The sequence below is a fragment of the Carya illinoinensis genome, chromosome 10 (assembly GCF_018687715.1).
Source record: "Carya illinoinensis cultivar Pawnee chromosome 10, C.illinoinensisPawnee_v1, whole genome shotgun sequence".
Lineage (NCBI taxonomy): Eukaryota > Viridiplantae > Streptophyta > Magnoliopsida > Fagales > Juglandaceae > Carya > Carya illinoinensis.
The window spans coordinates 5,876,280-5,937,227 of NC_056761.1; the positions used below are offsets into that span (position 1 = coordinate 5,876,280).

At 35.4% G+C, this 60,948-nt stretch overlaps 3 protein-coding genes across 9 annotated transcripts; all 3 read left to right on the plus strand.

The window, feature by feature from the left end:
* Positions 1-43,760: 43,760 nt before the first annotated feature.
* LOC122278814 (OPA3-like protein) lies at positions 43,761-47,803 on the plus strand. 2 transcript variants are annotated; one of them, XM_043089015.1, is made up of 5 exons: positions 43,761-44,108; positions 44,698-44,832; positions 45,101-45,187; positions 46,614-46,713; positions 47,657-47,803. In XM_043089015.1, the coding sequence occupies exons 1-5, from the start codon at positions 43,980-43,982 to the stop codon at positions 47,776-47,778; spliced, it is 573 nt and encodes a 190-aa protein (XP_042944949.1). In that variant the 5' UTR covers positions 43,761-43,979; the 3' UTR covers positions 47,779-47,803. The 2 variants fall into 2 exon arrangements, with proteins under 2 accessions (XP_042944949.1, XP_042944951.1); XM_043089017.1 differs by lacking the exon at positions 47,657-47,803 and having other exon boundaries at positions 43,772-44,108; positions 46,614-47,130.
* Positions 47,804-48,958: 1,155 nt separating this feature from the next.
* On the plus strand, positions 48,959-53,070 carry LOC122278223 (transcription factor VOZ1-like). 4 transcript variants are annotated; one of them, XM_043088366.1, is made up of 5 exons: positions 48,959-49,223; positions 49,892-50,163; positions 50,345-50,494; positions 51,391-51,913; positions 52,042-53,070. In XM_043088366.1, the coding sequence occupies exons 2-5, from the start codon at positions 49,924-49,926 to the stop codon at positions 52,584-52,586; spliced, it is 1,458 nt and encodes a 485-aa protein (XP_042944300.1). In that variant the 5' UTR covers positions 48,959-49,223; positions 49,892-49,923; the 3' UTR covers positions 52,587-53,070. The 4 variants fall into 4 exon arrangements, with proteins under 4 accessions (XP_042944300.1, XP_042944302.1, XP_042944301.1 ...); XM_043088368.1 differs by having other exon boundaries at positions 48,962-49,223; positions 49,892-50,154; XM_043088367.1 differs by lacking the exon at positions 48,959-49,223 and adding an exon at positions 49,282-49,534.
* A 1,533-nt stretch (positions 53,071-54,603) lies between these two features.
* Positions 54,604-56,281, plus strand: LOC122278227. 3 transcript variants are annotated; one of them, XR_006229315.1, is made up of 2 exons: positions 54,604-55,298; positions 56,019-56,281. XR_006229315.1 is itself a non-coding variant. In XM_043088375.1 (2 exons), exon 1 carries the CDS (start codon positions 54,619-54,621, stop codon positions 55,213-55,215), a length of 597 nt encoding a protein of 198 aa, XP_042944309.1. In that variant the 5' UTR covers positions 54,604-54,618; the 3' UTR covers positions 55,216-55,220; positions 56,010-56,281. The 3 variants fall into 3 exon arrangements, 2 of the variants coding, with proteins under 2 accessions (XP_042944309.1, XP_042944308.1); XM_043088375.1 differs by having other exon boundaries at positions 54,604-55,220; positions 56,010-56,281; XM_043088374.1 differs by having other exon boundaries at positions 54,604-55,220.
* Positions 56,282-60,948: the final 4,667 nt, after the last annotated feature.

A 60,948-nucleotide genomic window follows, 5' to 3' on the forward strand; every position in this document is an offset into this window, starting at 1 on the left:
CCCTGAAAGAAATAAAATGGAGCACATAAAACATCTACCAAAAGGTAGAAACACAAATATGAATATTTGTGAAGTATTATTTTATTATCACGAAACAAAATTACAGAAATTTGAGGCTCTTTGCCTCAATCTTTAAACGCTCTTGTTCTTCAAAAATCTGCATGTCTTTCCTATTTAAAGGAGTAGCCACTCGAAAAGAAGAGTGAAGCAAGGATTTTAAATCTCTGTTCTCTCGCTTTAGTACTTCTATCTTCATGTTGAACTACATAAGAAGCCGCTGAAGGATAAAAATATTCTCGTGGAGTTCGTCAACCCTACCAGTCTTGGATTGTAGTCGCTAAGAATATGCGACAAGGGTTAATGAATATCAGGTACCGAGACTCACAAGCTCATAGATAATTTCATTATCTGACTTATTAGTCAAATCATTATTGGATTTCATTATAGCACCAACGAAAGAAGCAGAAACAACTGGTGAACGAAGTGAGAAGATTGTTGAGCCATTGCAAAGCGAGAAAGCAGAAAGAGATTGTAGAGTAAGAATGCAGACTAATTTCAGAAAAATGAAGAAGATGAGATGCAAAAGAATATGAACTGAATAATTCTTTTATAGAGAAAATTATGACGAATCATCTCTCGTGAAGAATTTCTCTACAAGAGACAAGAGCAATGTAGTATCATAGCTGCGACGCCTGATAACTACAGAAGAGTAAGTAGTATCATAGCTATGCGGCGCTTGACAGCTACATAAAACCTATAAAAATCATACGAATCAGAGTTGTCTGGTCTAAAACAGAGGGCAACCGATTTTGTTAAGAGAGAGAGAGAGAGAGAGAGAGAAAGAGGTTAATGGCTTAATTTTTTATGAATTCTCTACTAACTATGATATTTACAATAACACTTAAAGTATATCGCCTATGTTTTTCTAAGGAAGAGTTTCGGAAGATTATTTACTTAAAATTTAGGTTTGGAGAGTATGTCGATACAATTTGGCCAACCTTGTGAAAAGAAGTATAATATAATTGTTGGTTAAAGTAAGAGAGTTAAAAAAAATGACATAATTTCAAAGGTAGATATATACGAGATAGACAGCAGGTTGGTAAGCAACACCTCCTCAGTAAATTGCTATTTCTTACTTACTTCGATTTCGAGGACGAAATCTTTTTTTTAGGATGGGAGATTGTAACAGCCCGCTAAAAATTTAATTGTGAAATTTCTATTAGCTTTAGGAACCTCGTGAAGACTCCATAAGTTTTCACGAATCCATTAATCGTATAGGTTTTAGTCTAACTACATAGTTAGTGTTATTATTTACTATGGTATCAGAAGTGTGTTTTTGATTATTGGAGATAGTTAGAAGTGTCAAAATGTATTATGGTTTGTGCCATTAGACTCGGAGTGTCATTTAAGGTCTTATGGCACAATAACACTTTTTCATATTTTCAGACGAAACGTCGGTTCAAAATTGTGGATATTATTGGATAAAAATATCTTAAGTTAATTTTGTGGATATTATTGGATAAAAATATCTTAAGCTAATTTTGTGGATATTATTGGGTAAAAAATATCTTGAGATGATTTTTGTAGATATTATCAGGTAAAAAATAACTATGTTGTACGTCAATTTATACTTTAATTACTTATGAATTTGATTATACATTCATGCTTTTACTGTCATCCATGCATCATTAGCCTGTATAAAATTTTTTGTTAACTTACTGAGATTTGTAATCAAATCTCACTGTGGTAGTCCCAACTACCATTCCTCCCGAATAGTAGATTTTGTTACAGGACCTGAAGGAGGATCAGGAGTTGACCAACTAGATACAGTTGACTAAGCGACGGTGCGACATCAATGTTAATATAGTAGTTAACATAAATTACTACTTGTACGATGGAGTTGCATCTCTAGTACTTTTTGGATCATAATCATTTTGGACTAGTGTTGTGATCTTAGTTGTTCAATGGGTTTTTATGTATGAAGTATGTTTTAAGTATTTGGGATATTTTCAATTTGGTGCATAGTATTGCTAAAGAAAAAATTTATCTGCTGCGAATATTGCATATTGTTATATGCACGTTAGGAACATTGTATCTTATATGTCATGAATGGAGACAAGTAATCTTGTATTCCATGTTTCGACACTTCAAATGTCCGTCCGATCCCAAACGAAATTTGGGGACGTCACACAGGACCTAGCTAGCTAGCTGAGTATGTCTGTTCAAGACGTGGTAAAGAGGTTATGGGAGTATCAATTCATCCTATATTTACAAAATTATTACGTACGAGTACTAATATTATTATTCATTCTAAACTTTATCATTTAAACTCAAATCAATTGGCGCGATACATTTTAAACTGGATAAATTAAAAAGTTAGGTGACGCATAAACTATTATGAACTAATATTTTAAGATAATCGAATTCAGAATTAAAATCAATATTGCTGTATTAATAAATGAACAACCCAGGCCATGCAGTAGGCGATGATCATGTAGAGGTATGGAAATATACACCTATACACAATTAGGGCGGAACTACATGTAAGTTTGGGGGGTTGGGGGGAGGTATTTTCCAAAAAATTCATATAGTATATAAATATATAATTTTTTATATATATAATTAAAATTGCCCCCAGATTATCAAAAATAAAAAATTGCCCTCCAATATTCAGGCCTCTAAAACTTTTACTAAAAATATTATTGATCTCTCAAATCCCAATACTTAACTAGTCTCACTCTAACTTATAATTTTACTGATACCCAAATCTTCAATTTACCAATAAATCTCAGAAAATGAGTTTGAAAAATCTGCTACTACTTAGCTAGCATTTTATGTTTCTACTACTACTCCTATTATTTGATTAATAGGTTAATTTATCTAATATTAACTCTTCTTATTTCTACTATTACTACTGAACGAGTATTTTCTATTATGAAACTTATAAAATTTAAATTGCATACTCAAATGGAAGATGAGTTTCTTGTAGATTATTTGCTAGTTTATATTGAGAAATTTTTTTTTTAAGAATTTCACTTCAGAGATGATAATAGATGAATTTTATTTCATGAAAGATCGTCGTTGAGCTTAATTTGAAAGGAAAACCCTAAATTGATATTTCATTTTCTTTTCTTTTTGTAATAGTTTCTAGCAAACTATGGAAATCCTAAGAAAAATTATTTTATAAGATAATTTATAAACATGTATTTTTTTATACAATTTTATAATGTATGATTATTGTTTTTTATATAGCCATGTGCCAAAAATATATATTACCTATATTCACACATACTACACACTTTGTCAATCATTTCCTCAAACACCAAATTCTAGTTCCGCCCTTGGCTATACAAGAATTAGTGAATGAAGGAAAACACGGTGATTAAGTTACGGAGGAAGTCATGGCAATGAAAATTTCTTTTCATATATATATGATGCTCTATCATATCAATTATATATATATATATATATATATATATATATATATATATAAAGAGTTAGTCTACATATAGTCCGCATTTGGGCACTATTCATACAAGTCCATATAATTATATTTAAAAAAAATTAAAATTACAATAATATTATTTTTTTAAATGATATTTTTTCGTCTTTTATTCTAATTTATCAATGAGATTGTACACGCAGTTCCTCACTAAGAACTACAAATAAAATTTCTCATATATGAATATGAAAAATTCTATACACTACACTATCATCTCACTTTCATCCTACTATACAAGATGCATCACATTGATTACCATTAGATAATAATTTATTAGTTAATTCTTAATTATTTTATGATAATAAATATGTCACATCTTATATAATAAGATGAAAGTTAGATAATAATATGGTATATAATATTACTTTATAAATATATATAAACCCCACCTCTCTCGTAAAACCAACTTAATAATTATTAATTAGGATGTCTGCCACTTCGTGATTTAATTACTTGTTTTAATTGTTTGTTTGTTTCTTTACCTTTTTTTTTATTTATTTATTTGAATAATTGTTTCTTTCTTTCCTGATTGAGAAGAAAGATTGAGACGCGTGATCGAGCTTATAAAACACGCGGTTTAAGAAAGGTAATTAGGTTCGTATCAATATATATATCTAATAGCCATAGCCATATTAAATTAGAGGAAACATGATATTGATCCACTAATCCCGCATCTAATTAGTACTGGTCGATCATGCCAGCAAACCGGCCCCACTCTGATTGGTCATTAATTTATATTTTATATCTTTTATATAAATTAAATTAGCGGCCTCCACCACGTTTCCAATACCTTTACGTGAATATTCCTATTAATGGCTCCTGCTCGCGTCAATATCTCTATAAATTCTTTGTATTTTACTCGTTTTGTCCACGGTCCATGCCCCAGCCAGCTAGCTAGCTCCCATTCAAGACCTAGCTCTACCATATTGAATCGTGAATCAGTTCTTTTACGTTCTATCAGTTATAGAACTCGAGAAACTCATGTGATCAATTCCCCTAATTTGTATCAAATATAGGATACAACCTCATTTTAAAGATGTAGTATTCCAAGAAAATTTGATCACAGTGTGTTAAAAAAAATATAAAATTCTTGAGATAAGTAGTAATTTCATATAAACTTTTGAGTTCAAACCACTATACATGACTTTATTTTATTTTATTAAATATTTCACATGTTGAATTTATTTCTTTCGAAGAGTACTAATTTCAAATGTGACAAATACTGATGGATGATGCATCTGTGGAGCATTCTCGTGTTCCTTGTTTACATGGTGGAAAGTACGAAAAAGGCACACCATATGTTATATATAGATCATCGCCTATTTATAATATAATTCATCACAAACAAATTAAGTGAAATGAAAAGGACTTGACATGATTTCAATGTGCTATTATTGGAGAGATTATCGAGTGGTGATATATATCTATTCTATTATAATAATTGGCTAGCTAATTATAAATAGTAATTTTTATTGTTTTTCTGTTAAATCTTATTTTATTAAAAAGCCCTTAAAATCCTTGATCATTTGACATATAGCTCTCTTATAAAATTTAATGAAGGATCATGTTTTACTAAAGGTTCCTTAAGACCCCTGACGATTTGACGTGTAACTCCTTTATATAATTTAATGAAAGATCATGTTTTATCAAAAGACCCTTAATAGCCCCGCAACACACATGAATTGACTTCTATTTTTCATGTCTTTTTTTTTTCTAACAGTATATTCATTTTTCTTTCTTTTTTTTAAATAAAAAAATTAAAATGACTTTACTCTTTAGAACATAAAAGCTTTAGAGCATTCTCATTGTAAAATTCAACTTTGAGTAAATTTAACTAATAAAATATTTAAAACACTCAATATATAATAATAATTATTAATTTATTAGAATATAATTATTATTAATATTTTAATTAGTAGAACTATAAAATGTGATAAAATTAAAAATTAAAAAAATTATTAAATTAATAATATTTTATTATTATATAGAAAATAAATAGATAATCCAATATAGATACAAATCAATACTCATATTTTGCTAAAATTTAGATATTTTATCTTTATTTTTTACTTTTTTTTAACTTTGTATTTTATTTTTCAAGACAAATAAATTACTAACTTTTTCACTTTTTTTATTTAAATTATTATGTCAGGGCACCTATGGAAAATTTTTATAATATACATTTTAATACAAAGTGTATAGAGAAGAGTTGCTTAGTAAAGACTCAAGGAGAAGATGCTAGGAAATCCCAAACCATTTTTTTAAACATGAGTAGATTATACTAACTCAAGCTGATAATTACATATCATCTGACCCTTGGTCCATTGAGTTAATGATTGGTGATGGACATGTGAACTAAATTGCAAGAAAGATTAATAAACAATAACTATTATGTTTTTGACAGGGGGGAGAGAGAGAGAGAGATTGTTGACAAATATTAGCCTGTTTTGAGAGTTAGTTGTTTTTTATTAGATCAGGTGGTGTACTTCTTGTAACTCAACAGGAAAATATGGTCTTTAGCCTCTTGGTGCTAATATATATATATATATATATATATTTATATATTAGCACTTTGTGAAAGGAAACAATATAACCTTTAAGATATAGTGATTTTAAGGCCTATACTAAAAATATAACTTAGGAGGATAATTCTACGTGTCTGAATTATTCAAGATTGAATAAAACAACCAGTAGTAGGATTCAACAAGTAATGTTTCTATTACTCGTACGATTAATATTGCAATAATGGAAGTTGCTTGGGAATCATTTACTTTTTTCTATTTTAAAAGTTGGTAGATATGTTATTAGTGTTAATAGCTAGAGATGGTGGCAGCTTTTGGTCCATCTTCCCTCTGGCATGCTACTGTAAATTATGTTCCTCCTTGGATGAGATGTGTATTCTGTGTGCAACAGAGATATATAAGGGGTCTGGTAAGGGAGATCATGAGCTCCCAACCTTAAGGGTCTTAAGATTCATTTCTAGAAATTTAATTTATCTGACTGTGCACTAACTCCATGTATTGATGCATCCTTTTATCACCCTTTTAGTTTGTGCAGTTGCTATATTTCTGCTCAGAAACTAAGATAGTACTCTGTTTCAATTGCAGATTACCTGTTGTTCTTGTCACTGGATTGTGCTGTTAATACATAAACTGCATGTGGAAGAGAATCAAATCTTGCATATGTCTTTGATGGAGATGGCTATGTAAATGCCCCCAAGTTATTGTAATATGCACTTGCCACTTTTTCTCAAAATGTGAGCTTGTGGCAAGGTTACCATTCACTATAGACTAAGGTAAACTTTTCTCTACTGTACAAACTTTGAAGGGTGGGGAGTGCAATTTATTTATTTATTCATATGAGCTAAGCACTATACCATAAAAAATTCTCTAATTGAGGAAAACACCATTCTATATATAGGCAACACTAGCACAGTCTAAGTCTCATTTTTCAAATCGACCAAACAATAAATTTTAGGTAACTATAAGGTATCAAGGCCCCTAATGACATTTTGAATGAGGCTTTTGTTGTGGTGTGAACTATTGAAAGTAAGAGTTCTAAGGTGCCTGAGGTACTTCCATCCCAAATAGGTTTTATGACGGAGTTTCTAGTTTATTTATTGATATATGGATATATTGTACAGTCACATTCCAACTTATTGATATTTAAATGATTTGTACTAATATTTTATGATCAAGAAAGAACTATTTATGTCATATAGGGTGCTCATGAGTTTGTCTTTGCTTCGCTAATTTTAAACAGATGGGAACATTCTTCAAAACTTCAGTGCTGTTCATTAGCGTGCACTGAAGGCACCAACAAGCATAACTTGGTAGCTCTTTGATTTTGGATGTGGTAGAGGCTTGAACATGTTTCAAATATTAGGGATGATTATCTCTTCACATAATCAGTAGCTCAGCTTGTACTTGATATGACAGTATAATGCATCATCCAGTGTAAAAATATATATGACTTTGGTCCCATTGATGACTTTACCTGAATATTGATATATTCCAAATTTGTTGATGTATGGATAATTAATTAGCTACTCATGTCAATCAGGTACATTTTGATGAATGACGAGAAAATATTTGGTTTTCATGATTAATGCATGGATGAAAGATGAGATCCAGTATTCTTACTGGGTTTCATTTAAATGAGAACTTATCGGTCTCATTTAAATGAGACCTATGTAGGAATACTGGATTATTAAAATTTAGAATTTTTAGGATTTTTCAGCGATTTTTCAATCGCCACCAAAAACTTACAAAACACCATAAATAAAATTTTAATGCACAAAAATTGCTGGTAATTCCAATTCCAGCGATTCGGAAATCGTTGGAATATAATCAAATGGCCGTTATAGTCTTTCGCGGCGATTTATCAATCGCTGCTATATTAAACTGTGGCGATGCTAAAACCGTTAGAAAATAATTTACTAGCAGTGTTGTTAAATACCGGCGTTTAGGAAATTGCCGGGTAATAAATTTCCAGTAATTTCTTAAACGCCGGAATATAAATTTTAAACGGTAACATATATGCCGACGTTTCAGGAATCGCTGGCAATTTATTAGCCGGCGATTTCCTAAACGTCGGTAACTAGTTATCCAGTGATTTCAAAAACACCGACTAATAAATTTCCAGCGATTTCTAAAACGCCGGCTAATAAATTTTCAGTAGAAATCTCCGACTAATAAATTTCCAGCGATTTCTGAAACGTCGGTTAATAAATTACCAGAGATTTCTGAAACACCAGAAAATAAATTACTAGCGATTTCTGAAACGCCAGGTAATAAATTACCAGCGATTTCTCAAACGCCGGTTAATAAATTACCAGCGATTTCTCAAATGCCGATGAGTAAATTCATGTTTTATTATTTATTTCCCGGGGATAAATAAATCACCGTTTAATTAGTTGCCAACGATTTGTAAATCGCCGACATCTAATTTTAGGTTTTTGAAATTATATTCCGACAATTAGTAAATCGCCGGTAAATAGCATGTATTAGACGGCAATTTTTGAGGTTTGCGATAGTATAAAAGAAATGGCTAAATAGTATCGTTGATTATGCGGTGAGTTTATAATCATTAGGATAGATATATAGCGGTGATTTTTTTTTATTTCCGGCGATTTAAAAGCGCTGGAAAAAATTCTTTCTGTCGTAGTTTGAAGCCGTTCCTGTGTGCGTGTATATATATAATTGGCAATCTCGTGAGAACGTCTAATACAGAAAAGATACCGAAAATGCATGCTAATTAAAGTACTCATGTGACACACATGATAGACCCACCCCTCCAATGAAGAATAATTATTCTTTATGCATAAATGTTTATGTGGAAAGTCGGCCGGCCATGCAGGTATATTATATATAAAGTTTTGAATACCAATTTGGTAAATATTTCGATTAAAGTATTAGAATGAAATATTTTAATATTAGTATATTTTAGTATATAATTTTAGAATTAATTATATATTATATATAAATATTTTTATATATATAAACTAATAATTAATAAAATAAATAAATATATATATCTCTTTATATATAAAGTGGCTATCTAACGGAATTTTATTGGTTTAACGGTTTTTGTTGTTTTACCGTTAAAATTAACGCCGTTAGTTACATGAATAAATTAAAGTGACTCTCTCTTCTTAAAAGTTCTTAATTTTTTAATCTCTCTCCCCTATCACTTATGAATAAATTCATAATTATTAAAATTCATGCAACATGCATAATCCTGTAACCAATGCATTGATGATCATTTATTTATGAGGTATATTAGATATCTATATATATATATATATATATATTCTATTATATATATCTATATAAATTATATAAATATATATTCTATATTCTATTATATATATATGATCTTTTATATAAATTATAATTTATATATCAATTTATTTATGTGATTTAAAATTTTTATTCATTCCTTATATAAACAAAGAGAAATGTAAAATAATTAAGTTTAAATATATTTACCAACTACATTTATGAATACAATTATCCTAATAAAATATTATTTATTTATCAATTTAAATTCATTATGAAACATTAAAATCAAATAATAATATCTTATAAAAACCTTAGTATTTTATTTCTTTATAAAAATTATGTTACTTTTTAAAGATAATCGCTTTATTAAATTAAGAAAACGTGCTATGCACGTTCCTTTACTGTTAACAGTTTATCTCCTGTGCTGCACATGTTTGTTTCAAGATTCTTTTTTTTTTTTTTATAAATTCTAAATGCTTTAAAACTGATTTAAGTCTATCTTACTATTTGATGTTAGAATTTATATATTTTTTTTCTAAAAATATTACATTATTATTCAAAATTTTTTCCTTAATAAAAATAATATTTCTATACACTGGACGAACGTCCCTTGGACGTTGCTCAACTACTAGTATATATATATATGTGTAAGTGTGTATCATATATATGTGTGTGTATATATATATATATATATAAAAGAATTGAAGATTTATAAAATGAATATATATTGAAAAAAATCATAAACTTGAGTTAAGACACAAAAAAAATAAAAATAAAAATAAAATAAAAGAATAGATAAATTATTAAAAATAATGATATTTAAAAAACTAGAGAATGAAAGGAAATGTTTAAAGTTATAAAAAAAATAAAATTATATCAATATATTTATATTTTAGAATTAATTAAATATCATTTAAATTTAAAATTTACAAAAATACCATCTAAGTATAAGAAAATTATAAAAACAATCCGAAATGGAATGAAGACCAAAACGATCAATTCTGATCGAAATGACCAGAATTTGATCGGAATGGCCGAAACAGGACTGGAATGACCGGAATTTGAAGCGAAACAGATCGAGCTGGTAGAATGTAGCAGACACTATACCGAAACGGCATATTTCGGCCATTCCGACTGAAACAAAACAGAATTCAAAACCTTGATATCATCCTGTAAACAATACTGTGATCCGTAAGTACCTGAAGATTTTTATGATCTTGATTAATTTGATATAAACTAACCCTTTTTCTATACCACCAAATTAAAATTTATGACTTAATGTTTTCATATTATTTTTCGCTATTTTCTGATATATGAACCTCTAAAACCATTATCTTATTGTTGTTTCATCTATATATAGTGAGGTTTTTCTCCAATGTAGTTCTTTTCTTTGAGGCTTACAATTCACTTGTGACTGATCATTTCGTAGTCGAGTGTTCTTCAAAGGTCGTTTTTCTATATTTTTAAGCAATATGACAAAATTTTGAAAAAATGACAAAGACGTAACATGATTTTTTACAACTCAATTTTAAATAGGGAACATTTTTATAAAATAAAATTATAAGAGTATCGTTATTTTATAAAGATATTTTCATATTATTTTGTAAATTATTAATAAAGGATTCTGTCATATTATGATCAGTTCTTGTAATGATGGCTATATATTTATTAAGCTGTACTAGATAAATTTGGAAACAAATTAAAACTCATTCATGAAAATAAGAAACACAAAATAAAAAATATTGTACTTATGCCCATGAAGAAGAAAGTTGCTTTGTGCAATTATGACGCACTACAAGAAATTCGCTCTTTTGCAGCGCCTAAAATCGTTGCAAATACCTACAGAATACGCTGATATTAATCAATTGCAGCGTTATTACCCTCCTTGCATCTTCGACAGTATAAATGTGATATTTTTGATCAATAGCAACGTTATACAAAATACGCTGCAAAAGCATTCATTTCCAGCGTTCTTACACCGCTGTAAATACAATAACTTCACGCTGCAAAAGACCACCCCATATGAATGGCTTGGCGCTGCAATAGATCAATTACAGCGAAATTTATCCTTGCTATTTCATTAAATTTCGCTGCAATAGACATCCATCTACAGCAGCGCTACAGTTGATTCGTTACTTTTGTAGCTTTTTGCAACACTTAAAATCGCTGCAATTAATCAATAGGCGCTGCAACTGATCTACGTTAAACGCAACATATCATTTTAGCGCTGCTTTTGTTAGTCATTGCAGCATCACTTAATCGCTGCAAAAAACAATAGAAACGCTGGAATTGATATGGCAAAGCAACAATTTGTTTCGTTGCTTTTGTTTGATTGCAACGTAATTAAATCGCTGCAAAGAGAGAAGAAGCGCTGCAATAGAGTAGACCAACTGCAACATATTTACCTTCGTTGCTTTGAATGTAGTTGCAACGCTCTGTAATCGTTGCTTTTACGTGTTTGCAATGTTAAGAAACGCTGCAAATAAATAATTGCAGCAATTAGGGAAATTATTTTATAATAGCTTTGATTTAATGGGATTGTATTTGCAACGATCAAAAAACGCTGCAAAAGATGGCTTTACAGTTTTTTTTCCCCCCCTCCGCTTCGGCTTTTATAACTAAGTCATGAAACTTAGTTATATGTCCAATTTAGTGACAAACTTAAAATAATAAATTATTTTATGTCCAAATAATATTATTAATTGTTAGTTATTTATATGTCCAAATAATAAATTATTTGTGTTTTAATACCTTAAATCCAATTTATGAATTTTCATTATTTTTTCACCTATATGAAACGACACCTAGCTGAAACCCAATATTAAGTACTTATAATATTGGGTTACATAATAAAAAATTCATAAACACGCATTATATAGTCAGCAATGAATATCTTGGATAAAAAATTTTGTGATATAACATCAAACACAGAGGTTTTGATCTAATCCTCTTTGGGAATTCACAAAATATAGTTATGGGCTATACAATGGGGTGGACCAAATGGAACCAAGATCCTGCAACTTTTCTAACTACTAAATATATAGTGCAACCAGTCTTGATCTTTTATAAATATAAATGTTATTTACACCAAGTGCACCTGGGCATTGTAGGCAGGATATATCAACTTCTCTTCTGCATCATGCGGGGGAAATTGATCTGTTGCATTGTTTATAACATCTTTCTCTCCAACTCCAACCTAGCAGTGATAACAAAAATGACTAGTCAGGTGATTGCAAATACTTAGTAGTAGCGATTTATTTTTATCAAACGCAGAAAGAAGTCCCAAATATTCACCACATGTCTTTTTTCTAAAAAAGACCCAAGTATTTTTTATTATCAAGAACTCAACAACTTCCTGCTGTAGCATTTTCTGAAAAACGTACACGTGGTAAGTGTGCACTGGAGAATCATTGCACACTCTCTACTTCACTATCCACTAGTTCTGCATCCTTAGGATACATCTGGAGCAGGAAAATCATCAAAACCAATCAACCAAGATTGGTGCAGTCACTGGTATCAAATGGCCAATACATTCAGGACTAGATGTGATCATATTCAATGAGGAGATCCAAAAAAACTCTGCATTACAACTTCCAAAAATCTCCAAATCAGAAAGATTTAATTAGAATATGGACATATCTAATTAAGGACTGCACCATGCAATACCCAGCAGTATACAACATGGGAGTTTATGATGGATAGAAAGCAATTTTGCTACATGTAACCAATAACAATTGCTGCTCCTAACATTTAATCTTCACAGAAAAATAAAACTGAATACAAACCACTTGATTTGGGGAGAGGGAGAGGGAGAGGGAGAGAGAGAGAAAGAGAGAGAGATCTCAGTGCATATACAATAGATCCACCCCCTACATTTCCAATGGTCTCCTAACCTTGGATTGCTAATTTCTTTTCTCATTCTTTGCTTTTATTCCTCACAGTTTTTTGTTTTATTTTGCAGTTTTCCATTTGTTTCCCTTTTCTGAATGGATCCCTGCTATGCCAGAAAAAAAAAACTAAAACAAATTGTAAAGTTATTTTTGTTTAGACATGCATATCTTGATGAACTTCTTCAATCAACCCCTTCCTAGAACACTTGATCAAGTTAGCACCGAATTTTTAATTGCAACCCGTGCATTACAGCAATCTGGTCTCTTATTGTTGGCCACACATTATTCTTTTATGAAAGTTTCTTTTGCCAAATTTAGTTATCCAATCCCTTGAAATTCTCCAGTCAAGATAAAAAAATCCCATGTGCCAAATGCATTAGGTAGTGGAAGCTTAAACAGTCCAAACACTGTGTTTTTACCTGCTCTACGGCTCAGTGCAGAACTTCTACACTGTATCAATAGCTATTGTCAGGTTTAACGTGGTTACAACCAACAATAAACTAATTTATCAGGGAAAATGTGTCAGAAGGAAAAGAAGATAACACCAGAGAGAGGGAAAGAGAGAGGCTTCAGTGCATAGGGTTTCATTTAATATAATCAAGCCCCAACAACTTATTATCACCAATCCATGATAGAGGCCACATGAAAGAAAAAAAAACATTAAGCACAACTATGCAAACCCGTGATCAATAATAATATAAGACCAACATAGTATAAGTACTTCAGTAGTACTTATGCTATGGTTAATGCCCAAGTTGACTTGACATTTCCTTCTGCATGTCACCTGACAATATTAAGGCTAGAGGAAGCTCAACCAGGTTAAATATATAATTAAAGGTCACTACCATTAGTGGAAGTTGGATCACACAAAATGTTCTAGTCATGATCTCATCCTTGACTGTGGGAGATCTAGATTCTACTCGAAAAGTAGCTATAAAGGTACTGAGACGCATTTATTTCCAACATGTAGTTACCAAGAACGATGACAAGTCCAATGACATTGCATGAATCTGATATGCAGGTTTTGTAATTCATGTCCTTATTTAGCATTGGTTAGTCAAAACAATGCTAAATAAAGGGCATTTAGATATATAAATATTGTTAGTGTAAACACCATATATATGGCAATTTCTTGTGAGTAGATTAATCTTCATGTAATTGGCTGATGAAGTTTCAGTTCATACAAAGTTACATTGCAATTTTCAACCAATGCAAGTAGGTGATTGCAACAAAACCATATTGTCTCTCTTCTCTCTATAATCAAAAAATACATTGATTATGCAAGAAACAATATATGAGATTATGTTTATAAAATCTCGTATTGAGTGCATGCAATAAGACAGTATATAATTAAAGTAAATTGGAGAATGACCTGTTTTAATAGATCGATCCCATTAATTAGTTCATCCACTACCCTTTATGATCAATAATGAAAATGGTTTTGGTGCATTGATTATCATTTATTTATTTTCATTAATTCCCATATATTCATCAGCATTAGTTAATCAATCAATGTAGTAGTTAGCTTAGACCTTACAAGCTATTTATGAAGACGATTATATCCAATCTACCTAACAATAACAAGCTTTCGTACTCGTTTTATCCTTATGGTGTTTGATGAAGGCTTTGGGATTGGGGGGCGGGGGTGAGATCGTGAGTATCCAAGGGTCATTCCAAGTTTTGGTATTTACTTCATTATTGATTTGAAATCAGAAGCTAGTGGCAATGAAGTCTCTTTGCTTCAAGAGGCCTTTCCAAAATCTTGAGTTAGTAGGCTTAGGATGGATGGACAGCCAAGGTGAGCCATTTACATATTTATAAGAAAACAGGGTTTTCCACACCACATATATTGTTGCTTAGTAGAGTCCACCCAAACTTACTCAGAAGTGCTTTGTTGAAAGTAGAGGTGAGTCTTAGCCCTAATCCTCCCATGGATTTTGGTTGGCAAATTTCATTCCATGACTCAGGAATGAAATTATGGAATTTGTGTGTCAAAGCCCGACCAAAACCTCATGTACATTCTGTCAATGTTTTTTTCAAGATTGTTCTTGGGATTAGGGTGCTAGACATCATGTAAGTAGGTATGAAGCTATCATAGATTTGATTAGGGTTGTCCTACCTGCTTGGGATAGTAGTTTGGCTTTCCATCCTACCAGTTTTCCTTAAATCTTGTCCAACATTCAAAATCAAATATCACTATTAGGCCTATCATAGCTCAAGGGAGTCCTAGGTATTTTATTCTAGAAGATGAGATCTTGAAGTTTAAAGTGTTTTTAATAGCTCAGATAGTGAGGCCAGATGAGTTTTTGCTAAACTAAATGCAAAACAAATTTATAAATGTTTTGCATCACAGATCATATATATATATATATATAGATATATATTTGATGGGGATTGATCTCAATACCCAACTTCATGGTCATCAATATTCATGCATTGATGCCAATAACACAATTAAACCAGAAGGCAAATCCTCCAAAATCACACCAAGAGAAGAGAAGTAGAACTACACTATGCATTATTATGCATAACAGACCAATCACAGAGACAAGATAACTATGTCTCTGTGATTAATATTCCACATTTATTTGCAAATTGTAGCCCTTGAAATGAACTCATGACTCAAAGCACATGAGGCAAAACAAGAAAATAGTTATGGGCCAAACTTATGAGATAGATAGCCACCACCACATGATGAGCATTATTTAAGAAACACAAAAATTTCCACTTTCTTGAAACTGTTTTTCTGGCCTTCTCGAAACCTAACTTGATATTGGATAATTAGTAACTTAAATACGGGATTTCGATTTCAAGCAAAAATTAAACACATCAGAGGACAAACAGGATAAAACTAGACTCCAAAAATACTACACCTCAAATACCCACATCAACCCGTAGCCAAAAAGCAGTTATAATACAAAAAAATTGTGCAAGAAATTAGATGCTTTCAGATTCAAATAACTATCAACCATAAACCTAAAAAAGCTGCCATTTTTTAAAAGCAACCAGGGCGGATGAAGGGGGAGAGAGAGAGACAAAATGGTTGCAGAGATACCTGTGGTGAAGTTGGGTATGTAAATACCCAAGAGTCTCGTCCTTCCGTTTGGCTTCCGATACAAAAAGATATCGGTAATTTAATACTCGATGGTAACGAAGGAGGACCAGAGCTCGTATGGGGAGGAAACGATGGCCATTGTTGGTGCGGACGGAAAAGGAAGTGGAGGAGAAACTAGGGTTCAGGATGTAGTCGACGATGGAGGTAGATTTCACGGCGTGTGTATCACGGTGGTTACCGGGGCATTGAAGGTTGTATCAAATGGGCGAGCAAGTCGAAGTGAAGGAGGAGTTACGCGGTAACAGAGTGGGTCTGATTTCGGGGGGAAAATCTAAAACTTTATGGGTTTGGCGCCTCGATCCATTAGCAACGATGGTAGCCCGTTGTAATAAACATTATACCTATTGCAACGCATACTTTCACCTCTATAAATCGGACAAACGCTGCAAAAAAATTTTTAATTGTGTGACTCACCTATTACAGCAAACGCTTGCAAGGACAAAAAATTCGTTGCAAAAAATAACATATTGCAGCGAATTGTTTTGCAACACTACAAAAATCGCTGCAAAAGGCCTAAATCCTTGTAGTGACGGTGTAGTCATTTTGTATAGAAAAATTTTATTCATAACTCACATATACTACACACCATTTTTTTATTATTTTTTTAATTTTATTGTCTTACTAAATGCGTGATATACGGATGATGAGTAAAAGAATTTAATTATTTTAAGAAAAACAAAATTAAAAAAAATAAAAAATTAGGTTGTGTAATGTATGAGATTTATATATAGCAAAGCTCGTCTATATATGGCTAACAATGTTTCAAAAGACGTATGTTTCAAAGTAAACTTGAGTAGTGACATGCTATTTACAATTTATATACAACTTTAAATATAATACTTTTTTGATCAAATTTAAACACATTAAATAAAAAATAATTTTAAAATAATATTATTTTATTATATAATTGTATACAAGTTGTTATTTAGTGGTAATTTTATCATTTCTCATCTAAAAATAATGCTGGATACAAGTTAAGATTATACAAAAAAAATATTAGTGAGTTTCTACTTTTTATTTTAAAAAATCTTGTATTTTTCTGATCATAATCATATATACTACGAACTCTTGGTTTGGAGAAAATTAATTCACAATAGATGTCCACATTTTTCCTCCGTCACATCTAATTTCCATTAACCATTGATTAGTAAGAAAATTTTCGGATAGGTCTGGTGTTAAACCTCAAATAACACCTTTCAAAGAGGTGGTGCCGCATCATCATCCCATTTGGCTAAGAATTTGGACTGCACATACACTGAATCGCAGGCTGCATTCACTCAAGACCATTGTCCAAGACCCTCCCATCTCCGAGACTCTCTATCGAGACATTCGAAGACCCATTCTTCCATCGTTGTTTCCCTCTCTCCGAAGACCTATTCTTCCTTTGTCGTGACCATCGAAGCCCCTAGTAGCTGAATTTGCAACAGTCCAAACCCACAATAATTTGCAATGAAAGCTCAAATTTTCAGCATCAAATCCACAATAAAAATCAAAGAGATTAAGGTTCAGTTTGGCCATCAAGACACTACAACAAATTGAGGTTTTCCCCACCAATTCTTTCTCCATGACACAAGAGGGTGGCAAACATCCACTAATTCTCTCCAAAACCATCCGTGGGAAGGAAACATATTTTTTACCATGAGATTAGTTCGGTTGGAATAATTTAGTGGGAAAAAATTTTTTTATCACAAACAAATATATTTTTTGCCACCACTTGTATTAGTAGAGAAAAAAACTAAAATTAAAACTTGGTCCTCATGGGTTATATCCTTTAACGTAGAATTTTTTTTTTTTTCATGAGAAGGACTTAATCGCAAAAGTAAGAGTGGTCTCACATTAATGTATCCGTCGGTATTTATTTATTTGCCATGATGAATGATGCTTTTTGCGACGAATGAAAGTGGCAGGTATTGATAGAAAAATAATAGACACCAGGCATAATCCCCGCGATACCCCACGAGACCCTTCTTCCCTTTCTTTGTTTTCTTCGCCACCCCTTTCCTTTCTTCCTCAACCATCCCCCCACCCAATCTCGCGACAATCACCATGACCCTCTCCCTATAGATGACGGCGAATTCCCAGGGAGCATAGGATCCACCCCACCTCGCAACCTCCCCGACGTAGCCACATAAATCCATGTTCATGCCCTAAACTCCAGAACCCTCTCTTCACGCGGAAATCAGTGGGTGCGTCCCCTCTCTCTCTTCTCCCTCCGTCTTCTCTGTCTATTGGTTGTATGATTGTGTACCATTATAGAAACTTTTAGATGATTGTATAAGATTTGTGGGAAAATATTATGATATGGTTGTGACAACAGATTTGATTGGTAATTGATGCTTCGAATCTAGATTTCTGGAGATAATTTTCTGCATATGCTCGCTATTTAGATAGAGGAAAAAAAGTTGACTCGCAACCTCTGATTTTGGTGCACTGTTTTTTATTTTTAAAGAATTGGTAGAACTCTGTTCTGAACAACTCCTGTAGAAGATAACATTTTGAGTTATAATAAATGAAATTAGTTGCTTAAAATGCCATTAATTCAGCATGCTAATTAGTTCGTAAGGAATTTATAAATAGTATTGAACAATTGCATTATTAATCATCATGTATTGCCTTCAATGAATAAAACTTAGTTTTTTTTTTTTTGGACATTCTTTGTAATGAAAAAACATACAGAGAGAGAACATGAGTGAAGTATTGAATAAGACTAGGTAAGATGTTTACGTTTCGTGAGCAGCCCCAAACCTTTATATTTGTCTTGAGAAGGTTATTGCTCTTGTTTCCCAATTATACACAATCTCATTGTTATAATTTTTTTTTTTTAAAGTACCTATGGTCTGATAGCATAAATACAATCAGGGTGTCACATACACACACTTGTTCTTGTATCTAACCAGCTGGCTCATGATAAGCTAGTACTATTTGGTTCTTCGCACACTTGTTGTCTGAATCCATATATGATTTTTCTGGAGAATCATACATGCATGCATACATGCCCAACTACTCAAAATAGCTTAGTCTACGTGCAAATGTAGATTATAGGTATTCTGGCTAGGGGCCTATATTGCTCTTCCTTTTCTCGGAAGAGACTTGGTCTCAAGTTTTAAATAATTTCCCACAACCATATATCTACTATTGATGTCAATAATCTAGTATAGTTGGATATATAAGCCTCCATGGGTTGAATATTTGCTTTAATGGAGGCTCAGAATGTACTAAAAAAGTGTCTTATATTTTTAAGGATTTCATGTTGGATAACATAAAATATATATATATATATATATATATTTGAATATAAGGATCGAGTTGCCAGCTACCCACATGACAAGGATTGGGAATGGTCAATTTATTAGAATTTATATTGTGTATGGTTGCATCAACCCTTAACAGAAAGTGTTCATGTTGTTGTTAACTAGGTAATGGGTGAAGTCCAAGTTCTGGCAAAATTTTATTACCCATACTCTATTGATTGGATGTTGGAATTGGTTTTTAGTGTTTGTTCTCATGATGTAGTAAAGCTTAAATCAGTTCAAATAGGATCCCAACTAGTATTCCTAATGCACCAGATTGTTGTCATGAAGGTGCACTGCTAATGCTCAATTTTCACTTGAAGAGGTTATTATGATTGGTTTCTTTAACTCCTAAATTCTAAGAATCAGTGATGAGATCTTAGAATTTAGGAGATGGGCTTAGGCATCTTTAATAAGGGCAATCTTCTAAGGCTGGTTCTATGGAGCGAAGATTGCCCTTATTGTTGGAAGCTCAATGTGCCGTAATTCACATTGAGTTGATTACATTAAGCTTTTCTAGACTCACATTTCCACTATATTCACAATTAGTGGGATTTGCTTCAATGATCCACTATAACATCTTATAGTGGGTTTTGCTTTAAATGGTATTTTCTTTGGTTCTGAACTTGGTATCAGACAATTTATTTTTTATCTGCAATCCCTCTAGATAGCTTAATAGTGCATGGTCAAAATAAACAGTTAGCTTAATAGTGCAGGGTTGATTAGATTTGATGTGAAACAACACCTCTCTTCTTTTGATAGTTGGTATGTTAAGTCAGCTAAGAATATATATTATAATGGGGCTGCTCATACACTAGGTAGGAACTCTTATGGGATTAGTAAAGGATGTGGTTGATATGGAAGATTACCCTTCTAGATGTCATTCCTTCATTCCTCAACCAACTTCTCAACCCTGTATTGGAAGCTACTCCCTTTAAGAAAATTTACATTAATGGACTTCTTTGAAAGCTATGTGATTCAAAAGGTTAGTATTATTGGGAATTACACAAATTAACATAGCTCTTATAATATTATAAGAGCTATTTCTCCCCCCATATATCCTGTATGTGGGGAGATTCATTACTCTACATGTTCATGCAACATTAATCATTACTCGTCTGTTTTTCTGCATTACTATGCTGGATCATTTCTGCATTACCCTAAACCATTTTTCATTTTACACTTTATGGATAGTATAATTTTAACCTGCTACCTAATCTATAATTGGGGAATGGTCATCCAGCCAACCCACACACACACACATAAACCCACTCCTCTACCTATATATAATATTATATGGAAAAATCTTAGAAAAGTGTTGGTTTTGGTTTCACCCCTTTAGTATTTTTCCCCCCAAGGTCAAGGGGCTGTCCACACTAGAGTATCCTCTCCTACTTAGTGTCTCATGTCATGTCCTAATATTCTGTGGTTGGTTATCTTGATCGAGTCTGATCTTCTTATTAGTTGTTCTCAACCATACTTTTGAGATTCTTCAATGTTTATTTACAGTTTTTGGGTTGTTATACCATGGACTTCTGTCTTTCACCGTATATATTTTCTCTTATATACAAACGTAAAGCTTTTCCTTATTTAACTAGGATATAAGCACTAAAGATAACATCTAGTTAGGTCCGACATCAATGTATGTGTTAGCAATAACAAGTATTGTGCTAACCTGATTGACCTAACTATGAAAAATCGCTTTTATGCTTTCCCTCGTGCTTAAATAAACCCAAATGCAGCAAGGCAACTGCAGCTTTGCCATATGTATTTAATATGGCAATGAAACATAAGCATTAAACACATGTTTATTGGAAAATGAGTCTTTGAACGGCATTTGTAGATTCAGCTATATATGTGCACATCAGATAATTGGTGGGGGATTTATAAAATAAAGTTTATATCATAGTTTGTTATAACCACATAATTTTGAGCAGAATATTAACTAGATGTGTGTAATTGAGTTGTATATGGTATATACAACTCAATATTTAGCAACTACACAGGATTTTACTCACTGTGATACATCATTCCAGTGACAAGTAATTCAACTGATGCTGGTACCCTTTTCTAATAAGATAAAGACTTATTTATCACTTAACCTTTATGTATATACTGATATGCATAGCACTTCTAGAATACCAACTGGTACATTAACTGACTGCAAATGAAACAACCCCGATAGCACCCAATAGACCTGCATATTCCAACCTTCTAACTCATAGATGCTGAGAGTGCAACCAATCGAAATTAACAGCCATGCTTTTCATCTTTTGGTCAAAATTAGAGTGCAAAGTTCAACTTTGCTTCTTTGATATGCAAATGGAATTTCTAGATGAAGTGATATTTAAACTTTCTATTCTTTTGGGCAAGCCTTATTTATGTAGCATTAATCACTATCATGTCTATACTGTAGCTATGATAATGATGAAGAGTTATTGTTTCTGTAAATGGAATTATTAAGGGTTGATCATGTCATTTGGGCAGTAGTACCAGTAATCGAGTTTTTTAAATTCTCTTCTCCTTCCACCTCCTTGGTCAGATATCATCAATACAGCTCATCAACCTTTTTATTGTTTGATGTTTTCATGAAGCTAATTCTGTCATAGAAATGAGATTTTCCCCTATTACTTATTAGGAAACCTCAGCATCTCATAAATGACAATACATAATTTGTCTATTATCCCCACCTGAGCAATACATGAAGTGATTTTCTTGTCAAATTTAGACAGAGGCTGTGTGTCACAAACCCTTTAATTCATTTTCTGATTATCTTGACTTCAAACAAGTTTCAGTTCTCAACATAGAAGTAAGGACATAATGTAGTCTGTTTAAATTTCAATACCACCAAACTCAATGGACTGTGAATTCATTACCTGAATTCACAGTATATTATGTGGTTCATCACTCATATTGGTATTCACTCAGCTTCTGAAAAGATAAACTGGGTGGATCTTTAATGGATTCATGCACTTAAAGCACTCCCACCAGTTTCTCTATCCTATCCTTCAACATACATCACCCGAAGGAATTAGAGTTTTTATTTTTTTTTTTGTTTTTTTTTTTGTTTTTTTCCCACATACTGAATTTTACCCTTGAGTTATACATCATCTGATTAATTCCTTGTCTATATGGTTTACATATTATGACTTTGTAATATTTCTTATTCATGCCAATACTATTTTCTCTAACATGGTGAGTTTCCTCATATATTTAGAGTTGTAATGACATCTCCCCATATACATTCCTGTGCGATATGCCTTACATCCTATTTAATTTTATTTGAGGTGTATATTTCTCAAATAAGATGTTGTTGGACCATATTCAACTAAATACTTCCTCAATCTTCCTAGCATTCCCTTGCCACCAAAGCTTTTTCAATGATCCAAAGACTATATCCAAAAAAAAACCCTAGCACAAATTACCTATATACATAGATGCTAAAAAAAGTTTAATGGGTATCCATATGTAAATTTAAATATTCAACCACCTAATTTGCAGCTAATCACCTTAAATTTAATTTAATTTGTAACGAAAATCAACAAAGGTTTTGGAGGACACTCCAATTCTGATGCTAGCTTCTAATCCTTTGGGAAAGATACCCAACTCAGGTGAAAACAGATGGACTACACATTATGTAACCACATTGATTTGGTCCCAAGCTCTATGTTAATCACAATGGATTTTGTGAAATAACTCTCTCCCTATCCGCAACCTCTCCCTAAACTCTTGGTGAAACTGGATGCAAACTCTTTCCATATGCACTAACATATTTTGTCAGCAACATTAGCAGTATGTTAATCCAGCTTTACCTCGAATATTTCTCAATGAACTAATCGTTTTATCACCCCACCTGCTACTCTACCTACTGTGGATATATATTTTATTTGTAGATTTCTGTTTAGTTTGGTTATATTTGAAACAGAATATGAATCCATCTGCATTGTGCATTTCTTCATATAAACATATCAATCATTAACTTCCTTTTTTCTCAGCTGAGCCCTAAACTTATAAATCTATACATGTATTTCTAGTTAACGTTGAAAACCTTCCATTGTGGTCCTCATTGTTCCAATGAGACATGAGGATGTCAAGCAAGGTTGAACTGCACCCCTGCTTTTGCCCATCCTAGTGTTCCTTTTCCGATTTAAAGTAAGCAAAATCAATAATTTCCAATTTTTAGGTAGTCCACGCATTCTTAGTGCCACCCCATCAAAGGAATTTCTTCTAGCAGTTTATACAAAGGGCAAGATCGCATTCCATTTTTTACTTCAAACTGTCGATATTATTTGCTCAAAAAAATAACAATCTATGCATTCCAGCTTGTAATTGGTGCGATCATTACATTGTCAATCTCTTCAAGATGGCCACACACCACTATGTGCAGCTATTAACCGCCTTCTGACTTGAATATTGAGGATGCTGCAGGTTCCCATTAATTAACTATACTCAACAACCATAAGAGTTGTGCATATATTCATTTATGTGATCTTTGACCTTATACATTACACTATTGGATGATTTTGAGTTGTGAATGTTGGATATTTAGTTTGAAGTCCCCAAGGTCAAAATACTTGTAGGTCTCTAAGTATTTAACAACTATTGATAGTTTCATAACCTATTCAATTCTTCAATTCTTAGTGCCAATTTCCCATATCCTAATATGATGTTTGCTTCCATTTGGTCAGCTTCATACTATGGATAAATCTTGGATGCATATTGAAGATAGATTGCATTCCAGTGAGTATGCTAAAGGGGTTAGACAATTCATCGCTATGACCATTTTCCACACTGCTAATACTGATCAGATTAGGTGTCCATGTAGAAGATGTCGGAATAGAGCTTTCCACTCCATTCGTACAGTTGAAGATCATTTGTTCTTTAGAGAGATTGATCCAACTGATACTCCATGGATATTCCATGGAGAAGATGATCCATTCCGGAATGCGACTTTTTCTGACAAAAAAGAAGATGATACATTCGCTCATAGTGATTATATTGATTATCTCAATGAGCTTTTAGATGACATCCATCATGGGTCGTTTATGGATCATCATATCAGAAATGATGGTGAATCTTATGGTGGTGATCAACCCTCCACCTCTAATGCTCCTGTCAACTCTAATTTCGAGGATTGGTAGCTAATGCACGACGTCCACTTTATCCTTCATGTACTAAGTTCTCAAAGCTATCATTCATCATTAAGCTGCTTCACATTAAGAGCATAGGTGGGTGGACCGTGAAGTCCTTCGATATGGTCATAAAGCTCTTGCAAGAGGCATTTCCTGATGCTCTATTCCCTGACTCATATAGTGATTCCTGTCGCTTGGAGCGGGGATTGGGCTTTAGTTACGAAAAGATCCATGTCTGCCAAAATGATTGTGCCTTGTTTTAGAAGGAAAATGCATCGTACAATGAATGCCCCAAATGTAAGGCATCTAGGTGGGAGCAAAGCACAATTCAGGGACGAAGGATACCACAAAAGGTACTCCGATATTTTCCCCTTAAGTCGTGCTTGCAGAGGCTATATATGTCAAAGAAGACAGCCCAAGACATGAGATGACATGTAGATGGACGTGTTGACGATCCAACGTGCATGCGACACCCATCAGATTCGAAGGCTTGGAAGGACTTTGATAAGAAGCATATGCCATTTTCCACAAATCCTCGCAATGTTAGACTTGGTTTAGCTAGTGATAGGTTTAACCCATTCAACAACATGAGTGGACCGTATAGCATTTAGCCAGTACTGCTTGTGTCGTACAACTTGCCCCCTGGCTATGCATGAAAGAACCATACACTATGCTCTCGTTGTTAATACCTGGCCCTAAGTCACCAGGTAATGATATTGATGTCTTTCTGCATCCTCTACTCGATGAGTTGAAGGAGTTATGGGAAGAGGGTATTCGTACCTATGATGCATACAGTAAGCAACACTTCATGTTACATGCAGTGCTACTCTGAACAATCAATGACTTCCCCGCATATGCCAATCTTTCTGGGTGGAGTACAAAGGGCAAGATGGCATGCCCCCATTGCATGACTGACACAAATTCACAAAGGTTGGTATATGGCCGCAAACATTGCTATTTGGGTCATCGACTATAGTTGGCCCCAGATCACAGTTGGAGACAGAAAAAAAATGCTTTTAATGGACATGAAGAGCACAAGCTCCAAACATCAAGGGTCCAGGGAAAGAAATTGCTACAACAATTAAGTCAAGTGTCACATGTTCAGTTTGGTAAATCTTCTGCGAAAAGGAAACGAACTCCCAATCATCTTAATTGGACGAAAAAATCAATATTTTTTGAGTTTCCTTACTGGTTATCCTTAGATTTTAGACATAATCTGGACGTCATGCATATAGAAAAAAACATATGCGATAACGTGGTCGGAACATTGTTGAATATTGAAGGTAAAACTAAGGACTCTGCCAATGCACATAAAGATTTGGCCAATCTTGGAATAAGGAAAGAATTGCATTTACAACAACATGGCGAGTCTATAACCATGGGTCTTAGTTGCTACATGTTAAATTTAAATGAGCGAAGGGCTTTTTGTGAGTGGTTGTCAAAAGTTAAATTTCCTGATGGGTTCGCATCGAATATTGTCTGGTGTGTCAATGTTAGTAAGGGAAAGATCAGTGAAATGAAGAGTCATGATTGTCACGTATTTATGCAAGCATTGTTGCTGGTCGTGATTGGTGGATTCTTACGGGCCGATGTGCGTCAAGCCTTACTAGAGTTGAGTTGGTTCTTCAAAGAATTATGTTCCCAAACTTTGAACTTACCAGTGTTTCATCATCTTCATGCAATTCCCATGATTCTCTGCAAACTAGAAATGATATTCCCTCCAGCTTTTTTTGATATCATGGTGCACCTTTCTATTCACTTGCCAGAGGAGGCTCTACTTGCAGGACCTGTGCATATAGATGGATGAATCCTTTTGAGAGGTACTTAGGAAAGTTCAAGCGGTACGTTCGCAATAGAGCCCGTCCTGAAGACTCAATTGTTGAGGCATATGTGCATCTCGAGTGCCTTACATTTTGCTCTATGTACCTCCCTGATATAGAAACTAAGTTTAATCGAGAGGAACGTAATAGTGATGTACTTACAAGTTCCACTGAGGAGGGGAATAGGGCAAGTTTATCGATTTTCTTACAAAAAGTTAGACCATTAGGGATAGGGCACTCACACAAATTAGCCAATATACTAATGGTCAAGACCCGATGGTATGTTCTTAATAATTGCATGGAGGTTGAGCAATATATTGAGTACATCCATCATCCTACTGTTCAATACTTTAGGTTATGAACAGCAATTGCTGAAACCTTCTAACAAAATACTTGTATTGACAGGGAGCACTATAACAAGATGAAAGAAGAGAACCCTGATAACATCGATCGTAGGCACCAGAGTCAATTTCCATCGTGGTTCAGGGCACGGGTAAAAGTTCGTTTTCTTCCAGCCGCATATAGTTAAGTTAACGTTGATTTTAAAGAATTAAGTAATTCTTTACACTTTTGCTTTCCTCTTGTCTAGTAGATTTGAGAGCTGCGCGCAGTTAGGCCAACAGAGGTATCCGACGACATATATGCATTAGCATGTGATCCAGATCCACGGGTCGCGTCTTATGCCGGATGCATAATGAATGGTGTTCAATTCCACATAAAAGAGCGTGAAAGGCATCGCTGCACTCAAAACAGTGGGGTTGCGGTGCATGGCGAGCATTGTGGATCCCCTGTTGACTTCTACGGGGTGTTGCATGATATTATAGAAATACGCTATATGGGTTGGCGTAAGGTTTATCTATTTCAATGCATTTGGTATGATGTTGGCGACCCGAGAAGGGGGATACGGGTTGGGTACCACTTAACGTTGGTGAATACTGCTAGGCAGTGGTATAAATATGAGACTTTTGCCCTTGCGTGCCAAGCAAGTCAAGTATTTTATTTGTCCGATCCAATTTTGGGTGAAAGTTGGCAGGTCGTCCATAAGGTAACAAGTAGAAATGTTTACAACCTTCGCGCAATGATGCCTATTGGGGATGCGCTTGATGATGGTGAGTCATCATGGGGTGACTCAGAAGATGGCGATCGTAATAATCTGGACAACTATCCCCCTACTCTCGATGTCGATGAAGCCATGTCCGATCCACTGAACCGACTCAATGAAGAGCATTTGCTAGTTAAGGCAACAAATATCTCGCATTGAGACCCGGCCCAACCAGTCGACGATGATGTTGATGATGATCTTGACCCACTTGACGATAAAATGGAAATGGAGGACATAAGTGCCGATGACAACTCGGACAACGAGTCCGACCATCCTCTGACTAGGGAGGATGATGATTAGTGCAATAAGAATTGATTGTCGTGAATTTATTCATTGATGTTGAAAAGAAAATTTAGGAGTAAGTGATTGAGTTGAATTATTGCATTTTTAATACTTTTGGAACCAATATATATTAATTCTTTCATTACTTTATCATTGGTTTTATATGGAAAAATGAATAAATCAAAGTTGTGATTTTAATTGATTAAAAGCATGAATTTCTGCTCTAATTTTATCAACTGCCAATTAATATGGATTATGGTACATTTCGCTTGAGCGGCGGCTTCTGGCCGCTCGAGCGAAGTCAGGCAGATTCAAACGCTCGAGCGGAGCGACAGTGGGCTCGAGCGAGATGCGAGAAAAGAGATCGCTCGAGCGGAGGCATTTGGCCGCTTGAGCGAATTCAGGCAGAGTCGAACGCTCGATGTTCGCTCGACAGGCCACTGGAGTGAACTTAGGCAGAGTCGAAAGCTCGATGTTCGCTCGACACTCCGCTCGAGCGAATATCGCATTTTTACAGATCAGGGTTCATTCCGCCGTCAGAGTATATATATGTTTTTTTTTTTACATCTTAGGATGACTCTTGGGCTGGAAAACTCGGTTTTTGAGTAGAGAAACACTTAGAATTCATTTTTCCTTTGATTTTCGTTCAGATTCGGAGAGGAGGATTCATTCAATCGATCATTCACGCAGCTACACAATTTCCACTGGATCATTCACTCACACTGCAGCAGATTGAAGAACTCCTTGAGGGGTCCAATTGCCACTGCAGCTCAGCCTCCTCCACCACTTCGAATCTTCATCTCCATTTAACTGGCTTAATCTTTTCAATTCCCTACTTACTATTTCATTTCAGTTTTGAGTTTCTGAATTATTTTAGAGAAATTTGATTTAGACGTTTGAGTAATTTATTTGTTATTCATTTAATTCGTGTTATTTATTCTTATCGTTTCGTTAAGCTTTCATTTTAGTATTGATTACAATTACGGTGGTTTAATTTGAGAATTTGTGATTTGAATATAATGATGAACCCTAGAACATTGAATTTGGGGCTTTTCAATTTTCAGTGCATGTTTTATCAATTACTTCCTAATTTAGTTTGATTCTTAATCTAGTTTTATTAATTTCTGAGTTTAATCTATTAGTCCTTTTTATTCCAATCCGACAATCAAAATCCAAAAATATGAATCTAGTCCATGACTAATACCCTCTTCCATCCATTGCACATACCATCATTTTATTTTCTCTTTGTTTCACCTTTTTCAAGGAGTTTGATTTTTAAGTAACTTTCCCTGAGGAGACGATCTATAAATTTATTCCTAATTATTACACGACATCCTCCTGCACTTGGGATAACTTTAGTGCTACTCATTTTTGAGTGAGTCAGTAAGTCTAATATTGCATGTCAAGTAGTTTTACCAAGACTAACAATCTAATATAGGTTCCATTTAGTTTTTATGCATGCTCACCTGTAGTTGTTGGAAATAAACTACAGGTGAATAGTTAAGCTAATATACTTGCTAACTACGTGTATGTGTGTTATGCGCAAACAATGAATGATATTTTATCGACTCCAAAATGTAAGAAGATCAATGGGAAGCAAGCATGCGAATGCATATGGTATGTTCTTGGAGTACATTTCCTCATATAAATAGTTGGTGGCCACATGTAGTTTTTCAATATTCCTTGAATGTCGATATTCCTAGTAGGTGTCCATAATTATAGATCAAGACTATACATTTACAATACGATTTTTAATTTGTATGAGAACTTGTTGGGATAGATGTGATGACCCGCTTTTGAGTGTATTTTCGCTGAAATAGTTATTTTTATTTTAATTAATATTTTAGTTATTTATTTTAATTTATTTGCGTTTTAAAATTGTTTTTAATTTAATTGATGTTTTGTTTTATTTCTTTTGGTTGTTTACAGTTTTTAATCTCTTTTCGGCGGTTTAGTGTTGTTTTTCCCGGACTGAGGATTAGACCTCGTCTTTTCCCTACATCTCTTTCCCTTTTTCCTTTTCTTTTTCCTTTTTCTCTTTTTCCTTCTTTCTTTTTCCTTTCTTTTTTCTTTTTCTTTTTCTTTTTTTTCTTTCTTTCTTTTTCCCTCTCTCTTTCCCGCTCGAGCCCCCCCGGTCTCTCTCTCTCTTCTCTCTCCCTCACGCCGGAACACTTCTCAGCCCAGACCCACCGCCGCCGGCCACCGTGCGGCACACCACCCCCACCAAAACCTTCCCCTCCCTCCGGCGCACCACCCCACCGATTTCCACCCCCATCCGGCCGGCCGTTTGGCCGGAAAAGCTCTCCAAAGGCTGCACGGATTTTGCTCCGATCCGCCGCCGTCGCTCCACCTTCGGCCACCATTTCTTCACCACTTCATCACCGGTCTCTTGCTGTCCTAACCCACCTATTTCCGGCCTCCAACGACCACCGGAACAACTCCTACGAGCTGGCTTTCCTTTTTGGGAAATCCAGCCTCTTTCCGGCGATTCCGCCGCCACCCACGGCCAACCACCACTTCCAATAGCTTCACAACCATCCCTAGACCATTCCCTATCAATCTCAAGCCCTAGTTTGTCCCCGTTCAAAAGTGGGTTTTTCACAACCCATGGCCACAGTGAATTTTCACTGTGACGTTGCTTTTTCGCCGCCGTTTGCAACGCCTCGTGTTTTCTGAAATTGCCATATAGCGTTGTAAGTATTTTCCAAACCCTATTTTCAGATTTAAATATATATTGCTCTTTCAATTAATTAATCTGCTGGTTGGTTGATTCCGGACTGAGTCCGAGGAGTTCGGGGGTCGGATGGATGGAGGACGGAGTTGCTTGTTTTATTGTTTTATGTTGTTGGATTATTTTATGATGCATTGATATGGCATTACATGGTGCATGCACGTGTGATTTTGTTTATGTGTGAAAAGCATGTGTATTGGCATAAGTGGTCTTACGGGGGCGTGTGTATCACGACCCCAAGCCGGGATGGGGTATTATCCCGGTGGAGCTCCTCTGGTCACTCGGGAGCGGAATAAACTGAGTGATGTCTCCTGAGTTGTCGCTAGACGACGGGAGCGGGGGCTAGGGGTTGCTTGGCTACGAACGCGCCGGGCGCGGAACCGGGCATCGCTCTACTCACCGACTCCGTGGCCCTTCGCTGGCGAGGGCTAGAGGATGCTTGGCTACGAACGTGCGGGGCACGGAACTGGGCATCGCTCGTTAGGTGTCACATGCGTGGTGGTACTCTGCGGTGTGGCACTGGAGCCAGGGTGTGCAGATGACCCCTAGGGGAGGTCATGGTGCATACGGTTAATATGGATAATGGTTTGAGTCGGACAAAAGCCAAATGTGACTTTTGGCGTGTTTTTCGGAAAGGATGTGTTTTTGGGCCAAATGGGTTTTTGGCGTGTGTGGAAAATTATGTTTTATGGGCTTTGTGCATTGGGCATGTTTCATGCATATTGTTTGAGTTCTATATGTGTTTTTATCTGGTAGTGTTTGGGTTTTACTTACCTGCGGTACCATTTTTGGTTCCGTAGCTTTTGGTGCAGAGTTGGAGGACGAAGAGGAGGAGGCTGAGCCCGAGGATGCGGCTCCGCCGGGTTGCTGATGCTATGATTTATATTTGGTTTAAAACTGTATTTGTGTTTTTGTAATATTTTATTTATGTATGTTTTAAACAGCTTGTATTACGTTAAGAAAAATTCTGGTACTTAGTTATGACTTTCGTTATCCGCTGCGTGTTTCTTTGTACACATATGTTGCTTTTGCACACACTTAGCACCCGTCGATGGGATGGTGACCCGGGTTGTCACCATCCGGAAGTCTCGATTTCCCCGTGTTCGGGCGTGGGGATTTGAGGGCGTCACATATATGGTTTTTGGAAAACATATATAATGTTGTTAGCTAACAATGTTCCAATGGCCAAAGTTGAACAAAGTAAGTAAAACATGCGGTCATTGGTTTCCCATGACCATTAAATTGATATTTTCCTGACTAGGAATGGTTGTTCAAGGTTGTTGTTTGACAAATATAAGGTAGAGCTCAATTGGTGAAGGTCCAATTGAATGGTCTTTATAATATAGGGAAGTCAATGGGTGTGATAGTATTTTCAGCTTAGTATAATGACCAAGGGTAGGTATGGATATTATAATGCAGTAACTTTCAAGATTTGATTTGCCACACAATGAGTTCCATTGTGGATAGTTGTCGTACCTAGTAAATTAAAGTCATGGAAAATGATGTACAAAAGTGTGTATTATTTAATAGGCATATTATCTATGTGCCTATAGAATGATACGAGTTCCATGGGTATGAAGTTTGGTTTACCTCACTTGGCAAAATATACTTAATAAGTTAGCATAATTTTTCTTAACTTAGAAATATAAGTTGCTCAGTTACTCATAGATGGTCATTACATATTTTGTACAGATTTTGGGGATTGCACATTAAAGCTAACGTTGTGCTTGGTCCACCTACATCAATTGTCGATGGAAAGAGTTTGTTTTGTGATAGTGTGTTGGGATCTTAAAAGAGCAAATTGCTAGGCTATGGTTAAAGTTGAATGTTAGGTTGATATAGAAATGGGAACAATTTGACCTTAAAGCGTAATTTGTCTCAACTGAAATCTATAGGATACTAAAAGTAGTTTAGGTTTTCCTGGCTCATGTGGATTTAGTAAGGAAAAATTGTATGCAAAACCTACAAGATGTGTCCATATAAGATGAAATAAAAGCACGCTGCATGGATGACATAGGGTATAAATGCATCCGAATGGAGGAATGATATAAATATTAATCCCCTTGGGGTTATAACAATTGGTAGTTGCTGCAAAGTTAAATATACTTGGCGTACATGGCTAGTTATGCACATCTAGAGTATATATGTACTAAGATGTTTGCAAGTTAATCAGGTTCACATATGATGGTAAATGCAATTTAAAGCATACCAATTTACGTAAAAAACAACACTTTAAGAAAGCCATATGGATGAATCAGGAGGTTTAAAATCTATTTCACACAATATTAATCCAACTTAAGGGGTTAAATTAAAACCAATGGAAAAAGTTACGTTGCAAGTTTGATATAGGTAAGTATTACTACTGAACTATATGATATGGGCAATGAAATCATAGGTAAAGAGTTGGGGCAGTTATACAAACTTAATTGGTCATTGCAAGATGTGTGGGAAATTAACATTTTCTTTTGCACACCTGACTCAATTTGTGATGGAAGAGCCATGATCATTAACTTAGCACAATCCAAAAAAATGAATATCGAACATAGTCATTGGAGGCTGATTTTTTTCTATACTCCCCCTAGAATATTTTGAACTCCCAGTAGGTTAAAAGTAGATTAACCAGTAAAGTACTAAGCATTCAATGAAGAAGCAAAGTGTTTCTATATGATTGAATGGTTTGAAACAATGTGCAGCTAGCTTATGTTCTTGACAAAGTGCAAATTAACAATTAATGAATTAATTAAGTAAAATAAAGGTTTAGCATTTATAATAATCATCCACAAGCTAGCTTAGCTTGTGGATGATTATTATAAATGATACTCTTCCACAAGTTACCAAATTAATGAGGCCAGGAAAGAAAAGAAAACCCCACCAATTATTTGGCACAAGATTCATTCATGACCAGTAGGCCTATCTCTCATTGGAATATGTAACCAAATTTAAACCCAAATTACCTCCGTAATATATAATTATAACAATGCATTGGTGTAAAGAACTAAGTAGTTATTGATCACCTAGCTATATATATATTTTTTTTTTCCTTTAACAAGCAATATTTAGTGTTTCATCAAAATTAGTTCATTTAATAATATGTAAGTATATACATATATACTTATATGTATAGCAATGTTAGCATATATATTGTGGAGGGCAAGAGGGTGTATTTCCAGATCCACCTATTCTTGGAAAGGCTTTTATGCTTGATTAATAACCCCCAAATTGCAGTATAAAATCAGAATGCAAGCAAAATAAAATTAACGAGTGCAGAATAAATTATAACAAAGAATTGGTGTATGAGGAATAATTAATTATTGCTCACCTAACTACCTATATATATCAATTTCTAGTTTCCATAGTTTGCAATGGTGAATTCAGCGCATATACAAAGGTCATATGTACGTATATTGCACAGTCTATATAGCAAGGACAGCATATATGCAACTGTACGTAAATAGCATTCTACAATGCATCCAACACAAATTAATAACCCAAAAAATGAAACCGAGAAAAGTGGTGGACATAGATAATTTAAGTCAAAATACAGAGCGAGAGAATTGTAAAATAAAGGACGGGATATTTTATTTGTGATGATGGATTTTGACTGGGAAATGGTGCCAGTGATGGGGTCCATAGCAAGGCTAAACTATTTTGTGGAATGATGAGGGATTGACAGCAGGGAAGTTGGTGGCATCATACAGCAAGTTGAGAGGTTTGAATTAGAGTCATACTTTCTCTTGGTTGCCTCAGTTCACGTAAAGCAAGCATTCCAGTTGAGAAAAAGCTGAGAGTTTTTCTCAACCGTTTCCTTCAGGGCATGGGTTCACTTGAACTCTCTTCTGAGCTGCTGGCCATTTCCTCTATATCTCTTCACAACCCCACAGATTCTCTATCATCTTCACATCTGTCAGGCAAGCCATTTCAAAAAACCAGGTACACATTGATACTCTACCTAATTATTTTTGTGCAACTCCTTCTGAAGGATTTTAGGAAAGAATCAAAAGTACTTATTTTTTAGTGTGTAATATGGCTTTCCAACCACCTGTTTATGTAAAGCATAGATTTTTCTTCTTCTTAGGCTTAGGCAGATTTGTTGGAGGTTAAATTTAAGAACAAATGTTGATTACATTAAGGTTTGCAACCAAAAAGTTCATGCACCATATATCACAAGCATGTTATATTTTCCAAAAAACCATGTTGTTTTTTTGACTTACATACTTCGAACAGCGCTACACAATGGGTGTTTTGTAAACTATTGTAGTAGCTGTGGTAAACCAGATATCCAAAGTGATCGTATCCTCCTTCTACAAACTGTACTAAAAAGCATTGAACTCTCTTCTTGATGTAAGTGATTTACAGGAAATTTTTATAGACATTTATGTGTAGTTTTGACGTATTACCACAAAAACTACAAAACATGTGAAATAATATTGGTGTTGTTTGTACATATCAATGTAGTATTAACGGTTTGTATGTTAAAATACTTGATGGTGAATATATATGCCCTATTGGATATTTGGCTGCCAAAATATTTCCCCGTATCAAATACAACCTTAGAGTACTACTTGGCTGAGTTGACACAGATTTTGGATATGTTTCCCTAGGTAATGATACAACAGAATACGTTTGGTGGATATTTATAAAGGTATTTAATACATAGATGCTAAGAACTACTGGGCCAATGATTGTTGTATCGGCCAGTTTTATTCAAAGAGTGTGCAGAAATATAAGCATGCAAATCATAATAAAAAAAGGTTTTTAATAAGCAATATTACACACACAAAAAGTGGAGGAATGCTGGAGCAGACCTGGCATTATACATTTATATGCATTCTTGATATAATTTGATATGAAAATAAAGACTAAACAAGGCATTCAGAGGCTCAAGGTGCTCTATGTTATTCTTAAAGAATCTCCATGTAACACTGATTTAAGCATTGAGAATTGCATAAAAACAGAAACCATACTCTTTGAATAAGTTTGCCACATTCACCCATTCAGCATTTCACAGAGTTTGTATAAACGGAGGAGGTTTACCATATAAAATTGATTGAGTTCAATGATTGTACCAGATTAGGTGAAAATATACATAGACACAATTTAGGAGCTTTTCCATACTATGATGTCGATAGGCAGAGTTAGTAATTACACAGATACAAATGAGAGATGGTTGGTTTTATGTCAAACATCACTATATGTCTTCATGTTAATTTGAAGCCCCTAGGAAAACAACTGAGAGATGGTAAGTCAAGAAGACAAACAAAGTAACATTATAAAAAGAAATAGTAAATTATGGGTTCGGCATATAGTGCAAAGTTCAAATCATTACTAACTAAACTAACTGTGCAAAGGTTGATCAAGGTTTTAGAGATATTTAAGGTTAAGTTAGCTAGATAGTTTCAAGTGGCATAGGCTATTCAATACTTTTGGAAATAATACAGAACACTAATATCACCTCTTCTCTGAGTTTCCTCCAAATATATTGATGCTTCAAATCGTCTATAGGACCCAAGAGTGTGGCACTGTCTTACATTGAGAATGTATAACCCGATTCTAGGCAACCAAGAAGTATAGTGAGATTATCATACCAATTCACTTAACTAGAAATTGGGGACTGCACAGCATATCAATTCAGCATTAATGTACATTCAAAACAGATAATAAGTAATTCTGATAACATTCAGGCAGATTTTAAAACAAGAGGGTATTGGTTTATGGGCCATGCAACATGGAAGGAAGTGGATATATGTTATTAAAATACTGTGGCCACATATATATATATATATATATATATATATATATATGCATATTGAGTTGAGTTTGGAATAAGCATTATATTCATGTGTTGGGATTAATCTTTCTGAAAATTGCAAATGTTATCAGAATTACTATATAAAAAAAATCACACAGACAGTAAATCTATGTGATCTTTCAATTCCAAAAGTTAAATGCTTTTATCTTTCTAAAACATAATAGCCTCCAGCTATGTGCACATCACAGTTGAAGATTAGCACACCACTTCAATACTAGTTAAGTAATGGGGTAGGTACAGATGATTTTATCATTTCCATATCTAAATTTAGCTATAAATTGTAGAATAATGAAAATCGAAGATGTAAAGTATTTAATGACTTCTTATTGATAAAGACATTCCAAAAGGTTCAATTTGTTAAATTTGAGCCCTAGGATAGTTAGTTTATTTTGTTAAAATGACAATCCAAGAGTTATGATGAAAGAAGACAAATTAAAGTAACATGGGGAATGGTTAGTCTGCCACCCCACTAACTTAGAAGAGCCTTAGATGCCTTGTTTTGTGAAACCAGCTGGCCTGCTACTTGGTTTTTTTTACCAAAAAAAACAGAGGGCAATATTTGTCGTATGGGGTTAAAGTTGGAGAAAAAACTAACCAAATCTTTCATCGCTACGCTATATCCTGTTAGTATTATATGAAATAGTAAATTATAATGTGGCAAACATAACAATTAGAGGCCTATATAGTCATTTAATTACATGTCGATACTGTTTTGTAATGGAAATATGTACTTAATGTTGCAAATATTTTCCTGGTTGCATGCAGGTATATCCACCCACTAGCAAAGCCAAGGATGGTGAGAAGTATAAAGTTTTAGGGGGGTCGAGTCCGACATGGTAGAGTTGAGATGTGTAGTAGTCAAGTACGAGACACGTTACCTCCGAGCACCGTGTTGCGGGATGAGCCAGACTCAAATGATTCAACTCAGGATGTAGGAGGTGCGAGCGCAATAGAGGTTTTGGGTGGTAACCAAGTTGGAGAGGGCCACACTAATACATGTATGTCATCCATGTAAGACAAGCTATAGCATTTACTAAGTTCTACTCAATTGATATACAATGGTCAAGTACATAATGCAATCTTGGTTCATGGTAGCTATATATAAAATATACATATAACAATTGATGTATTGATGTAGATCCACCCCCTAAGAAAAGAGGAAGAGGGTCAGCGAAGGGCACGCTATTTGAAAGAATGAGAAAAGTGGGAAAAATACCACTAGTTATACAAGATGGACATTGAGGGCCATCTTGCGAGAATGCATTAATATTCACTGGGCAACTAACGGAGGTTATTAAAGTACATGCCAACATGACTCATGCTAGTTGGAGTTGTGTACTCGAAGATGAAAAACAAGAACTGATTGACCGTGTTAGGGTAGGAATCCCTTTTTTTAAACATATATGGGTTGTATGCGTACGTATCCAACCCATATATGCACACATGTTTGGCATTTCTTTATGTAACAAAGTGCTTATTTGATATTGCAGGTAGATTTTGTTCTAGATTGGAATAGAGACAACCATCGTGAGATGGTTGAGACACATTTGGCCGACAAGTATAATGCATATCATTATGCATTACACAAAGTATATTTAAAATATGCTTCACATGAAGAGGCCCTACATGGTGGGACGGAAAAGGTGGAGAAAGCTATATGGGAAAAGCTATGTGAATGGTGGGCAAGTGCAACATTCAAGGTATTTCCTACACCATTAAGTTTCTACTTTGTATTTACCACATTAAAAAGGTTTGCAAAATTAGTTATAGTATTTTAGCTACATAGTATAGACACCACCCATCAAATTAGGTTTCATATTAGTGTTTTTTTCGCATAAGTTTAAATAATACATCGATATGTAATTTATTACGGGGCATTAATAAATTGGAAACGTATGCAGGAGAAGTCTAAAAGGAACAGTTCAAATAGGCAAAAACTAAAGGTCAAACATACCGGTGGGTGAAAATCCTTCATACGGATATTAGAGGAGAAGGTTTGTGATATGCATATGGTATAATATAAGTCAAATTATGAGTATAGGGTTCAATAAAGTTACTGTTATTTGTGTGTTTCAACGAAAGAAAGCGTCTAATATGGTAGAATTCTACAAAAAAACACACTGGTCAACACGGAAGGGTAAATTCATCAATGTAGCAACCGAACACAATTATGTAAGTGTTTACATTTAATTTTATATCTTTTAACAGGTTGCAAAGTAACTTTAACATCATGCTGATTTTCCTTTGATAACATTTTCAGAATCTAATGATGGAAATGTTAGCTAAAAAAGATCCCAAAGACGATGTAGAAGAAGCGGCTGACACTATATTCAAAGAAGTTTTGGGAAACAGACCTAAGTATGCAGTAGGCTTGGGGCACATGGTGATTCCAGACTCCTCTCCTTCAATGAAGAAAAGTAGGGCATTTATCCGTCTATCGAAGAAGAATCAACGAAACAAGAGTGATGCGGAAATGTACAAGAGCAAACTAGATGCAATGATGGGCGATATTGCGGAGTTGAGAAGGAATTTGTCTGAGCATGAGAAGGTCTTAATGAGGTATAGGAGCACTGATAAGCATATCAATAGTAGTGAGTCTCATGGAAAGACTCAGCAAGATGCTTAGGCATCTCACTTGATATAGCTCAATTTTTTGTCGAGGGAAATTTTTGTGGGAAACTATTTTTGTGGGTTGTTTATAACATGTGTAACAATCCAATGGCCAAAGACTTATGTCCCTCACTTGTTTTTTGGTACTTTAGTATTATAGTTAGGGTGCATATCTATTAATCAGTGCAGGAAATGTAAAGCTGAAGGGTTTACTTTTTGAGTTGTAGCTATGTTGTTGTTATGAAAGGGTAAGTTCTGTTTAAGACATATAGTAAAGATATTTTTAATTGCTTTTTTAGATTTGATTAAATTGACAGCAAAACTCCAAATCAAAAGGCTGATTTAAGTGTTTTCAAAATTGCAGGTTAGAAGAATATTGTCCAGCTTTCAGCCATAATATCCATCGTGGAAAGTAGATGTAGGGGTTGCTCATTTGATGAAGAGCATTTTTAGTATAATAGGTAATTAGCTGGGCTGTAATTTGTCTATGTTTAAAATTTCAGAATCTATAATTGTTTGCTACTGAATACTAATATCCATCGAGAGCACCCAGTAATCTGTTTCAGGTTTGATTTAACAGCCCAAGGGGTTAGTTTAGATGCTATAGATAAATATTCACACTAAGTAGTTAGATAAGATAAGGAAACCCTCTCTTATCTAACTAATTCGGATATATAAGGAAACCCACTTAAATGGACTACCATAATCATGTATGTGTGTTCGAAAAGTGGTATAATATCCGGTATTGCTGATTAACCAACTGTTATGCTTAGTGCGAAAATAATGTAGCTACATAGGATATTTTAGTAGTTTTCAGCATATGAATTTTGTAAGTCTGATATCAGATTGTGCATATAAATGAGATTTGGTCCTATATTCAGCAAAGGGAGATTTGACATATTTAGATTTGTTGATTTAAATTGTTACAGCAGATTGTGGGTTATGTGATGATGTTTGAATAATTCAGATAGTATATGGGAGATTCAATATACTCTCTAATCTATCATTGCTATGGAAGATGGTGAGACTTTTTATAAATATGGGTCGGTTGTTTTAAAGCAACAGATTGCAATTCCATATAGCAATTGGGTTGTTCAGTAATAAGGGATATATATGGCATGTCTTAATGTATTGCCTCCTGAATGGCAGACCTGCTATAGCATGACATCTTGTAGAATATGCAACTGTAGGAACACAATAGCTTAGTTCTAATGTTAGGTGTATATAATTAATTGAATGATGGGAAATTGTGTGCCAATTGAGTTGAATATTTTATTCTCCATATACAAGCTTGTGTTCATTTATTTTTCCCTAAATAAATATGTATATGCTATAAGGGCTAGAGTATAATTAATTAAAAATAAACCCAAGTGTATTATCAACGATTAGTATAGTACATTCCCACCCCATGCCATGTCATTCACTGGTGAAGTATACTTTTAGTTTGACACAATACTTTTTTGTAAAGTTAAAGTAACATTTAGCAACTTGCTTTGTGTTCATCAGGAAATCAGATTGTTCTGGAGAAAGAGGTCAACAACATCATACCCACATTTAGTAAGCTGTCTATATGAACCAAATCATGTTCACAATAGATGTTGTTGGAGAGGGAGTTGTGTTATCACCTGCTATACGTACCTGGAATTGAGTTGCAAACTTGTTGTATGTTACATGGAATGTAATTAGCAGTTTAATATATATGTTGGCAGATTTGGTTATTAAATGGTATTTCTAAGGATGTTGGTAGATTTATTTACTTATGGTATGGATATGATTTTTGCTTAAAAGGTTATTATGGATCATTGGTATCAGATTAGTGGGGTTTTTATGATTGGTTTTGATCTTGAGCAAATATTTGGATGCACTAAAGTTGGAATCAATTTTACACTGATTTACCCAGTGTCAAATAAAAATTCTTTGTCATGACTTGAAATATTGTTTTCACCAATGATCATTGGTGGGAAAAAAATGTGAGGTAAGGTATCATTGTATAAAGGAAACACTTGTTGTGCCAAATATATATTTAATTTGCATGGTTAGCTTCGTGGTATAAAATCTACTGCCCACGAAATGGAATGGTGGGGAAAAAATTAGAGGAGCTATATGGACCCCCAATTAAGATAGACAGCACGAAGGTTTTCATGGCAAAATGAGATTTTCTGCAACAAGTTCAATTATTGGACTAATGGCTAAAGAAATTGTATCCACGAGTGAAACCATCCAAATTCACTAATAGCCACCCAGGAAAATTATGACCATATAGCCTATTGTCACCGTAACTGTCTGGTGCTAAACAGAGTAATATATGGATTCCATTTTGTATTTCTGCAACTATTCTTCGTGGTAAAAACATAAGTTTTACCCACCAAATGCAATTTTTGTGGTAAACTATTATTGGTCATGAATTATATGCCACCAGCATCTCACGGCATCATTTGGTGGAAACTTGTTACTTCCCACGTAACTGTCACTTTTTTCCGACTTATGCTACTAATGGAAATAACAGGATAAGCCACGGCAACTGCAGCCATGCACCTACTTTTGTCACGGTAAAAGTATATGGATTATAGGACCTTATCCAGTGTCACAAATGTAGGGGAATACTTATTAGCAATGATACATATCACGGGGAATACTTATTTGCAATGAAAGAACAGGCAGCATAATTCCTTCTTTTGACAAGGATGCTGGTAACTAAATGGTATTTATCACTAAATCACCTAATCCTAAACGATTTATACTCACGATCAAGGGAGTGGCTAAAACGTTTATACGACTAAACGAGTAACGGTGAAATTCATGGCTATACAACTTTTTCGGACTGTGGCTCTGGTGACAACTAATGTTCCTCTCACCACAAAGGACTAGGTAGCAAGTCGATTTGCCATGGAAGGAAACAAGTTTTTCCACTCCCACCTATCGTGACAAAAAGTGATTTTTTCCCACCACTTAATTCTTTCATGCGAACAGGTTATTGCTCATGAATTATATGCCACCAACAAGTCACGAACAGAATTGGTGAGAAAAAATATTTTTCCCACAAACCCCCAGATATGTCTACCAAATTCCCTCGCAGAAAAAACCTCAATTTGTTGTAGTGAGATTTCTCATCTCAAATACAAAATTCTTATCTCATCATTACAACTTTCTTAAATTTCCATACAAAATATAATAAACAATTCAACTTTTTCTTAACTTTTTCAAATTTCAAAATAATAATAATATTATAATATTTTATCTCAAAACTCAAAATTCTGGTATAAAAAATCTTAGTGGCCAAGCAAAACCTAAATCACAATCCCATTATACTGACAAACCCATTAGCCAAAAACACAATCACACAAAAAAATTATGTTGCAAAGATTTCTAAATCATAGTCAATAACAACATTTACAAGGAAACCAAATTTTCGGCATAGGATTTGAAATAGTAGCCCTAGCCTATAAACCAAACACAACGTACTAAAACGTCCAGATAAAACTAGGGACAATGTACAAAAATTCCTAAACACAACGTACATTTTTGTACACAATTTTTATATGTTGTGTCAAAAATGCCTTGAGACACTGCCTCTCTCCTTCCTTCAAAGGCCCAGATCTCAATTTGTAAGGAAATGGATAATAAAAATACACATTTCCTTACATACACACATTTGCATTGGACGGTCCATGAAAAATTTAACCACTTTATATTTTCGAGATGCGATAGGCTTGAGAGAGAGAAAGAGAGAGAGAGAGAGAGAGAGAGAGCTTGAGGAGAGAGATAGAGAGTGAAGGAGGGGAAGAGACGGAGTAGGTGGGGTGGGGGCATACACTGGTAGCCGCTCCTTTGATTAATTACAAGTAGGGGAGAGCATCGGCTGGTCCGGACCAGATAAACCGACCGGACTGGTTCAGTCTAAAAATGGGATGACCAAATTCATTTGGTTTGGTCCGTGATCTAGGGATTTTTCACCCCAGATCAAACCGAACTAGACCGAATGAAAAATTAAAAAAAAATTATATATATTATTTATATAAATAATTGTATAAATTAATTATATATATCACAGTATTTCATAAGTATTATATTCTTTAATGTATAGTTTTAATATATAGTACTAGTATATATTAATATATTAACATATTATAAGAGTTATAGTATAAATTATAATATATGTATAAATTTATAATAGTATTAGTATAGTTAACTTAATATATTAGTATTAAATCACTATAACTACATAGAGTATTAGTAATAAGAGTATTACTATTATTTAATATAGTATTACATAGAGTATTAATCAATGTATGGAGTTTGAAGAGATATAGTAAAACTAGTATTACATATAGTATTACTATTATTACATATTGTTATTAGTTATAGTATTAGTATTAGTGTATTATTAGTTATAGTAAATAAGTTAATAACTATTACTAATTTACTATATATTAATAGACAATAGTATTAGCGTATTACTAATATATATAATAGTATATTATATGTATATATATTAAATATATCACATTATAATTACATAAGTATTAAACAAAATATCCTTAGATTTAAAAAAAAAAAAAAAAAAGTTCTAGAATGGACTGAACGGACCTACCGAGTTGACCTGGTCTTGATTCTTAGGGAGTTCGGTCTAGTCCACAAAATCTCTCCAGACCAGACCGAACTGACCAAACTCCCTCCTATTTAGGTTCTCCACTACCTTGGGTGTGTCTTTCCTTTGACACCCTAAACTGCCCTTTTTCATCAAGAAAACGGAACCTCTCTGATCCAGTCCAACAAGTAACAACAATACCAACATTGGCACGGCCCACGACCCTTTTTATATCCCATCTATTTTAATGAATCATTTTCAAAGCTCCCATTTCCTTGGGTTCAAATAGGCCGAAGATCAAGCATACGGTGCTCGTCCATTACCAATGGTACTCCCCCTATTGAAGCTTGGGACGCTGGTCTTGAAGACTCTCAGCAAACCCGTGGCTAGCAGACTTAAGCAACAGGCTGCGTTTCATCCGAAGTTCCGCCAGTTTATCGTCGACATCGCCCAGGTACCAGATTACTCGACGTCACTCGCTTGCCCGTTACAAATGCATTTTTCTAATCTTCCTCCATCAAATACCGATCATTGTAACTGAATTGAATATCATTCTAGACGTGAGTAAATTGTGTACTTATGGCCATGACTCATGTTGTTTGCGTGGCAACTCTGACGTACATCCTATAGGAAGAAACTACAAATTATAATGTATTATTTTCCCTTTTTGATCTGCTCGTGTTCAACCATTTTAGAAACTTCTGATTCCTGTGTCAGGTTGTGAAAATTTCTGTTATGCTTATGCCGCGGGGATGATATTCACAAGAGTTATGTTACCATCTGTTTTATTATCGTAGTTTGGCCATCCCATGATGTGGTAAAAAATGGTTGAATTATTTGTTATATTCCATTCTCGGGCCAATCATTTGGCGTCATATGATCAAGAAATGCTGAGATGATGATGGTTAAAATGATGATGAACAAGAGTTTTTTTTCTAGTTATTTGCTGGTTTTGATATTGGTGCGTGTGGTTGGTATATTAGAGAAAAAAGAGAAGTCTTACTATAAAATTCCTTGTTTTCACCTATGATGATTGGAACCAGGCAAACCATCGATTCTCAACTCAAATGCAAAGACGCATATATGGTCATGCAACCGATGTTGAGATTCGCCCTTTGAATGAAGAGAAAGCTGTTCAAGCTGCTGTAGACCTCATTGGGGAGCTCTTTGTCTTCTCGGTACTTTTTATTTACCTGTTTTCATAATTTTTCAAATATACTTTGTCTTCTTTTATTGCTACATCTTGCTAATATAATAAACAACACTTTTGCATGCATTGTATTTATTATATGGATAGTAGCATTGTGCTATGCACTTAAAGGGGATGAGGATCTGAATTATTTTATACATAAATATATACTTATGTCCAGATATATACAGGCATACATACACAAACATGCCAAAGTACTTGCTTACCACAAATACCAATTCTTCCTACTTATATAGGTTGCAGGAGTTGCTGTGATCTTTGAGGTGCAAAGGAGTGCTAGATCAGAAGCCAGAAAGGAGGAATTACGCAAACAAGAATTTGAGGTGAAAGGCATTAACCAACCATCTGTGTTAGTCATAGTTAGGCCCTTGTGTTTATTTCTTTTGGACTGATAAGAAATTTGAAGATCTTTTTACCCATCAAGGTGCGGCCTAGTGGTCAAAGGGTGGACTTGAGATGAACTGTAGACTTCAATTTCACATTAGGAGTTCCTTTGGATTACCTAATACATAGTTCTTGCAGGTGGTGTCATGTATCTCAGGGGTTTACTCCCCAGGGGTTAGTCCAAAAGGGTTCTACCTTGATAAGGTTCCACATCATTAAAAAAAATGGAATCTTTCCAGACAAAGCAGTAACCATAGTGTCATACACCAAAAACTCTTGACAAGCGCAAGCTTTTTGTGTTTCCTTGAATATATCTAGCTAAGTTCTGCATAGATTATACACCATAGTTAAGAAACAAAGACTGGTAAACATTAAACATCCTCTTTGCTTCTATTTGCTAATAGTTTCGTCTACTAGTTAGTTTCTTCACCGTGAATTATTGGGGCTAAGTAACAAAAGTTATCCAATTTTGCTAAATTGTCAAGTATGTGATTGCTAAAATATCGGGGCTAGGTATGTGATTGTTCAAATCCAGATTGACCATGTTTGTCTTGCCCACAGCACGTGGTTGTTTTAATAGAGATTGCTGCCATATTTACAGGGGGAAAACTGGAAAAGGGGCTTCACTTAGGAAGCCCAATTGAAAGTGGGCTACCTCTTTGGACTGATTTGTGAATCTCATCTTACAAACCACAAACCAACGAAGCATTTTTTAGAGGAGCTGTGTTGAGGTTGTGATAAACCAAAATAAATGAAACTCATGACGGGATAAATAAAGGTGTTAGAAATATTGGATTGATTCTTACTTATCGAGGGAGAGAGAGAGAAATATTGGATATAGAATTTTTAGTTTTCAGTCTTACAGATGGAATCAATTCCAATATTCTCCACTACTTTTAGAATGCCCATCATAAATTACACTATTATTGCTTTAAGAATGCACAAAGTCTTGAAATAATGGATTGTATTTTTACAAAGTTTACTTGGGATGCTTAAATAAAAAGTTCTCTTTGTTATCAAAAATTAAAAAAATTAAAAGTTCTCTATTTTTGTAAGAAAATGTGTGTGTCTCTCTCTTTTGGCTTGAAAGGACTTAAGCTAATATATTTAACAATGTGTTGTTGAAGACAGCAATCCGAAGGCAGACATGTCAATTGTTGTTACCACCAGGAGTTGGTGGATGATACATTACATAAGCCATTTGTTAAAGAAGATGGGTATTTTGAATAGAAAATTAGAAAATAATATTAATAGACGCCTTCTATGAGTCTGACTGCTATAAGTTTTTTGATTCTCAGAAAGATTCAGTATAAATATTTTTTAAGTGCCCCTAACCTACAAACCCTGTTGATCACCTTTTACTAGGCAATGAGGCAAAGAGATGACGACTTGGCAAAAGAGGTGGACCTTCTCAAGCAAAAACTTGAGGAACTGGAGCAGCTCGCCAAGGGACGAGGACTTAGAGGTATTTTCGACATCAGACATAAGAATACAGAAGCTGTAAAGGTAGCCAAGCCAGCTTAATCTGAACACACGTTTCTTCAAATAAATCAAGTTTTGCAACACAAATTCTAATTCATCAAATAGTCTCCCTCAAGTAAGAGGCAGACCTTTTTTCACCATTCTTTAGACCCCCAATCATCTTTTGAGATCGAATTATGGCTTCACCTATGACCTATCTTAATTGTAAATGAATACTATCGAAAATTGGAAATAGGGGTCCTGTTTTCATTGCTGGAAAATAAAATGAAGTTGAGTTATGCAGAGGCTGTTGATTGAGACAAGTGATATGTCATAGCAATCAGACAAGATTTTCTATAATTCGACCAGCTGCCAGCCTTGGTCAATTTATAAATGCCATCACTTTTCCCCTTGAAAACTACATCCCCCTCTCAGTTTCTCCTATCTCACACACGCAGACTGTCTATATGCCCATGTTTATGTACGCATGCAGAAGTTGGAGAGGTGTTATAATCATATTTTTTGTTATGATGAGTGCCAGGTCTTATGCACTGCTCATTTCATCATATGCATTAATTCCTTTTCCTATTAGTCAATAGACCTTATCCGCATGGTTCTTTGATTTTATCCTACTACATAGCTCTTTGATTTGATCCTACTACATAGCTCAAATCCGTATACATGCAGACTTGGTGACAGTATGCTCCACTTCTTAACTACGTTTGTCCTCCAACAGTAGATTTCTGCATACTGATTCCAAATAGCAGAGCGTAATTTTCAACTGATTTGTCTCGTCTCGTCTATTTTGGATAAAATTATGGAATGGACATTGCTAATTATCATTAGCAGATATCCCATTTTAACTGTAATTAGTGAAAATAATAAAGAATGAATATGCTTGAGTTTTTCTTTGAGGATAATAATCTGCTTAATTTGCCGTCCTTTAGTAACAGGAAGCGCATCAAAACAGGAATCCGATGGACGGTGGTGGAAGTGCTCTTTATACCTTTCTTGCTCTACTCATCTGCAAACTATTTTATTTTTTGGCGAGAAAAAAAGATTTGCCTAGTTGAGCTTTTGCTTGCCTCAAATCAAGCAGCTGCTTGTTTTTTGTGAAGTGGCCAATTGCAATTTGCCAAGTCGACATTTAAGAAGTGGTTTGCCATCTCATTGCGTTTAACTCCACACCCGAGTTAGCTTAAAAAATAAAAATAAAATAATACACAAGTTCTAAAACTAATACTTATTTTATAAGCATAAACTTTAGTAAGTGGATCCAACACGTGGATATTCTGCAGCTTCCAATCCACAATCTCTTAAACAGACGCAAATCTTTCATCTATTATTAGATATTTTCTATACGATTTTAAAGATATTTTCTCCCTTGAAATTCTTTAGTTATTCGATTTATCCATTATTAGTTTTTTTTTTTTTTTTTTTTTACCTGAGCAAATATAAGAAACAACGTACATCAATATTACAAATTAGTGAAAATAATAAAGAGGGTGGATAGGTCTTTTCCATGGGGATTGAAGATCTTTACCATTCTTGTTATTCTAAAAGTCGTTGCCAGTATTAAATGGTTGAGATCATTTTAAATTATGGCTGCTACATAAAAATATTTGGTATGGGAAAGTAAAAGATTTCAGTGCTTGATAATGGAGAGCACGAAATCATTACTCATCAACGTCACTCATACCATACACCTAACTAAATTCATGTCACTGTTTGACACGATTTGTGCTCATACAAATTCAATGTCAACTTGAAACTCAGCGTCAATTTAAATGATTAAGATTTAATATTAAGAAAATACTATCTATATTTACAATTTTACACGCCGACAATATGGGTTGACTAGTAGCTATTAAATTTGTCTTTTTTAATTTAAATCCAAATAAATTATCTTTATTAAAATAAATTATTTAACATGTAAATCCACAATGGACTTATGTAACTTGTAGAACATAAAATAATGATTTTCTCAAATTATGATCATTAATATTGATTTGAAATGAATTTAAATTATTGATAATTGATATAGTTTAATTGAAATAAAAATATATGTTCATAATTAAAGTCATTTCTATCGTTTGATCTCATTGTTATAATTTTTTTAAATTTTTATATAAAATATAATAAATTAATTAATATTAAAAATTTATATTATAATAATATTTTATTTAATTTTACTAAGATATCTCCTGTAATCAAATGAGAAAGTCGGAAAGGGCGAAATTTGAAAGACCAATAACCAACCACATTCTCTACGTTGCAGACTTACAGTAAAGCATCCATCTTTCTTTCGAGCTTTTATTTTGCCGCTTCCACGTTGCTCCCAGTCAGAGAGAGAGAGAGATAGAGAGAGGAGCTGCAAGAGGAGTGGACTAATCAGCCGAGGGCGAACGGGCGAAGCCCAAACTCTCTTGCAGTTGATAAAGCTTTTTATATTTTCTCATCTTTTTCATTGATTAGGAAAATAGCTATCAGAAAAGAAAGCAAAAAAGTTCGGAGGTGAGCATCTCTTTTTCGATCGTTCTAGTCTCCTCGAATATCTTTTTTTTGTTCTTGTTTTCCTTTCCTTGCGCTCTCTTTCTCTCTTCACCAGTTCCTGCCACTTTTTTGTTTTCTAAAACAGATCTTTAGTAGGGCTATATATAGAAAGAGCTACACTCTCTCTGTAGGTTCGATCTATTCTGAGTTTAGGTTGTGGATTCACAATTTCTCTAATTGTCCTGATCTTTGATTGCTATCCCCTGAATATTTCTATCTTTTGCTGGAAATTTTATTCCCCCCCAAAGGCTGTTTGGTTCATATATTGTGAGGTATCATTTTCATAATTCTTGGTGTATTTTCAGTGTATCTCTGTAGATTTTGTCGGTTTTAGTCTCAAAATTCAATTTCATCGGTTCAATTTTATTTTGGGTTGGCTTTAATTTATCAGCATCGTCTATGCTAAAATTACTTACTGTACTAACTCTTCTATTCTTAGTAGCAAAGTTCTGCTAATCTCAAAGTATCTGACTCTTTTTCTTTGGGTTTAATTACACCTTTTTTTTTTTTTTTTTTGGTGGGGGGGTGGAGGGTTACATACAAAATGTTTATAATTTGTTACTCTTTTGGTGTAAAATCTCGTTGGTTTCGACCTGAAAATTAGGTTTGTTTGCTTTTCTGGATTGCAGCGTTTTATAAAGAACTAAGGTTGGGTGGTTCTATGATGGGGAAGGGTTCGAAGAGCAATTGCAAGTCTGCATCGCACAGGCTCTTCAAGGATAAGGCAAAGAACCGAGTCGATGACCTCCAAGGCATGTTCATGGACCTGCAGTTTGCCCGGAAGGAGAGCCGCTCGGCTGACGTTGCTGTTCTTGAAGAGCAAGTCCATCAGATGCTTAGGGAGTGGAAAGCCGAGCTCAACGAGCCCTCTCCAGCTTCATCTCTGCAACAAGTTAGCGTCGTATTGTACCCATATCTTTTCGAGAGCATATCTTGGAGCATATGTTTAAATTCTGTATAGATACCTATGTCATATGTGTATGTGCATTGCAAATAAGGCATTGCGGCTGAAATTTTATAGTAACGGTTGATATTTTGATGGGGGTGATTCTGAACTTTTGTCTTTATGGGTGACTATATAGGGTGGTAGTCTTGGGTCTTTCTCCTCGGATATATGTCGGTTATTGCAGCTTTGTGAGGAGGAAGATGATGCCACTAGTCCATTAGCTGCACCAAAGCTCGAGCCTAATGATCAAAGTGTGCAAGTCAGAGATAGTGTGATGTTTCTAGAGGTGGGGCTTATAATCTTCTTATTACTTACTGTTATAATTTGTTTGTCTCATGTATGTTTTGTTAATTAATATTAGCATAGATTTTATTATTGAATGAAACAGAAGATCCTTGGAATTTATCTTACCTGCAGTGTTAGCTACGGTTGTAATCTAGTGTCAATGGAAGCTGATATCAGTTTGCTATGCCAAATTTCGATTTTAGATGAGACACAAGTAGAAAAGTGAAACAAACCAAGTCAACTGCACACATAAGATCAAGTTCTTACTGATTAAAAAAAAAAAATCACACACATAAGACCTAAAATTTTTGTTCAGTACTTCCACAAGTAAAGAGAATCACACTGAAATTTCATGAACATAAGATGGATTACAATGTTGCCGAGCGACACTCAAATACAAGTTATGAGAATTAGCCAAGAAGATTGCATTATGGAAAATGCATTAATCATTAAAGATGGGGAAAAATAAGTTTGATTCTTACTTAATACCAAGTGCTTGAATTATTTCTTTTGGAAGCTCTGTTTGCTGTTTTTTTTTTTTTTTCATTTAGCCTTTACAAATTATACATTCAATTGTGCTTTGATAAATGGGATTTCCCAGGGTTTGCTGGCCTTTTTTTTTTGGGAGAAAGAGAGAGTTTTGGTTTTTTTTTTTTGGGGGGGGGGGGGGGGGGGGGGGGGGGGGGGTTGTGTGGTTTAGATATCTGTAGATCTATTTAAAAGGCTGTGCTCCCAGGGCATGGATTCTGGTTTCGTTCACCACATTGGCAAGTTTGACCTTCATATAGTACTATCAATCATGGTGTGATTGAGGCAGTTACACAATTTTTTTGCAATGTCATGTTAATTAGGTTTGTAAATGGGCATTCACTGCTAATTACAATTGATATGTTGCAGGGATTTAGTGTGAATCAGGGGCAACAGGACCATGGTTTTCCCCCGATTGGTGAATGCAAAAACCTGTCTCCAGAAGTCCGGGATGTGGCAATAAATAACTTGGAAGGGTCTACGCATTTGGACTACCATCAGTTTGATTTGCATCAAGACTTTGAGCACAACTTCTACTCTGGTTTTAGTGGTACCAGTTTGTCTGGGGAGGATACCGTTCCTCATGTTTCTAGCTATCTCCCAAGTATATGCCCACCACCTTCTGCTTTCTTAGGCCCAAAATGTGCCCTTTGGGATTGCCCAAGGCCTGCTCAAGGCTTGGACTGGTGTCAAGACTATTGCAATAGCTATCATGCAGCTTTAGCATTGAATGAAGGTCCACCTGGCATGGGTCCAGTTCTAAGACCCGGAGGCATTGGCCTGAAGGATGCTCTACTTTTTGCTGCTCTTGGTGCAAAGGCACAGGGAAAAGATGTTGGTATCCCAGAATGTGAGGGAGCTGCAACTGCAAAGTCTCCATGGAATGCACCTGGTAGGTTTTATTTTTGGCTTTCCATTTTTTATATGCCAGGTGATTTTTATTCGTTGGAAATGAATGTATTCTGAACTTTGATGACATCATTTTTATGCTGATCGGTTGATTTTGCTATATGATTGCAGAACTCTTTGATCTTTTAGTTCTGGAAGGTGAAACAATTAGGGAATGGCTCTTTTTTGATAAACCTCGTAGGGCATTTGAGAGTGGGAACAGAAAGCAGAGGTCTTTGCCAGATTACAGTGGGCGTGGTTGGCATGAGTCAAGGAAGCAGGTGATGAATGAATATGGGGGCCTGAAGAGATCATACTATATGGATCCACAACCACTTAACCATTTTGAGTGGCACCTCTATGAATATGAGATCAATAAGTGTGATGCTTGTGCTTTGTATAGATTGGAACTGAAGCTTGTTGATGGGAAGAAGAATTCCAAGGGGAAAATAACCAATGATTCAGTTGTTGATCTGCAGAAGCAGATGGGAAGGCTCTCTGCTGAATTTCCATCTGATGATAAGCGCTGTGTGAAGGGGAGGGCCAAAGTTAATACAAAGGTTGGTGTGTACCCTGTTCCAAATCGAGTGACACCAACAAATGGAACATTTGAGTTCGGGGTAAATGCACCATATGATTATCCTGTCGAGAATATAGGTGACTATTACCTGACGTAGTTATAGAAGCTTGAATGGATGTTGAACATGCTGGATGATGTTAGTTTAGTACATTAGCAGCAGTGGGTTGTCTTTTTTCTTTTCACTTGTTCGGTTTCTGCAATTTCGCCTTCAATAACAGGAAGTGAAGCTCATTTTTTCTCCACTTTGGAGAATTGTGAATAGCTCATTCTCACATGAAGTATTAGACTGTCCCGATACTGGAGCTTGTTTCTAACTTGGAAAGATGGTGATAAACAGAGAAAATGGGTGTTTTTTGTTCGGTCCATTCTTAGAACTAATCGTGATGTTTTGAACGTTGTGTACCAGTTACTTCCTCCAAAACTGGAATAGGTAGGTGAAACTGTTGCTATACTTTATCCTTCATCTTTTCTGTTTTCAAATTATGCCGATGATGTAGGCCTTTGGCAAGTTAATGACGGTCTACAATATGTACTGTGGCTGGCTAGTATATAATGTTATCTATTTACTGGATGTTGAAGTATATCTTTTCAGTTATCATACCATGATTAATCAAGAATTTGCAGATCAATATTGTTTTTGAGTTTTCACTGTTGGCGTCTGCGATGCTTGGTGTGGAGGTTTGCCTCTTAGGAGTGAAGTCGAGAACCATCTGGCTCTTGCAGTTTCACGGTGCTCTTGGGTAAGAACTTCACTCTCTACCATGTAATCCATTCCGATAGTCTTAGATCAAGTTCGTATAAGCAAGCAACATGACGGTTGCGACTCATTGCCTTGTTGAGGAGGGAGGGAGGAACTGCGGTTCGTCCACTCCATCTTTATTGTGGTTTCACTGCATAAAAGCAAGCTGTACACTACGAAGGACCTAACGGGAAATTGCAAGAAATTATTAGATTTTTTTAGTAAGAAAAAAATTAGTAGATAGTTATAAAATATTATGTCATTACAATTATTTCTGTAAACACTAATATTTCGCGACATAGTATGATGTAATAAGACGTCAGCACCACATGTCTGTACTACTACAAGGGCCTATTCTTTCAAATATATACTACTAATTTACAAATTTACTTCTTTAATTATTAAATTAAAAAAATAAAAATAAAATAAACGTGCAGTCAAAATGGAAGAACAAGATCGCGGGACAAGTTAAGAATACGAAATTTGTGTACACAGATTCCTCGTATAAGCAATATTTTCATTGATCATATAAACGGTTTAAAAAAAAAAAACAAAACAAACTGTCCACGTAAGAGTTCTTGTATCCAGGCTCCATGTCCTAACACTTTTTAATTATTTTCTCACTATAACATGAAATTAGATGAAAATACAGAAGGATTAGGATTATTAGAGTTTGTGTTGGGTTTTGAGTAATGTTAATCAATTGCGACAGAAATGCGAAAAAGTTACCCAAAAGCATCTCACTCCGTTTATAGAAGGGTGATCAAAGTTCAACCTAAGCTTTTGGATAGGAAGAGCAAATCAAAGTAGCCTCTCAAGAATTTGTTATTATTATAAGAAAAATTATATTATCATATATAAAGCAAATACACTTAATAAAATATTTAAAATAATGTTATTAAATTATCTGAAACTTATTGTTTAAATGAATCTCTTGACATGACACTTTATATGGTGTAACGTGATTTATTAAAAAAAAAAAATTAAAAACATAGCATGCATAAAGAGAACTTAAAATTTCAATTTTCATCTTTTTCTATTTTTAAATGCTTCAAATGCTTTTTTCTTTTGTCAGTTGGCCATATATGGTTGTGCCACGTGAAGAGGGCAATTTGAATGCTAAATTTCAAATAGTTCAGTAGTAGCACATAAATATTTATAGAATAATTTGATTCGAAATATAAATTTTAAAATTTAATTTTTATAAATTAAATGTAATCATTTAAATGACGTTAATAGTATATTGTTAGATACAAGTATGAAAATAAAATTTTTCTTGTTCTATTATTATTTTATTTTATTTTTTTTACAAAATTTCTGTTCTTATTTATTTCACACTTCTTAGAGGTAAAATCCTAAATACTGAAAAAAAAAATAAATAAAAAAATCCATGGAGTACACTGTACAGTCTGATCAAGGACTTATCCAAAGTACACCTCAGAGCCAATGTCACCCAACTGAACAGGTGGCAGTGGCATCATTTACACGACTTGTTTCTTGCAAGCGGAGCAAGCGACCCAACACCCTCACCTTCAGCAAAGCAGCACCGAGAGCAAGACTCAAGTTTCGAGTTTCGACCGTTCGAGGTAGCAGCCCACCACGGAAAAACAGAGCATTCACTATGAGTGATCAACACCAGGACCCCAAGCCGCCCCAAAACTTGCCCTCTTCTTCCTCTTCTTCAAATAAAATTCCCGGCAACGGCACCGACTTCTCGGGTCACAAGGCCCGATACCCGAACCCCCCGGACGCTTCGAATCCGGACCCCGCAACGCTCCGAGAGCAATGGAGGTTCGCTATCAAACAGTACAGCAGGTGGTACTCCAGCGCCTGGGGCACCGCCATTCTCGCTGGCATCTCTTTCTTCGCCCTCGGTTGGATCATCAAGGGTTCCAATCCCCTCCCTTCTTTCCGCGATAAGCACCCCGAGCCTTCCTCCTCTTCCGCTTCTTCATCTACCGATGATGCAAGTGAAGCTCGCCCATGAAGTCGGTGGGTTGTTCTGTTATCTATGTCCCTGGGCGTGTATATAGGTTTTTTTGGGAACTTTTGCTGTGTTTCTTTTGACAGGTTCGAGGACTTGTTTGCTACGTTTCTTTTGAGATTTGATCAATAATTAGCTATTCTGTAAATCATGATTCCAATTGTCGAGTTTTTACTTTGGGAACGTGTCATCCCCGTTTCTAATATTTTGGATTGAATTGGTATTTGTCGAATTCTAAAGGTTGTTTTCGTGTTACTCTGAAGTGTTCAAACTTTTAGGCCTTGTGCAACACTGGAGTTCTGATTTACATAGCTTTGGCCTAGTGATTTAATTATCAATACGCTGCGCAGATCAGTAGATGATGATAATTGATAAAGGCATAACCTACGAATGGGAATCTTTCGGTTATGTGAGTTGTGATGTCTGAGTGTAGGATTAATAGATTTGATTACTTCAGAAGTGCCTGCTGAGTTTTCCTGGTGATGGTAAAATGTGGCTTTCTTGAGTGTAGACCTCTGTTTTGTCATGTTGAATACTTCATGGGGGTTTTTCTAGAGGTCTAGGCAATGTTACTTTATGGCATTTTGAGCCTAAGAGCTGAAAATAGTTTGAATTGGAAAGGGAGTTTTCTCATAGTTGGTTATCTACTGGTTTGACAGTTTGTGTGAATTTGGTGTGTCTTCCTTCAGAGTTGGTATTATTTTGGTTGTAGCATAGCTCTTCATGTGATGCAATATGATAGCTCTTCATGCTACTCTATTCATATCCCTGTTATTAAGTTATTCATGGTGCAATAGTGATTGCAGGTGCCTCAGCAATAAGGAAGATAGCCACTCAATCCATCGGTCTCAGAACTGAACCTTCAACTGATTTTGGTGTTCATTGTCTTGAAAGTATCATAACTTTTTTGTTTTAGATGCCAAAGGTACAATATGATGGTTCCGTCCAAATTATGGGATATGTTTGCGTGTGATTCACCATAGATGTCGTGGATAGTCTAAGGCATGGTGTGCCATGCAAGGTTCATTGTATATTTGCAGCTCAAGGTTTTTTAAAGTTGTTTGGTAAATGATGTTCATCTTTGCCCGAGAAGTTTCTCCCCCAGCTTTACTTATCAAAAAAAAAAAAAGTTTCTCTCCCAGCTTTAGCTCGTTGCTTTTTAGTTTAAAATCAAGGAAAAGAGAGGATATCGAAGCAGACTTGTTCTCGAAGATCCGCAAATACTTCCAAATTCTATTGAATTCAGCAAGATTTCAACTCTACTAGTAAGCTCAAGGAAAATTTAAAAACACAGCTTCTTTTCTCTTGGTGTTTATTAGTGCAGCTAGAAACATATTTTGTAGTCGGACGTCTGACGTCCCAATGTTGTTCATTCCTAAGGAGGTAGCTTTCAGGACGACTACTCTTGACAATTCCTACCGTGGGATCGATCGTCCTGGGGGGTGCCGTTCTTCGGCTTCTAGGTCAGAGTTGAGCGGGTGGATTGATGGCCCATGCAACCCCTATAACTTTGACGCAAGGGCGGGCATAAAAACATTACAATATGACAAAGCAGAGAAAATATAAAGCACACGAGAAGATTGAGAAAATGTTTCTAAGAGAAAATGAATTCTTCATATGTTATCACTGTACAGAATGGGCATATATATAGATATTTACATAACAGAATTGTTTGTAAAGACTAGTCTTATTGTGACACGTAGTCCTACTATTTATTCTTTCTGTTACAAGGATTGTTCTCAAATATTCTAGATGATTCTTGATGCTCTGTTCGTGATATTGCTGGTGCTTTAATATCCCTCCTCGATTCGAGCGGGACTGAGACAAGTTTGAGACTGGATCGAAGAAGAGAGAAGCGGGCAGTAGACAAAGGTTTGGTGAGGATGTCTGCTACTTGGTCTTTGCTGGAGACAAAGGCGACATGTAAGGATTTGGCAGCAACTCTTTCACGTACAAAGTGATAGTCGAGTTCGACATGCTTTGTTCTTGAGTGTAAAACCGGATGCATGGAGAGATAAGTTGCTCCTATGTTGTCGCACCAAAGAGTGGGAGGCTCCGATAGACCAATACCAAGTTCTTTCAGAAGTGACTGTAACCAAAGAATCTCGCAAGTAGTATTAGCTACGGATTTGTACTCAGCTTCGGTAGAGGATCGAGCTATGGTAGGCTGTTTTTTTGAACCCCATGAAACTAAATGGTTTCCAAAATAAATGCAGAAACCTCCAGTGGATCGCCTATCATCTGGGCAACCAGCCCAGTCAGCATCAGAGTAGGCTGTCAATTTAGTGGAAGATGAGGAAGACAAAAAAAGACCAAGATCACGAGTTGAATTAAGATAACGCAGAATGCGTTTTACAGCCGTCCAATGTGGAAGACGTGGATTATGCATATATTGAAAAACACGATTTACAGCAAAGGAAATGTCAGGACGAGTGAAAGCAAGATATTGCAAGCTTCCAACGACACTACGATACCATTCTGGATCCTCAAAAGTACATCCATCTAAGGTGGTGAGTTTATCAGAACAGGACATGGGAGTTGTTACAGCCTTAGAGGTATGCATGTTGGTACGTTTAAGTAAATCAATGATATACTTAGTTTGAGACAAAAATAAACCAGAAGGGGTCCGTTTCGCTTCAATACTAAGGAAGTAATGTAGTGACCCGAGATCTTTGACAGGAAAATATGTGCTGAGTGCAGAGATAAATTGAGCAATTAATTGAGAACTAGAACCAGTGACCAAGATGTCATCAACATATATTAAAAGATATATGCAATCAGAACCATTTTGTAAAATAAACAAAGAGGAATCAGCACGAGAGCTATGAAAACCAAGAGTAAGTAATCTATCACTGAGTTTTGCAAACCAGGCTCTTGGAGCCTGTTTTAAACCATAGATAGATTTATTTAACTTACAGACATGAAGAGGAAAATCAGGATTCACGAACCCAGGGGGCTGTTTCATGTAGACTGTTTTTGCAAGGTCACCGTGAAGAAACGCATTTTGTATGTCAAGTTGATGCAGAGCCCAATTAGAAGAAATAGCAACAGATAGGATAAGACGTATAGTGGTTGGTTTAACAACTGGACTAAATGTCTCAGAATAATCTAGTCCATGCTGTTGATGAAACCCTTGAGCCACAAGACGGGCTTTACGTCTCTCAATGGTTCCATCAGCATGCCGTTTTGTTTTTAAAATCCACTTTGAGCCAAGAATATTGTAAGTAGGAGAGAAAGGTACCAAGGTCCATGTCTGATTTTGAAGGAGCGCATCAAGTTCGGACGTCATAGCAGATCGCCATTCGTGATGCTTAGACGCTTCGGTATATGAGGATGGTTCTTCTGGAACCGAAGTAGAAGATTTAGTGAGAGAGGCTGAAGGTTTTGAAGATGGCCAAGGAATGGTGCCATCTGTTCGTTGACGAGGACAAAGGGACTGGGTTTGAGACCGGGTAACCATAGGATGCCGAGGGGGACAAGGAACGGATTCTAAGTCAGTAGAGGAAGGTAAAGTATCAGGCATTTGTGGTTGTGAAGAAGAAGAATTTTCGGGAGATGTTGACTGAGGTATGAAGTACTCGGTTTGTGAGGGAAGCTCGAGAGAGGGTGGGTGAGATTGAGGAACTCGGAGTTGGTTAATGGGAGGTGATGATGGTGACGAGGTGGAGCCATCGGTGAGCGGAGGAAGAGCAATAGATTTTGGCTGAGATGAAGGCTCAGATCCTGGAGTGAGGTTGTGGGTGGCGGCTGAGTTAGATGTTGAAGAAGAAGAGGCTGTCGAGAAACCCTGGGAGTTATCTGAAGGATTAGTGGATGACATGGTATGGATCGGGTTATACAAAGTAGTTGGGCTTAGAGAGGAACCGGGTGAATATGTGAGAGGATCTGGGTTTGCCGTAGGAGTGGGCCTTTTTGAGAAAGGAAAAGTATTTTCATTGAACTGGACATCTCTAGAAATAAAAGTGCGGCCCGTTTCTGTGTGAAAACAGATATAGCCCTTGTGATCTGGGCTATATCCCATGAACACACATTCTTTAGATCGATAATCCATTTTATGAGAGTTAAAAGGTCTGAGATTGGGCCAGCAGGCACACCCAAACACCTTGAGGAAGGTGTAGTCCGGATGTTGGCCCATTAGAGTATAAAAAGGAGAAGTATTTTGCAAAATAGGTGTAGGGAGACGATTGATTAGATAAGTAGCAGTTTGAAAAGCTTCGGCCCAATATTTATGTGGGACAGAAGCATGAGAGAGTAAGGATAGACCCGTCTCGACAATATGACGATGACGACGTTCAACACTCCCATTTTGTTGATGAGAGTATGGGCATGTAATACGATGAGAAATACCCAATGTGCGAAAAATTGCTTGAAGGGGTCGAAATTCACCCCCTCCATCGGTTTGAACCGAAGTGATGCTGGAAGAGAATTGATTTTTAACAAAGGTAATAAAAGCAGGAACAATGTTAGAAACATTTGATTTTAATGGCATGGGAAAATACCATATGAACTTGGAATAGTCATCTATGATTGAAAGAAAATAACGAGCTCCCTTCGTTGACAATGTAGACGAGGGACCCCAAACATCAAAAAACAATAATTGAAAAGGATAGGTAGAACGGCTAGGAGAGGGAGGATGAGGTAGAGCATGTGCTTTGGCCGAGGTACAAGCTGAGCAAGGTTGAAGAGAGGTTGATGTGTTGAGAGGTAGACTGTGTTGACGAAGAATGAAGGACGTTGTGCGTGAGCTTGGATGACCTAGCCTGGAGTGCCAGAGCTGGGCTGAAGTGCGACATCCCATATGTGCTTGAGGAGTTGAAATAGAGGGGGAAGACGTGAGCTCTGCACCTGTCCGTAGCACATACAAACCGTCTTCAACATGGCCCTGAAGAAGTACCGCCCGGGTGCATGAATCCTTCACATAGAAAACAGAAGAGTGAAATTCAAAATAGACTCTATTGTCTTGACAGAACTGACGAACTGAGAGTAGATTTCGGGAAATCATAGGAACATGTAACAAATTATTTAAGAGAAATTTTCCAGAAGAAGAAATAAATTGAGCCGAGCCTGTGCTTTGAATTGGTAGATTCGAACCATCTCCGATGCTCACTGTGTCGGTGCCTTGATAAGTTGACGCATCCATATTAAGGTTCTGAAAATCGGAGGTGAAGTGATGGGATGCTGCTGAGTCTGGAAACCAGGTAGTATTTTGTGGTGAATGAGGCTGTATGGCCGTGTAGTTTGCAGTGAAAGAGTGAGGAGGAGGGGATTGAAATCCGTGGTCAAACCTGTAATGACAGGTGACAGCTGTGTGCCCTCCTTTTTGACATACTTGACAGATGGATTTATTATAGAAAGGGGAACTATTGGGTCGAGGGCTGGAAAGAATTCCTCTACCATTATGACAAGCACGACCACGACCTCGAGAAGCATTGGTGCGACCTCGATTGAAAGAATTACTGGGTGAGTTTTTAATGGTAGTATTGGCTGTAAGAGATGTGCCAGAGAGTAGAGATTGAGTCTGATGAGTGAGTCGAGACTCATGATTTAAGAGATAACTATAGATTTGATGTGGAGATAAGGCATCTGCTCTAGTGGTGAGGGAAGTGACTAGACTCTCGTAATCTGTACCAAGTCCGGCCAGAAGGTAGATGGCGAGCTCGGAATCGTCTAGAGGACGTCCCGCAGCTGCTAGAGTAGAAGCAAGAGATCTGACTTTATTATAATAGTCAGTCACGG

Coding starts and splice junctions, on each gene's coding strand:
- LOC122278814 (XM_043089015.1), top strand. CDS start 43,980: ATGGTACTCCCCCTATTGAAGCTTGGGACGCTGGTCTTGAAGACTCTC. Junction 45,188..46,613: donor TACGCAAACAAGAATTTGAG/GTGAAAGGCATT, acceptor ACCTTTTACTAG/GCAATGAGGCAAAGAGATGA. Junction 46,714..47,656: donor CAAGGGACGAGGACTTAGAG/GTATTTTCGACA, acceptor GCCGTCCTTTAG/TAACAGGAAGCGCATCAAAA.
- LOC122278223 (XM_043088366.1), top strand. CDS start 49,924: ATGATGGGGAAGGGTTCGAAGAGCAATTGCAAGTCTGCATCGCACAGG. Junction 50,164..50,344: donor CTCTGCAACAAGTTAGCGTC/GTATTGTACCCA, acceptor GTGACTATATAG/GGTGGTAGTCTTGGGTCTTT. Junction 51,914..52,041: donor GTCTCCATGGAATGCACCTG/GTAGGTTTTATT, acceptor ATATGATTGCAG/AACTCTTTGATCTTTTAGTT.
- LOC122278227 (XM_043088375.1), top strand. CDS start 54,619: ATGGAGTACACTGTACAGTCTGATCAAGGACTTATCCAAAGTACACCT.